The sequence below is a fragment of the Cupressus sempervirens genome, chromosome 8, assembly GCF_028749045.1.
Source record: "Cupressus sempervirens isolate cs-2001-9-10 chromosome 8, ASM2874904v1, whole genome shotgun sequence".
Lineage (NCBI taxonomy): Eukaryota > Viridiplantae > Streptophyta > Pinopsida > Cupressales > Cupressaceae > Cupressus > Cupressus sempervirens.
Genome location: NC_143125.1, coordinates 59292871 through 59364959, shown reverse-complemented (window position 1 = coordinate 59364959; position 72089 = coordinate 59292871). Strand labels below are relative to the sequence as shown.

Below are 72089 nucleotides of genomic sequence, written 5' to 3'. Positions count from 1 at the left end.
AATTAACATAATCTTGTGATCATTTAATGATATACCTTACTAGAGTACTTAGGTATTGTAGTGAGGTCTCATAGCTTGATAAGCCTAAACCCAAGAGTGGAATGCATCCCTCTCTTGCCTTAGGGATCAACCCCACCCTCCTACCTACCTAATCCTTTCCTCATTAAGATGCATTTTCAATTTATCTTTTACCATTTTTTTTAGATGGTTAATAGTTAATAATTTATCAAACTATTATTGAATGATATCTCAATATATATTAGTATCATTTTGATCTATACACTTCCTTTTATATTACTAAATCATAAACATGTTTATACTTCCCTTTATATTATCTAATTTACTAATTTATTAACCATACATAGTAATTAAGTTTTACCTTTCCTTACCTTGATTTGTGATAGTAGTTTTATCCTCCTATCAAGGTGACATGACATGTTTGGACATTAGATTATGAAGCTAGATTTTGCATATTTTTTCTATTTTTTCTTTCTAATGATTGCAGTGATTAAATGCCAAGGTGGCATCCTCCACAATATAGGATTAATGTACACCCTTTATAAATCCTTATTTGTATTCCCTTCTTAATGTACTTCACTTTGTAATATGTGTTGACATGGTTCATTTATGTCATCATATCAATATGCTTTTATGTCTCCTTTATCATAGGTTTGGGTAGTCTTAATGTTTCCATAATTGCATACATATATCAGATGGTAAAATTATTATGGTATTCACCCCTATTTCTTCACTCAAAGTTATGTTGCTTCCTTCTTCAATATTACATGTTCCCAAGTTTGATGGAAATCCAACAATCTTTGATCCACATCCTTCATCACTACCTTTCCAAGGACTCAGTAACTCTCCAAAATGTGCAAACATAGATTTAAAGAAAGTCCTTCTGAGGATAAAATAGATGAGGTAGTTATTCAATCTATTTAAACACTCCATGGGTATAAAGAAGGAACTCCTTGCATAGTCATCCATGGGGAGAGTCTTGCATGTGTTTCTAGAAGTGTTCCAGCTTAGGATGTGTTTTAATTGTAAAGGCAATGAAAACTGAGCTTCTAAGCTTCTATGGTTTAGAGGATACACACTTACATTTCATTTTATACCATGTTTAGTCGGCATTAGGACCTTACCGATTTTTTTTCTAGCCAAAAGTGTTAGAAATATGAAAAGCATTTTTAAGCCTTTGAAATTTTATAACAATGCTACATCCATAAGTTCAATCTTTAGCTATGAAATTTTTTGATCACTTTCTCATTATAAACTTCGCCCCATCACTGAGAAAAGTGAAGTGAAATGTGATGATTTTTATGCCATGTCACTTTTTCTAGTGAATGCCAAGTTAGTGAGCTATCAATGATTTGGGCATAGAGACAACACTATGATGTCTTCAACCATCTAAATATACTATATAACTCTTTCTGAAACTATCTGTTGGCGCAAAATGCAATATCAAGGAAACATCAACATAACATTTTTCTAATCAACTTTTTTTTGTAGTACATTCTGGAGATTGCCTGAACTAGGTTAATTCAGTGAACTTCTTTTAATGTGCAATGTAGAGCTAAATGAAATTGAAATTGTGATTATTAAAGAGGATGTTTGATTTATTTATTTATTTATCTTTATTTTGCAAGATGGTAGGATTTTTTTTCTAATACCACTATAATGTCCCCAACTAGGACATTGAATTATTTAATATAGATTTTGCAATTTTCCTTCACAAATTACATATCTCATTCTTTCCTTCTCCACTTCTCTACCATTCACTGATTTGATTGTTTGTTGATCCCTTTCATTTTCCTTTATATTTCTCCCTCTCCCTGAATGCGTAATCTACTCTTGGAACTTATATTTTTTCAACCCATGAGTCATGACTCCTCGTGATTTAATTGATATCTTTGACACTATACTTATTATCAATTAAGTTTATTTACTACATTAATAAGATTATTTAAATATTATTACCATATGTACAATAATGGTAATCTTTACTATATTTTACATTTACTTACTATAAATTATCAACCTTAATATATTATTTATTAGATTATATTATTTATATATTATTCTTTATATGAAATATTGGAATAATCATATTTATTGACAATAAACTTATAATATGGTTTATGTATAGTTATTTATTCCTGCTAAAATTTAGTATATAATAATTATTATAAGATATAGAATCTCTTTGTATATTCATTAAAATTATTTTTATAAGTATTTTACCTCATATATTAATTTATCTATATTTCCATAATTCAGGGACATGACATAGAGAGGACCCAGTTGAGGATTGGTGTCATTCAAATCCAATAAGGGTTATAGTGTTCTAAGGGCATAATTGATAGAGTTTTTGTGCAAATTTAAACATTAAAGCAAATGGGAAAAGACAAAGTAGCAATAGAAATGATGAATGGGAATAAGCTCAAGTGTGAGTAATCTTGAAATAATACAAGGATAGAGAATGCTCGAAGGCATAAGGAGCCAAAAAAAAGAGAAATAGTTGGAGAGTGGTGCTAATTAAAGTTTAAGAAAGGTGCAAAATAAGACTAAGCTGACAGAACTTGCACAAATATGCTAAAAGTAATAGAGGCATACAAAATAGTGACACAGCAAGTTAATGAAATATTTAGAAGGAACACTTGTAGATACAAAGTGTTGTCAAAGTTAGTGATAGATTTTTATCCTAATGAAATAAGTTACAATTTTCTTCTATAAATATGTAAGAATAAATTACTAATGAAAACCTACAAAAGAAATCGTTAGAGAAGAGAACTAAGTGTTGATTTATGGAGGAGTAAACTAGATATTGAGAGAGGGGTGAATTAGAATCTATAACACTTTCCACTTTTCACAAATTCATCTACATTTATCAATAACTTGTGCATGAAAAACTATAAATGTAAACTTTCTTGTAACATGAAAATTAGTTCAATCATATGCATGAAAGTAATAACACATAACACAACCAAGGTGAAGGTAAATTTGGGGCGGGGATGACACCCATAAATCTTGACTACTACAATAATAAAGTTAACTAGTTAAGGTTACAATGTTTTACCATAAAATATGATCTACTCTGTGAGGAGTATGTCATGTTAAAGACTTAATAAATTGTTATCTTTCACCTTGTTAGAGGATTTGACACTTACAATTAAGTAAGGACTCTATTAGGAGATGTACAAAGGTCTATTAAGACCACTCTATTAAGAGATTTACCCTAATTCAAGTCTGTTAAAATGGATTAAGTACCTAACTCTTAGTTTGTTCTACAAGCTGATTTTGAGTCTTCTCCTTACTATCAATCCTCTCCTACAATTTGATAATGCTTGTCTTTCCCTTTCACATTCACTTCTTATGGATAGATCACTTGCTCTATTAGATGATAATAGAACCCTTGAATAACTTCTAATCTTCTCAATCCTTCATAGTATAATGCTTCATGTTTGCACCTATACTTTTCTCTTCTCTTTGCATATTACACCATATGATCTAGACTAAGATTGTCACTATTTAAACATTTCCATAAAGAGTTTTCTAGATGGTTTTAGATTTTTCCTCTTTGTCTTGATCATTGAACATACACATAGGGATATGTGATCCATATCATGTAAATGTTTTCTAACAACCTCTTCAAAAATTAAATAAACCTTCCAAGTTAGCCTAATAACTATTTTTCCTATAACTTTGTTCCATTCCTGACTTTTATGTAAACTATGCATTGCTTGGCCTTTATTGTTTCTGATGCTCAACATTTCTATTGCTCATCCTTTGTTAACCTTCTGATGCTCGGCATATACTATGCTTGACACATACTATATCACTCGGTTGCTAATAACTTGTTCAGTTTCTAATGAGCTTGGTACCTATAGAAAACTAATCTGTGACCATACACTTACTTAGCTTCCATAGAATTGTTCATTACATACTTTCTAATGTACATGTCTCGACCTATGTAGAGTAGCTCGATCGTAGTGATGACCATCTCACTTTGCTTTGTAAATGACTAAGTGGTTGACACTAATAGACAACAATGGTTAGAGATAACAGCAATCTCCCCCTTTGACATTAGTGGAAAAAACACTTTTTCATGTCAATACGATTTAATAAAAATGATCTCTCCCCCTAAAACTTATAAATTATGAATAATGAATAAATACTATACATGTATACATTCATCTTTTCTTCAATACATTCCCTTTTCCATATACATTTATCCCTTGTATATGTCTCCCCTTGTTTTTGAACACTTCATGTCACTTCTTATGGGGTTGAAAGAGTTGAAGTAATCCATATGTTTCAATGTTCATTCGTTGTGTACTATGGTAATCATGACTAGTGCATGATTCCATGTGGTTCTTGCTACCTCCAAATTTTGATTTTGTAGTTGTACATTTGTACATAAATCAATTAAACTCTCAGCCACTGATAAGTTATTAATAGCATGATAAGATCTTGGGTTGTCATTAGTTCTCTTTGCATGACCTCCAAATGAGGTATCATCATTGCCTGAATTGAGATCAATTTGGATCTCATGGTAGTGTCAATTACCTGAAGCTTGGCCAATGTGCCTTGAGAATTTAGTAGAATATTGTAATAATCAATGCTAGATCCTACTAACTTTGAGATAATAATGTTGGATGTCTTCATCTTAGCCTAAGTCTTATTTATATCTACCTAAATATTCTCTGTAAATCTTGGCACACCTGACAAAATTTTGTACACATTATGTACTCTATGTATAAGATTCATCACAATCTGTACTTTCTCTTGCAATAGCACTTTTACTCAGCTATAGTTAGAGAAACTTTGTCCACAACCTTGGTCTCAATTCTTCTTGTTGACCAATCCATTATCTTCTCATTTGACTCAAAAAATTTAGCACTTACTTGATCAATTATATTTACAAGTTGATCAATGATTGGAGTCTCTTCATCTAAATTTTGTAAGTCAAAAGTATCAAAAAAAATCTTCTTTACATCCTATAATGTCTACTAATGCTTTTTCTCTCTCCTTGTCTCTTCTTCTTCTACAAATTTTCAAGTGAGATTTGCTAGATCAAATTGTAGCATCTCAATGATCTCATCTAGACTAACCTCAATTTATGGTGAAATGTCTTTTATTTATTTTCTCTTCCTATTGAGTAAAGGAGTATTGATGCTAGGCACTTCCTTAAGAGTACATGAGCGGGTGTTACCACTCATTCTTTATTGTGCATCTATGCTTGAGATAGAAATAGTCATACTTGGTTCAGCCTTCTTTATTTGTAAATCTTGACTGCTTAGCTTCTAGAGTGTCATGGGTGTTAGCATGAATGGGATAATGATGCCTTGTGGACTTAGCACATCTAATCTTTCTCCACTATTGTGTTCATGATCAATGTTCATAGTCTCTACCTTGTTTGTAGTTAAACAAAAAATGCTCTTCTACAATAACTTGCTTTTTTGTCATACAACTTCCTCTTTATTTTGTAGTATCAAGAACATTCCATATTTAGGGACAAATATCATCCTATGCTATTTCAAAAATGTGTCCTTCTGTTCTTGGGATAGATCGGGCATAACTTTGACTAGTGTGTCAGTCCTTATCTGATTTACTATTTCCTTTGTTTGTTGCCATCTTCTCTCTAATCTATCATATAGATCCTTGAGTATCTTCTTTTCTATTTCACTAGGGGCTAGTTTTTTATTTGTAATCATTTCTACCATAGCCTCCTCAACTTTATTTGTTATCATCATTATCTAATGTATCATATCTCACATATCTAAAACTAGATAATCCTACAAATTTTCTTAAATAGTCTTGATCTTCCTCTTAGGTGGTCTTCAAACCAGTCTCCTTCTTCTAGTTTAAGGTTCATTTAGTTCAATAGACTCTACTACTTTATGCTTTGTAGACTACTCAACAATAGAAGCTACCTTGATCCTTGACTTCTTTGGTGGTGGAGGTGTCACTGCCCTCTTCTTCACTATTCCTTAAGCCTTCTTTCTTGGTGGCATGACAACAACTAGGGATTTACCTTTTCCATCTTCTTCTACTTCATCTTCCTCATCACCACTATCTTATTCTTCTTCTTCACCAAGGCCTTGGGTAATTTTCAATGGTCCTTTTCCTTTGCCTAGGGTGCCTAGTTTAGCTTCTAGGTCTTCAATCATCTTCTTTCTTTTATTCTCCTTGGAAGATATCTTGATGTTCATTAGTATCATTTCCTTCTCTTATCTTCCAAATGGTTTGGCCTCCCATCTATTTCTTCTTTTAATAGTGCATCAATGTTTGCACTTACAACATCACTATCTATTTCATATTCAAAGCTTTGTAACCATGCCTTCCTTGGCTTCACTTCTTATACAAATGTGTTTCCTATATCAACAAGGAAAAATATATCACTATAATATTTTGTGACTAATTCCTCTGAAATTCTCATTCTCCTTTTCATCCTTATCAGGAATTCATCAAAATATGTATTCATTTCATTTTAAAATTATCTCCTAATTGAGTAATAAACTCATTGATTTTCCTTGTCACTAGTTTATCTTTTTCCCATACAATATTGCCTATACCAGGAAATTACTTCTGGATATAAAAGAATATACAAACAATTAGGGAACCAAACTTACACATTAAATTCTTTGCCTTCCTTGTTGATGATAGATTTTCTACAAGTTGTAACATTTGCAACTTGACAAGATCATACTTATTATCTTTCATCACAATCTTCCATGCTTGGTCCACAACCATACACAACACACTATTCAATCTGCTCAATTGATAAGATTTGTGAGCAATTACTCTCATTGAAAATTTTATGAGTAGATCAAAAATGCTTATAATGGACAGACCATGTCCATTCCACTTGGCTCCTATATTCACCTCAACTTCTCCTCAACTCAAGAATCACATGATTTTCTTCTTATCTAGGGTTGGATAATCTATAACCTTGTGTGTTATTTTCATCATGATCTCTACTGCTCCATTTTGTAACTAGTACATCATATCGTGAATCATGCTCAAAGTAAATATGATCCATTTGATTCTAAAATTTCTCATAACTTCTAGGGCTCAAGTTAACCAACAATCTAAAACTTGTCCTTCAAAATTCCTTTGGAACATAGTTTCTCATAAGCTTCCCTAGTTTCAAAATCTCCCACTTCTCCAATTTTACACATATAATAGCTTCTAACATCATGAATCATATTGGCTTTAGGTGGTATCTAAGATAATGCACCCATTGGGTCTCCTTTTACAAAAATATCTAGAAGAGCATGAAATTTAGGTGGAGGAAAAGCATCACTCTTCACCAGTTGAACTTTACTAAACTTTTGACTAATTCCAATAGTCAATCAATCTTGCATGATCATAACTAGGGTTTGATATTATTCCTTCTCTAGATACTTAGCACTTTTTCACACTCTTTACTAGTTCAATCTTCTTGATCAGCTCCTTGAAATATCTATTGGTTGCTTGAATTCGCTTGATCACTCTAAGATCTTTGAAAATCTAGATGCATGATATGAAGTAATGCAATCGAAAAAATTTATATAGCTCTCTTTTGATCAATTAGGTTCACCATTAATGTTGTGTAATTCATTGAGTGCAAGCCATCTAGCACAAAAACTCGATCTCTTCCATAACCTTTAGACTCTATTAGAGTGCTTGACCTATGTTTCACTTCTCGGTCAACATAGACAGTTTACTAATACTCAACAATCTTTCACTAACATTGTTCTCATGCATCTTATATAGGTATATATGAACTTTTGGCACACATTTATGTTAGGAACTTATGTATGATATATCATTTAGGTATATAGTTCCATACATACCTCTCTTACTTAGTTAGAGATGACATGATCACCTTCTCCATTGGATTGGGTGACCTTAGTTCCATTAGCTCCATTATTTCCATGTTTTGTTTTTGTTTTTCCATTTCTTGTTCATTTTATTCCTCACTTGCTCAATGTCTACTTTGCCTTTTCCTTTGTCCTTTGTCTAATTTTTTTAATTTAATTGAGTTCTAGAGTCTTGCTTTGATGTCCAAATTTGTGACATTCGGAACATGTATTGTTAGATGCATAATTCTTCTTTTCTAATTTGGCCAATAGGGTTTTGTCTTTCATCTGCATTCAAATTCTCTATGCCTATATTTCTAATAGTTGTAGTAGTATCCTTAAAATTTAGATGTAGTAGATGTATTCCTCAGTCTTGACCTACACTCATGTATTTGATGTCCTTGGTTCTTGCAGTAAAAGAAGTAACCAATAAACTTAGGTTTAGAATTTTGCATACCATGTTTGCTTCAACAGATTTTTGCAGTATGAAAAATTTTTCCATAGTGATAGTATGTTATTTTGTCTTTTGGCTTTGCATTTCTCATTTCTCCATTCTTGGATGATTCTCCTTTCTTAATGCATGAATGTCCTAACCTATTAGAACAGCTTGATGACTTCATAATTTCTTCAAAGTATTTCATTTCTTCCTTTGGTTTGTTGAATTTCTCCATATATTCCTTCTCATTCTTTAATTCATTTTTTAGTATCTCATTGTGATAGTTCAAGTTTCCAATATCCACATCCTTGTGAGTTAGTTTCTAATTTGTAGTCATTAATTGATTCATCAGATCCATTTCTGTATTTATGAGCTTCTACACATCCGATATCCTTTCTTCAAGTCTAGTAGCTATTACCCTTTTGTCTTCTTCTGCCATGGTCCTATCTTCTTCAACTTTATTTCTTTGTTCAGTCACTCCACATAGTCTTATTGATTAAATTTCATGTTCTCTTTTTAGTTCCCTTGTCTCTTCATTGAGAGTTTTTTTTCTTTCAAGTAGATTAGCATATGCTTTGTCATTGGGTTTTATTGGTTCAAATAGTCCTTCATTCTCAACTTTTTCATAAGAGTATTGTTTTATCTGGATGTCAATTTCCTTTCCCCTTTTTAGGGAATCCTTTAGATCTTGTCTTACCTTCTAAAGAATCTGTAGTGTTAGTCAGATGCCAATAACCTAATTTTCTATAATCATGTCCAATTTAAAAGCCTCAATCTTCCAAGATCTAATCTCCAAGACTTTAATCTTCTTTTAGAGAACCAAGGCTTTGATAGCAATTTTTGATTTATGGAGGAGAAAACTAGATATTGAGAGGGTGGCATGAATCAGAATCTATAACACTTTTCAAATTTCCCAAATTCATCCACATCTATTAATTAATTGTGCATGCAAAACTATAAATGTAAACTTTCTTGTAACATGTAAATTAGTTCAATCACATGCATGAAAGTAATAACATACAACACAATATTTGTTACACAGAAACCCTCCAAGGTGAAGGTAAAACTAGGGTGGGCATGACACCCACAAATCTTGACTACTGCAGTAATAAAGTTAACCAATTAAGGTTACAATGTTTGACTATAAAATATGATCTACTCTATAAGGAGTTTGTCATGTTAAAGACTTAAGAAAATGTAAGCTTTCACCTTGTTAGAGGATTTGACACTTACAATTAAGTAAGAGCACTATTAGGATATTTACAAAGATATGTTTAGACCACTCTATTAATAGGTTTACCCTGATTCAAGTCTATTAAAATGGATTCAATACTTGACTCTTGATTTTCTCTACGAGCTAATTTTGAGAACCCTCCTAACTAACTAATCCTCTCCTTCAATCTGATAATGCTTGTCTTTACCTTTCATTTTCATTACTTATGAATAGGTCACCTGCTCTATTAAATGACAACATCTCCCATAAATGACTTTTGATCTTCTCAATCCTTCATAGTATAATGCTTCATGTTCATACCTATACTCTTCTCTTCTCTTCACAAATCACACCATATGATATATGATAAGATTGTCGCTATTTATATATTTCCATAAAGATTTTTCTAGATGGTTCTAGGTTTTGCCTCTTCGTGTTGATTATTGAACATACACATAGTGATATGTGATCCATGTCATGTAAATGTTTTGTAACAACCTCTTCAAAACTTAAATGAACCTTCCAAGTCGGCCTAATAATTATTTTGCCTAAAACTTTGTTTCATTCCTAACTTTTATGTAAACTTTACATTGTTTTTCCTTTGCTATTTTTGATGCTCAACATTTATGTTGCTTGCTCTTTGCTAACCTTCTGATGCTTAGCATAAACTGTGCTTAGCACATACTATATCACTTGGTACTTGCATGCTTGGAATTTATTTAATTGTTGATAACTTGCTCAGTCTGTAACGCCCCGCCAAGGGATCCAAAGAATTAACCTAGAATTTCACTAAGTTTGGTAACATTTTTTTTTTTTTTTTTTACATGAAAGTAAATACCATACATAACTTATTCACAATAACGGAAGCAATAGCAATGTCCATCTGAAAGTAAACATAACATACATAACAGATTACATTCTTTAAAGATCCCTTAACATTGAATTACATACAAGAATCCATCTAGTACAACATCCACATGATATAATAATGATAAGTCCAATGTTTAAACATTACATTTCCAAATGCTCAATCATCCTCTGTACATATCACTGGGTATGACAAGCTCAAAGAATATACATAAGTAGAATAAGGTACATCATCCTATTCCAATCCATGATACATCAAAGTAGAGATAATCACATAATACATCATCATAGAAGACATATACATCCATCATAAAGATCAAACAAAATAAACTAAGTGCATGGTTCCTCCCAACCGTTAATAGCATCATTAGACCATCGTGGGCCCTAGCCATCCCTCCATGCGTAACATCCCAAATCACCAAAGAGATCATCGGTATTAACATAGTAGGAATGTCACTCCTAACATATACAACATCATATGTAGAAAGAAATATAACATGCAACTATAAGCATAAGATAACATCATCTAACATATGCTAATCATCAATGAAAGGATACATATCCACCATCACGAAGGACACATCAGCCACGATGTCTCAATGAATCTCAAAATGATAAGAGTGGAAAATACACTACCACCCGACCGCGTGGTACCTAAGTGGTCCACTCCCACCGTGCTAAGGAGATAATCTCAAGTCCCAAACAAGTTGTCAAAATCTCATAGCATAAATCTCTATAGTCCAGGAATCCTAAAAGTATACTAACTCAAAGGTTCCAGTCACAAACTGACATCTAATCCTAGAGGCACACAATGACATGTAGAAACCTACTATTGAAGCAGGAAAGTGTCATTGCATTTATCACGTACAAGTTACCCTGGCAGTTAGCTAAACTCCATAGGTCCATATTGATTTCATGCGGCCACTAGTATCCTCTCATACTGACAAGGCATACTATGGAATGCAAGGTCGCAACCATGCATCTCACTACTCCCATCCTAGCCTATACAAGCACTCAAGGCATGGGTGAGAATAAAACACTTATCTTTTTAGGTTCATTCAATTAGTATTAGGTATGAATGTTATCACTTATTAATCCAACTTACAATGAGTTACCCTGGCAGCCTCTTAGGGCCCCGGCCCCCATTGCAAGCCACTTCCCGTCACTACATGCAGATATCCTACCCTAATGCTCATGGACTCATAAATCTCAAAATTATAAAAGATAATCCATGAAATCATCAAATATGCATAAAAGCATCAAATCTCCATGAGCAAGCATCCATAGAAAATCATGACCACAACAGCTCTCTATTGGCAACTGAAGTATCACTGATAATCAAAAGTATCCAATGGCTCTCAATAACCAAAATATATCTCAATCATACTGATCGAAGACTCCAAAAATGGTTGAGTCAAACATGTCACAACATGACATCATCAAGAATAAATCCACATTTTAGTCCCATCATGGCGACTAGAAAATAATCAAGGATAATTGATTGATGACCAAAAATAATGGTTAAGTCAAGTGTCTCATAAATAAATAAAATCTCAATTATAACAATCACTATTCACATCCAATACATAGAGCATTCCATCACATAACCATGGTTGGGTTTATAAAGATTGAGATTAAAACATCATCATGACATCACAATCACATAACTCCCAAGCCTCTAGTAGACGTCCTATAACTGGTCAACACTAGTCAACCCAAAACCCAAAACAATAGCATAAAGAATACACAATGTAAACACATGTTTTAGTTTTGCTAAGTTTTCAATTTCAAATGCAAAAGTCTCGGTTAACGTTTCCCAAACTATATCAAGTGGAGAAATTTCACGTTTTACCTAACCCATGTATTTGTTTGATAGATAAAAAGTTTCTCCATTAGACTCAATTTTCTAATTGATCTAATAATATTTTATTGATATAAAATTTGTTTGAAGATTGACATTTCCTATGAACAAAACTTCGATTATTTATTGTAATAATTAATCTTAATTAAAACTAAGTTTAATTAAATTAGTTATTAATATCTCTTCATAAATGACAAGCTTAATAGCAATATTTTAAATCATTAAAAAGAGTGACCCATTAATTGAGAACTTTATAATAATCATTTATAATTAATTATATATACATATATACTTATATACATATATATATAAATATTTATATATATATACATACATAGATATATATATTTAATAGCATTTAATAATTAATAACATTTCAACATTTAAAACAAAATTGAAACTCAAATCGCATATGAAATAACATTGTGGATTAAACCTTATATAATTTGAAACCCACATATGACTCAACGCGATTTAAAATCGCGCGGCTATTAAAGTACCGCACCGCAGGTACCCTGCGATCTCGCAGGCCTGCGGTGGGTGGGGTATATGATACCCACCCAACATTTACATATATATATATATATATATATATATATATATATTTAAACGTTTTCAATGTAATGTTTTCTTTTTATAACATTTTTTTGAAACGAAATTGAAATCGCAAATGCGTTTTAATGAGTATTACTGCGATAACTCACTCAGCTTTCCAATTAATTATATATATATATATATATGCATATGTATGTATATATATGCATATGTATGTATATATATGCATATGTATGTATATATATGTATATATATGTGTGTGTATATATATATATATATAAATACAAATATACGCAGGGTTTTATACAGTATAAATTTATATACGAAAATACAGATCTGAACTGTATACATATTTTCACAAAGAATATATATATATATATTTATAAGTTTCCTATAATTATTTACTCTCTAAATTTTCTCTATAATTTTTTTTTTCAATGAATTTGGCTACAATTCAACCCTAGCCCCGTATTTTTTTTCAGACTTATGCATGTAATATTCTCAAATAAATTAACTACCCAATAGAGAATGCATACAATAACAATAGGAAATTCCTCAGAAGACATATAGAAGACACGAAGAAGACAAGGAAATGAAAGATGCAAAAATAGCATAAATAAAATCACAAGAATCTACCCGAATTCTGATGCTAAATCGCTCTTCCTCAGAAATCCCGTAGAGCAAGCTCCCTTCTTCAGAACTCTCGAATCCTCCAATGCTCCAATTGCACTCCAAACGCTATCTCTAAGCTTTTAGGAATGCCTGAATATAAAGAGCTCTCAGGAAACCTCTAGAATGCTTCTTGAAATAGCTGGAAGGTGTCACCAACTAAGCATGGGTCTTTTCCAACCTTTTTGATGAGTCATAGAGTTGTAGACACCTTGTGCTTAATTGATGCACTAACCCCCGTGTTGTTGACACATGTTAATTCCCATGCAAGCTTATAACTCCAATTTACTTTTTAAATAATTTCTATTTAAATTTTATAACTTTCATTTTAATTTTTATAACTTTTATTATTATTATTTTATTTATTACTTTATTATTAATTTATAATTATTATAAATTTTAATTTCTAGTTTTCTTTTATTTAATTCCTTTCCTCAATAATTCACATTTAATTAATCACAATCAAAATATCAAAGATCATGATACTTTATTAATTTTCTCAAATAAATAATTTATTAATTAAATCTATTTATTAAGACTTAATTAATGGAAAATTCATCATAGACCTCCAAGATAAAATATGAAAACCCATCATAGAACAAATCATACAAAATCAATCTAAAGGGTTAAAAATCACAAAATATGTCATCCGACACATTCAGTGGGTATTCAACTCTGATACTTGTCCTAACTCACTAGGACAAATGGTTTTTAGGTTTGGGATTTGGACTTGAGAATTTATCTCCCTTCTCTTATCATTGAAATAGTCTAATAGGGTACGCTCATCCTGGCAATTCAGGAAAGTCGATACCCGGTACCTGCAACCTGCAAAAAAACCATGCATGTACATACAATATATAATGCTAAGCTAAATAGACAATGGCAGGAAGTGGTGCATCGCGTAGATCCCGACTAAGTAGGTGACTATGACTCCCTTCCTTAACCACATCAGAAATGCCATACAATAAGAAAACACACACACCATACACATGCAAGTATGGAGTAAGTAACCATAATAAAACACATGAGATAATAAACCATCTAACTAATCATCATTAATAATTGAAAACAATGTAATGATAATCATACATACATGAAATGTAAAGTCTAAATGATCTCATCATATATCAACTGAATCCATATCCTAATATCTGATAGTGTCAAAACAACACCACTAAACCATCAACATAAAACTAGTTTACATAGTCTGATAATAATAGCAACAATAAGTCTAGAAAAGATGTGAACGAGGGTAGGCACTACATCCACCCCCCCTTGAATTAGGCTTACTCCTAGAAGCCTACAAACAAATAGGGATATAACTCCCTCAATCTAGCTACATCCTCCCAAGTAGCTGAAGAATCATCAGTAGGGTCCCATTGGACCCTTACCTACTCGATGGTTCAACCCCTGAGGGTCAACTCCCGCTGCTCCAGAATACGAACTAGCTCCAAAGCCACCTGCCCGTCCTCTACCTACAATGCATTCCAATCAAGAACATGCACAATATCAGGAATATACTGCCTAAGCACTGAAACATGGAAAACATAATGAATGTGAGCTAGGATGGGCGGTAGAGCAAGATGGTAAGCAACCGGGCTAATCCTCTCCAAAATCTCAAATGGTCCCACAAAATGAGGTGCTATCTTAGAACCCTTTCCATATTGGATCGGACTCTTTTGTGGTCACACTCTCAAGAAAACCTTATCACCCACAGCAAACTGCTTATCTATCCTATGAGCATCAGCATACTTCTTCTACCTATCCTGTGCCGTAGTCAAATGCTCACAGATACGCACTACCTGTTGCTCTATATCATGAAGCATCTCAAGACCCAACAGAATGCGATCCTTGAGGTTGTCCCAACTCAATGGTGTACAACAAGGACGTCCATATAATGCCTAAAAAGGTGTCATGCCAATAGAACTATGATACCCATTTTTGTAAGAAAACTCCACTAGGTAGAGATAGTCCTCCCAATATGTCTGTAACATATCCTCCAAAACCTAATTCACCCTCTCTGTCTGACCATCAGTCTCTAGATGATATGTCGAACTGAAGTTTAGCTGTGCTCCAAGCTCATGCTGCAACGATGTCCAAAATGCAGATGTGAATACAGGATCCCTGTCAGAAATGATATTTCTAGGAATACCATGTAATCTCACAATGTCACGCATGAAGACATTCACTACAGAAGCTACTATGTAGGAAGACCTGATCGGTGAAAAATGCACCACCTTATTCAACCGATCAATGGTAACCATGATAGCATCATGACGTCGAACTGTCATAGGTAATCCTACTACAAAATCCATGGAGATGATATCCCATTTCCAAGAAGGAATGAGATCAGGCTGCAATAGTCCTGTCGGTTGCTGGTGTTCTTCCTTGACACTTTGACACTCAAGACACCTAGCCACAAAATCAGCAATATCTCACTTCATCTCAGACCAAAAGAACAAATGTCTCAAATCAGCATGCATCTTCTTGACACCTGGATGTGCTGAGTAAGGTGTACTATGGGCTTCTACCAGAATCAAGGTGCGAAGCTCATCCAGTAATGGCACATAAATCCTCCCCAAATGTCTCAAAAGACCATCTGATTCTCGAATGTAACCTGCAAACTTACCTTCCAAGGGTCTTCCTAAATCTATCTCTCTGCAGACTTCCTGATACCATGAATCCATAGGAAGTGCCTGAAGGATCCGACTCCTCAAATCAACACTAAAATTCATCGATGATACCACATGTCTCCTGTGACTTAAAGCATCTACCACCACATTCTCCTTACCCTGAATGTACTTAACCTCAAAATCTACTCGCACAAAAATTCCATCCATCGTCTCTGGTGAGCATTCAAATTAGGCTGAGTAAAAATGTACTGAAGACTACGATGATCACTATGTAGCTCAAATTTGTGTCCCAACAAGAAATGTCTCCACCTTGTCAAAGCATGAACTACTGCTACTAACTCAAGATCATGTGTAGGGTAATTTAACTCATGATCCTTGAGCTTGCGTGATTCATACGCAATCACCCGTCCATTCTGCATCAACACTGCTCCAATTCCTTCAAGAGAAGCATCTGTACACACCATGAAATCACCTTCTGGATCAGGTACAGCTAAAATCGGTGCACTAGTCAAAAGCTCCTTGAGCCTCTGAAATGCTTCCTCACATTTCTCTATCCGCACAAACTTCTTACCTTTCCTTTGAAGAGAAGTGATAGGATGTGCTATCCTAGAGAAGTTTTGGACAAATCTGCGATAATAACCAGCTAGGCCCATGAAACTACGAATCTCTGACACATTAGTCAGGGTAGGCCAATCTATTATCGCCTGAATCTTTGCAGGATCCACTGAAATACCATCACCTGAGATAACATGCCCTAAATATTGAATCTTTGATTTGAATAATTCACACTTAGCGGCATTGGCATAAAGCTGATTGCCTCTCAAACACTGCAATACCAACCACAGGTGTTCCTCATGCTCCTTATGAATCTTAGAAAATATCAATATGTGTTCAAGAAACAAGAGAACAAACCTGTCAAGATATCATCGAAAAACACCATTCATCAAACTCATGAACACTGATGGAGCATTAGTCAACCCAAAAGGTACCACTATGAACTCATAATGCCCATAGCGTGTTCAAAAAGCGGTCTTGTGAATATCTGCTTCCTTAATACGAAGCTGGTGGTATCCTGACTTAAGGTCAATCTTGGAGAATACTGTAGCTCCCTTGATCTGATCAAATAAGTCATCAATCCTAAGCAAAGGATACCTGTTCTTAATAGTCACCTTGTTCAACTGTCTATAGTCGATACAAAGGCACAAAGAACCGTCTTTCTTCTTCACAAAGAGCACTGGAGCTCCCCATGGTGATACGCTAGGTCAAATGCTCCCTTTGGCCAAAAGTTCCTCTAGCTGAAGACGTAGCTCACCCAATTCCTAAGTAGTCATATGATAAGGAGCTTTAGAGATAGGCTCCGCTCTAGGAATCAGATCAATATTAAAATCAATGTCCCTCTTTGGAGGCATGCCTGGAATCTCACTTGGAAAGACATCTGCGTACTCCTGTAAAATTGGGTGATCTAAAGTCTTCCTCATAGGATCTTCCTCATCAAGATCATTTACCATAACAGCAAATATCTGACATCCCTTATGGAAACTCCGCTTCATTTGCATAGCAGAAATCATCTGCAGAGATATAGGCCTTGGTATCCCAACTATCTTCAAATCATTCCCTTGGTCATCTTGGCACAAAATAATCTTCTTCCTGCAATCTATACTGGCTCTATGAGATCCAAGCCAGTCCATGCCTAAAACCACATCATACGAACCAAGGGGTATGACTCAAAGATCCACTGCAGTATCAAAGCTCCCTAAGCTAAGCCCACACTTATGAACTATAGAATCCATGGAGACCTTAATCCCTGAGGCTAGTTCCACTTGCCAACCATGATCTTGCTTCACCACATCCAGCTTACACTTAGAAACTATAGATGGTGAAATAAATGAATCTGTAGCTCCTGAATCAAACAATACTAAAAGAGATATACCTCGAATAGCACCTGTGGTCTCAACCATTGTTCCCTAATGATCTGCCTGACACTGATCAACTGCTGCAAAAACCTTATGAGCTCTACCTACATCACCAACTGTGGGTTATGAAGCTGTAGGCCTAGGTCCTAAAAACTAAGGTGCTTTTTGTGGACACTAAGCTACATAATGTCCAATCTGACCACATGAAAAACATTCTGTATTCCTGCCAGATCCTCTTCCCATAGGTGGTACATTAGATTGCTGGCAACTATTCCTGCTTACAAAAGACTGGCTACTCTAAGCTAGCTGATTGGACTGATTCTGTTTATTGTGTTGAGCATTGTGGTTGTTCTTAAAGTTAGAACCTTTGCCACCACCTTGAGCCTGAGAATTTGATCCTTCTGCTACTGAGACTGGTTTCCCTTAGAAAAGAAAGGCTTCTTGTTATCACCTGAATTGAAGTTGCCTTTAGATCCTGATGCTGCTGGTGCTCCTACAAAACCACCTTGACCATGGTTAACACTTTTCTCAACAAGGATTTCTCGATGTACCGCATCCTTGAGAGTTTTTGGCTCAAATACCTTGACACCCCCAATTATATGGTTATTCAAACCCCTAATAAATTGTTGTGTCAACTGAGCTGAATTTTCACTAAACCCTAAAAAAGGCATAAGCTCATAAAACTTACACTCATACTCGGTCACTGACAAAGTGTACTGCTTGAGATTATGAAACTCATCTTCCCTTTGTAGTTTCCATTCCTCTAGTAGGAACCTTTCATGGAAACTCTCTAAGAATAGTCCCCACGTGACACTGCTCATATCGATTCCCAGCTTCTTCTCCTCAATCGTCCACCAAGTGGCCCCAAAATTCTCTAAATTAGTGATCGCAAATCTTGCCTTAACATTTCTGTCAAAATCCTGCATGGCAAAAATCCTGTCAAGGGAAATCAGCCACTGCTCGGCCACATAACCAGAACCTTGTCCATTGAAAGGCTTGACCTTGGATCTTGAAAGATCCTTCATCTGAGTAGACACAATGGACCTCTGACGATCCTTCTGAGGTCTTCTAGATCTAGGTCTATGCTCTTGTTCTGTCTGATGCACTTAAGGCTATTCTTGAATAGGAGGTAAATGTTCTAGAATAGTCTGCATCATCTATCTTAGACTAACCTCATCAAACTCAGCTTGGTCCTCTCTACGGCTCTCTTCCTGCTGCCTACTAGAGTGCTCTTCCCTGCTCTCTACACGAGCCAATCCCTCATGGGCAGACTCATGGGCACTGACAGCTCTGCCATGACCACGGCCTCTTCCTCGGCCTCTACCACGGCCTCTAACAGAAGACCCGGTCCTAGACACCATCCTAGTTTCAAGTTGAAGAAACACACTTTATAGATCATAGTTCTAGTTGTTCCAAAATACCCAGAGCTCCCAATGTAGAAACTCGGGCTCTGATACCAAATGTAATGCCCCACCAAGGGATCCAAAGAATTAACCTAGAGTTTCACTAAGTTTGGTAACATTTTTTTTTTCTTTTTTTTTTACATGAAAGTAAATACCATACATAACTTATTCACAATAACGGAAGCAATAGAAATGTCCATCTGAAAGTAAACATAACATACATAACAGATTAGATTCTTTAAAGATCCCTTTAAGTTGAAATATATACAAGAATCCATCTAGTACAACATCCACATGATATAATAATGATAAGTCCAATGTTTAAACATTACATTTCCAAATGCTCAATCATCCTCTGGACATGTCACAGGGTATGACAAGCTCAAAGAATATACATAAGTAGAATAAGGTACATCATCCTATTCCAATCCATGATACATCAAAGTAGAGATAATCACATGATACATCATCATAGAAGACATATACATCCATCATAAAGATCAAACAAAATAAACTAAGTGCAGGGTTCCTCTCAACCGTTAATAGCATCATTAGACCATTGTGGGCCCTAGCCATCCCTCCGTGCGTAACATCCTAAATCACTGAAGAGATCATCGGTATTAACATAGTAGGAATGACACTACTAACATATACAACATCATATGTAGAAAGTAATCTAACATGCAAATATAAGCATAAGATAACGTCATCTAACATATGCTAATCATCAATGAAAGGATACATATCCACCATCACGAAGGACGCATCAGCCACAATGTCTCAATGAATCTCAAAATGATAAGAGTGGAAAATGCACTACCACCCGACCGCGTGGTACCTAAGTGGTCCACTCCCACCGTGCTAAGGAGATAATCTCAAGTCCCAAACAAGTTGTCAAAATCTCATAGCATAAATCCCTAGAGTCCAAGAATCCTAAAAGTATACTAACTCAAAGGTTCCAGTCACAAACTAACATCTAATCCCAGAGGCACACAATGACACATAGGAACCTACTATGCAAGCAAAAAAGTGTCATCGCATTTATCACGTACAAGTTACCCTGGCAGTTAGCTAAACTCCACGGGTCCATACTGATCTCATGCGGCCACTAGTATCCTCTCATACTGACAAGGCATACTATGGAATGTAAGGTCGCAACCATGCATCTCACTACTCCCATCCTAGCCTGTACAAGCGCTCAAGGCATGGGTGAGAATAAAACACTTATCTTTTTAGGTTCATTCAGTTAGTATTAGGTGTGAATGTTATCACTTATTAATCCAACTTATAATGAGTTACCCTGGCAGCCTCTTAGCGCCCCGGCCCCCATTGCAAGCCACTTCCCATCACTACATGCAGATATCCTACCCTAATGCTCATGGACTCATAAATCTCAAAATTACAAAAGATAATCCATGAAATCATCAAATATGCATAAAAGCATCAAATCTCCATGAGAAAGCATCCATAGAAAATCATGACCACAACAGCTCTCTATTAGCAGCTGAAGTATCACTGATAATCAAAAGTATCCAATGGTTCTCAATAACCAAAATATATCTCAATCATACTGATCGAAGACTCCAAAAATGGTTGAGTCAAACATGTCACAACATGACATCATCAAGAATAAATCCACATTTTAGTCCCATCATGGCGACTAGAAAATAATCAAGGATAATTGATCGATGACCAAAAATAATGGTTAAGTCAAGTGTCTCATAAATAAAAAAAATCTCAATTATAACAATCAGTATTCAATCTAATGCATAGAGCATTCCATCACATAACCATGGTTGGGTTTATAAAGATCGAGATTAAAACATCATCATGACATCACAATCACATAACTCCCAAGCCTCTAGTAGACGTCCTATAACTGGTCAACACTAGTCAACCCAAAACCCAAAACAATAGTATAAAGAATACACAATGTAAACACATGTTTTGGTTTTGCTAAGTTTTCAATTTCAAATGCAAAAGTCTCGGTTAACGTTTCCCAAACTATAGCAAGTGGAGAAATTTCACGTTTTACCTAACCCATGTATTTGTTTGATAGATAAAAAGTTTCTCCATTAGACTCAATTTTCTAATTGATCTAATAATATTTTATTTATATAAACTTTGTTTGAAGATTGACATTTCCTATGAACAAAACTTCAATTATTTATTCTAATAATTAATCTTAATTAAAACTAAGTTTAATTAAATTAATTATTAATATCTCTTCATAATTGACAAGCTTAATAGCAATATTTTAAATCATTAATAAGAGTGACCCATTAATTGAGAACTTTATAATAATCATTTATAATTAATTATATATACATATATACTTATATACATATATATATATATATATATATAAATATTTATATATATATACATACATAAATATATATATATATATTTAATAGCATTTAATAATTAATAACATTTCAGCATTTAAAACAAAATTGAAACTCAAATCGCATATGAAATAACGTTGCGGATTAAACCTTATATAATTTGAAACCCACATATGACTCAACGCGATTTAAAATCGTGCAGCTATTAAAGTACCACACCATAGGTATACTACGGATCACAGGTACACTACGGTCACAGGTACCCTGCGATCTTGCAGGCCTGCGATGGGTGGGGTATATGATACCCGCCCAACATTTACATATATATATATATATATATTTTTAAACATTTTCAATGTAACGTTTTCTTTTTATAATATTTTTCTGAAACAAAATTGAAATCGCAAATGCGTTCTAATGAGTATTACTGCGATAATTCGCTCGGCTTTCCAATTAATTTTATATATATATATATATATATATATATATATATATATATATATATATATATATATATATATATATATATATATATATATATATATATATATATATATATATATATATATATATATATATATATATATATATATGCATATGTATGTATATATATGTGTGTGTATATATATATAGACAAATATACGTAAGGTTTTATATAGTATAAATTTATATACAAAAATACAAATCTGAACTATATTTTTTTTTTCACAAAGAATATATATATATTTATAAGTTTCCTACAATTATTTACTCTCTAAATTTTCTCTATATTTTTTTTTTTCAATGAATTTGGCTACAATTCAACTCTAGCCCCATATTTTTTTCAGACTTATGCATGTAATATTCTCAAATAAATTAACTACCCAATAGAGAATGCATACAATAACAATAGGAGATTCCTCAGAAGACATATAGAAAACACGAAGAAGATAGGGAAATGAAAGATGTGGAAATAGTATAAATAAAATCACAAGAATCTACTCGGATTCTGATGCTAAATCGCTCTTCCTCAAAAATCCCGCAGAGCAAGCTCCCTTCTTCAGAACTCTCGAATCCTCCAATGCTCCAATTGCACTCCAAACGCTATCTCTAAGCTTCTAGGAATGCCTGAATATAAAGAGCTCTCAGGAAACCTCTAGAATGCTTCTTGAAACAGCTGGAAGGCGTCACCAACTAAGCATGGGTCTTTTCCAACCTTTTTGATGAGTCATAGAGTTGTAGACACCTTGTGCTTAATTGATGCACTAACCCCCATGTTGTTGACACATGTTAATTCCCATGCAAGCTTATAACTCCAATTTACTTTTTAAATAATTTCTATTTAAATTTTATAACTTTCATTTTAATTTTTATAACTTTTATTATTATTATTTTATTTATTACTTTATTATTAATTTATAATTATTATAAATTTTAATTTCTAGTTTTCTTTTATTTAATTCCTTTCCTCAATAATTCACATTTAATTAATCACAATCAAAATATCAAAGATCATGATATTTTATTAATTTTCTCAAATAAATAATTTATTAATTAAATCTATTTATTAAGACTTAATTAATGGAAAATTCACCATAGACCTCCAAGATAAAATATGAAAACCCATCGTAGAACAAATCATACAAAATCAATCTAAAGGGTTAAAAATCACAAAATATGTCATCCAACACATTCGGTGGGTATTCAACTCTGATACTTGTCCTAACTCACTAGGACAAATGGTTTTTAGGTTTGGGATTTGGACTTGAGAATTTATCTCCCTTCTCTTATCATTGAGATAGTCTAATAGGGTACGCTCATCCTAGCAATTCAGGAAAGTCGATACCCGGTACCTGCAACCTGCAAAAAAACCATGCATGTACATACAATATATAATGCTAAGCTAAATAGACAATGGTAGGAAGTGGTGCATCATGTAGATCCCGACTAAGCAGGTGACTACGACTCCCTTCCTTAACCACATTAGAAACGCCATATAATAAGAAAACACACACACCATACACATGCAAGTATGGGGTAAGTAACCATAATAAAACACATGAGATAATAAACCATCTAACTAATCATCATTAAAAACTGAAAACAATGTAATGATCATCATACATACATGAAATGTAAAGTCTAAATGATCTCATCATATATTAACTGAATCCATATCCTAATATCTGATAGTGTCAAAACAACACCACTAAACCATCAATAGAAAACTAGTCTACACAGTCTGATAATAATAGCAACAATAAGTCTAGGAAAGATGTGAATGAGGGTAGGCACTACACAGTCACTGATGAGCTTGATACATATAGAAAATTACTCTTTAACCATATAATTGGTCGACTTCTAAAGAATTAATCGGTACATAGTGTCTAATGTACATGTCTCGACCTATGTAGAGGAGTTCGGTCCCAATGATGACTATCTAACTTTTCCTTGTAAATGACTAAGTGGTTGACACTAATAGACAACAATGGTTAGAGATATGAACCCTAAGTTTTTCTTTCTTTGGCACCAAGCCATCCAAAGTAAACAAAAAATTGCAAGAAAATAATCCTCTGTCAATAAGTCTTCCTATGGGAGCTAGTATGAGAAAAAAAATATGAATAAACCAGCAAAAAAAAGGTTAGAAAAAATTGAAGCTCTGAACTCCTCTCTAAACAAAAGTCTCCAAAATGGTAACTTTCACACAAGCTCAAAATAAGGATTAGCAAAGCTTTGATACCATGTAAGAAATCAGAAAAAAGAAAACTAATGAAATAATTTAAGAGAGCTTGATGTGAAGAAGTTTCACATAAACCAAATGAGTTTACCAATGGATCAACAAGAATGGAGATGAGATATTTTGAAAGGGAAAAGCAAAGAAAATCCCTTGTGTAATATTATGAATGTTGGAAAAATTTGAGAGGGAGGGAGGGATGTAGGCAGGCAAGGAGGATGAGAGAGAGAGAGAGAGAGAGAGAGAGAGAGAGAGAGAGAGAGAGAGAGAGAGAGATATCTTTTATAGACATGAGAATAGAGTTGCATGTGTAACTCTCATTTATATGAATGCAACCATTCATAATAAGTGTGTGCAAAGTGTCAAGATCCTATTATGGAGGATAAATGAATTTCCTTTATAAAAGCAATTAATAAAATGAGTTGTCTTCACAAATGGACAAGAGGACAAGTAAGTGTCATGTCCTTCATATGTAGACTAGAGGACAAACTATATGAGGGATACCTTGGTTTATCCCATTTAATAAATAAATGCAACCAAGGAAAGATTGTTAATTCTAATAATTATGCCAAATGCAAGTTGTGTAAACAGAAAAAAGAAGTGCTCAATAGTGAATATTTTATCTCATGCCTTGTATTTCTCTATAAATTTGGTTCAGTCTTTCTAATAAAATTTACACTTTTCCTCTATTTCTTATTTAAGTAATATGCAAATATGCCCATCTCATATTAATATTGTTCCATGTATTAATTCAACTATAGATGCAAACACATTTTGCTCCAAATCAACTCTCACTATAGTTCATACTAAAATTCTTAATAGTAACCCTTTTCATCCCCACTCTACCAAAAAAAAACCTACCACACATATGGTAGGAACTATGATGCTTCACATCTCTTTTATTATTAATATTATCTTTACTCTTAATTCGTATATGGATTTATGATAAGAACCAATATTTTTTAATCTATGTATATCATTGGTTGTCAATGGAATTCAAAATATCAATATAAGAGTTTGACTATTATTGCAAGCTTTCAAACAACATGAAAAGATTTTATGGGTTTCTTTTAGCTAGAGGCTTCCATCTAGGAAAAGATATTCAACAATTGGGATTTTGTTAACATATTATCTCTCCTTTTCATTGTCATTTTTATAATTTTTATATTAGAATTAGATTAATTAAATATGTTTTTTCTATTTCTATTATCATTGGTGATATTCTTGTTTTATTTATTCTATTTTTAGGTAGGTTGGGCCTATTCTTTGATAAAGGCTTGGACATTGGTCACTTTTTAATAAGATCACATGATCTACACACTTCATATCTTTAAATTTATTTGAAAAGATTATCCTCATTGTAGATTTATAACTGCACTAGTTAATCTTAATGTAATGTCCCAAAAAATATTTTAACAAAAGAAACTAAACATTCTTTTATTAAAAATTCCATACGCTCACTATTTTTTCAAATTATAATAAATAATTCAAGAAAAAAAAATACTATCTATATAAAAATAGATCTAATAGATTTATATAGAATTTTATTATGCCAAACGTGTTTCATATATGAAATGTAGCAGCTAAGTTTTCAAATCAAGGGTTGAGAATATCAAAGAGCTCTACAAGACAATTGAAAATGTTTGGTTCATTGATCACGGAAGAAGCAAAAACATCCCCTCATTTGGAAAAAGTGGCATATAGGCTATCACAATCAAACATTCATTTCAAATTCTCTTAGCTTGCAAATTATAACACAAATGTTGCATCTTCCAACCCCATCACCTTCCTCCTTTGTCATGTGGTGAAATCTATAAGAAAATCATTCAATTCCAACCAGACCATTTTCATAATTGAATCTTTCCCCATTATTTTTTCACTAATCCTTTGTGATACTCAATCCTTTGTAGTCCTAGTTTGTTAGTCCTCCCTCTCAAGTGGCAACAGAGAGGGACTTTGTAGGCTATAGAGGTGATCTTGATCACTGATTTGGAGGTTAATTTTTTGGGGGTTGTGGACTAGGATGGAAAATAATGGAAAGTCATTACATGCTTCAATTTGTACTATCCCACAACCAAGTAACAATCAATATGTGTGCCTCCAATGGCGAACATATCTTTGGGGAAGAAACAACTATCAATGATAGAATAGGTTTGTTCATTAGTTTAAGTTTTGAGGTAAGGAGGTCTATTTGTATCTCCTAAATAAGATTCTTTGTATAAAGCTAGGTACATTTATAGAAAGAGAGAAATCCCATTAAGATCTAATTACAAATAATTCCCACAAAAGGATTATGTAACAATATCTAAATTTCATGGACCTTGTAGTTGATAGACAATGTTTGTGAATCTCTATTAAAGATAATTGACCATCTTCACAAATAATCTCCTCCTCTTTTTGAAGGTTGACACAAAGGGTCATGTATCATGAAAAATATGGAGCCATTGTGCCTCTTCAAGAGAATAGCTAATCCTACCATTGAGCTCTCTATTTTGGAAACTATAACTGGAACAATTGTTGTGTTGTCATCGATGTCAAATCTATTGAGAGACAATTTTCTTTATGATCTAAATGTCATATCTATTTTATTGATGAAGAGGATTTGAGAATTTGTTCATTAAAAAAACATCTAGAGGAAAGGTTGAGTTATGAAGTGGAAACTACAAATTGACATTTTATTAGTTTGACTTTGACAAGAAAAATGTGATTTTTTAAATCATGTTGATAAAGGAGAAGACATTAATGTTCAAGTCTTGAAATTGTAAGAAAAGATAGATCACTTATGAAAGCTTGACTGAGTTATAGAGTAAAAGACCTAGGAATTTTGATCTATATGTTGAGTAATTATAGTGTCAACTAAGCCACAACAAGTGCTGAGGAAATTTAGTGTTGACTGAGCATCAGTATAGACTGAGTGATAGTTATGATGTTGAATAAGAAGTTCTATAGAAAGTAAGTATTTCAGAACTTAGTGTGGCTAAGGAACAAAATTTTAATTGTTTGCTAGAAATCATAATTTCTAGCCAACTAAGTTGATTTCTTGGGATATGGAAAATGTGTTGAAGATAAGGATTGATAAGTTGGATCATTTAGTTCCAGGAGAAGACCAGCTAAACGACCTAGGAGGTAAGCTCAAGAAGAATTTTCTAGAAAATAAGAGATAAATAGAACAGTGATTAGATACATTGTATTTGATGGACTAACTCATGAATCCTAAGATCTACGATGTTGATTAAGCCACAAAAGATCAAAACTTCCTATTTAAAGAGGTACATAGGTGAACTTGTTTTCATACTGAGCATGATATGTTGTATGTAAGCCAAATAATTGGAATTGTTACTAATGGTGTTGATTGGTAAATATAAGCAGAAGGTTTAATTGACAAGAAGTGAAGGGTGATTGCTTGAAGGGTTTCCAAGTGAATCTAAGATTGAAATGACAATAGAGGACAAATAGTGAATTAGTATTGAGAGCTGAACAAAGATTTGAACATGCAAAGTGAGTTGTACTAAACAAATCAAACCTATTGTTACTTTCTAATCATTGTGAATAGTATTTGAAATCCCTTAATCAAGGTTGACCTAACAATCTATGTAAATCCCTTAACTAGGTGACATTCTAATGAAATTTTCTAAAGTCCTCTAACAAGGCTACTCCTAAAAATGTGATTAATTCCTTTAACAATATCACATTTAACACTACGTATTGTAAGCTTTAACAGGGTTGGCTCCTAACAGGCCTCGCTTTAGAAGAGTGAAAATTGGTGACATGTTGCTGGTGGTTTTTCCAAATTAGGTTTTCACATAAAATACTAGTGTCAAACTTGTGTGATTGTTATTGTGATTCTTTATTGATCTAAGTTTACAATCTACAAGTCTATTATTTATAGAATAGTGGATAGTCAGCTAATGTTGTTAATAGTTTATAGTAGAGGCCAAGAAACGAAAAGATAAGATTTGAAATTGAATAAGTACTTGTTTCATCAATTGGTATATCTGGACCTTGGATAACTAATTCACCCCCCCAACCCCCTCTCTCAGTTATTCTAAATATTCTAACAATTGGTATTAGAGTGTTGGTGCTTGAAAAGAGGAGTTTGAAGGTACTCAAAGTTGAAGATCATGGTGTACAAGAGAGAGGTATCAAATTTGAATAAAGACAACTTTCCTACATGGAAGAAGTTGATGAGACTAAATATAGCTGGTATTAGTGATGTTTCATTAGATTTTGTGGACAATGTTGATGTGGACATAACTGCAGTCCCTTTGACTGCTCAATAACTAAAAGAAAAGAAAGATCATAATCAATCAATGTTAGAGATTACTTCAGCCCTAAGCTATGTTGAGTTTGATGACCTTAAGGAATGAAAGAATTCAAAGGAAATGTGGGATAAACTAAAGACCATCTATGGAGGATATGATAATATCTTAAGAGCTAAATCAGAAAGTCTGAGAGGTAAGTTAGATGAGATGAAAATGAAAGAAGGTGAGAACATAGTACAATATTGTACAAGAATAAAAGAAGTTATCAATGTTGTTAGAGGATCTAATGGAAAGATTGAAGATGAAACAATAATCAGAAAGGTATTGAGAAATCTAATTCCTATTTATGTTATTAGGGTTTTTACAATACAAGAGCCAAGATGTACACCAAGTAATAATCTAACTCTAGAAGGTGTAATTGGTAGGCTTGCTGCTTTTGAGATGTCAAATTTTGATAATTACACTCCTACTACTATTGAATCTTATTCTAAATCAAAATTGGTTCTTAACAAGAAAGGAAAAGGAAAACATGTGAATGACAGTGATACTTCTGATGATAAAATTGATAAGCGTGAGGCACTAAAAGCTGGGAGTTTTGGAAGAGGCAAAGGAAAATACAAAGGTAAATTACCTTCTTCTTTTTTCCTGCAACAAAGTTGGTCATACTACTGCAAGGTGTCTTGAGTGAGAAGACAAGGATGAAAGAAAAGAAAGCAAGTACAAAGGAAGAGAAGATGATTGAGACTTCAAGAAGAACAAGGACTACAAGGAAAAAGTTAAGGAATCTTGCTATATTGTAGAAGAAGAAACTAATACTAAATTTGAAAGTAATGATGAAGATGTAGTCTATGTTCCTATGAAAGAAGATTATGATGAAGATGAGAAAACTACTTTAATGTCTTATGTGAACAACAGTGATGGATGGATAATTGATAGTAGTTGCTCTAATCACATGGCTGGTGATAGAAGTAATTTTGAGGATATTGGACCATACAAGGGTGGTTGCATTAAATTTGGTAATGATGTTCCATAAAGGAATAATTTAAATAATTGATAAAATTAAATGTCACAATATTTACTGGGTGGAAGGACTTAACTCTAATCTATTGAGTGTTTCATAGTTAAATAAATCAGGTTATAGAGTTCAATTCCATCACAAAAAGGCCAAAATATTTGATGTTGATGGTAATTAATTAGAAGTGGTGACCAAACAAGAGGTAACTTGTTCTACCTAGATTTATTTGATGAGACATGTTTGTTTGCATAATATGAAGATATTTGGTTATGGCACAAAAGGTTATGTCATGTAAACTATGACAATTTGGTTAGCATTAGTAAATGAGAAGAGTAAGAGGATTTCCTAAACTAAAGAGACCTGACAATGCTATGTGAAAACAATGTCATTTGGGAAAAATGAAAAAGTTTGGTTTCAAAAGCAAAAGCTTTTCATGTGATGACATTTTGGAATTGGTTCATACTAACTTATGTGGACCTATTGGATTTCAAAGCTATTGTGGAGACTAATATTTTATTCTATCTGTTGATGACTACTCTAGAATGATGAATGTGACATTTCTTAAAGAAATTTTTGATTTTTTCAACTATTTAAGTGATATTTGGCTAAAGTTGAAAAGAAGACAGGGAAGAGTCTGAACTGTTTGAGATCTGACAAAGGTGGTGAATTCATTTCCAATGAGTCCAACATATTCCATAATGACAGGGGAATAAAAAGGCAGATGTTTGAACCTAGGGCCCTCCTAAGAATGGAATAGTTGAAAGAAGGAATAGATTAATTATGTATCATAGATATACTGGAGAGAATTTGTAAGTATGGTTGTATATACTTTGAATAGAGTACAAGTCAAGAAAGGTATAAATGCTACAACTTTTGAATTGTGGTATGGTTATGCAACTAATGTGAAATATTTCAAAGTTTTTGGAAGAAAATTTTACATACTCAAAGGCAATAGGAATGGAAAACTTGATGCTAAAAGTGATAAAGTTTTTTTCCTAGGATATTCCACCAAGAGTAAAGCCTATAAGTTTTTAAACTCTAACACTAAAAAAGTTGTAGAAAGTACAAATGTAAAAAATGATGATACACATAGAAAAATGAAGTTGAATGTAAGATAGAACCTAAAGTTTATAGTTTATTCATATACATGAATCATAGTGCTCCAAGCACTATACATGAACAAGAAATCAAAGTTGTAGATCCTCACCAAACTGAGAATGTTGAGTTGCAAGAACCAGTTGCTAAGTAGTAGATTGTGGGTGTCGAGCAATAGATAAATGATGTCAAGTCATAAATAGAGGAAGCTAAACAATATGAAGACAATGTTGAGCATGCAAAACCTAAACCATAACCTAAATAAGGAAGAGATGATGAGCTTGAAATTATCTTTCAAGACAAACCTATTGATGGATAAAGAAGGAAAGAGGATGTATTAGCAAAATTTGTAAGAAGACATCATGCACCTAAATAAATCATTAGAGATAAAGAGTCTAGTGTTATGATAAGAAGAAGACTGAAAAGGGATACATACTTACTTTGTGAGTTTGAGCCTTAATCTATGAAAGATGCTTTGGAAAATGAAGATTGGATACAAGCTATGAATGAAGAAATTGAACAAATTGAAAAAAAAAAATGTGCTCTCTAGTACCTAGACTTAAAGACAAAAACTTTATTGGAATAAAGTGGGTAGTCAGGAACAAGATGAATGAGAAAGGTGAAATCACAAGGAATAAAACTAGATTGTTATGCAAAGGATATGCACAATAGGATTGTTTTGACTATGGGGAAACATTTACCCTTGTAGCAAGATTAAGAGTAAGAACACTATTTCATATTCTTCTTACAAAGGATTCAAGGTATATCAAATGGATGTCAAATCTGCATTTCTGAATGGGATAATGGAAGAAGAAGTATACATAGAATAGCCTAAAGGATTTGTGGATCCTAACAAGAGAAACATAGAATGAAAATTGCACAAAGATTTATAAGGTTTGAAACAAGCCCCTAGAGAATGGTATGAAAGATTGTATATTTATTTGGTGAATATTAGTTTTGCAAGGATAAATGATAACAACAATCTATATTTGAAGACTAGAAAGAACAATGAGGTATTGTTATCTAAAATATTTGTTGATGATATTATATTTGGAGGAAAGGAAGCATCATGCAAAACTTTTGCTAATGAAATGAAGAAGGAATTTGAAATGTCAATGTTTGGTGAGATCAAGTTCTTTGTTGGTTTACAAGTATATCAAATGAAGCAAGGTATCTTCATTACTCAATACAAGTATATCAAGAAGATACTAAAAACTTTTGGAATGGAAGACTCCAAACCAGTGAGTACACCTATGGTTAATGGACACAAAATATCTAAGAATATCAATAATTCTGGTGATGTAAAACAAACACAATACAAATCAAAAATCTGTAAACTATAATATGTTGTTCATAGTAGACTAGATATTGCCTTAGTTATTGAGATAGTTGGTATATTTTTAGCAAGTCCTAAGCACAACCATATGATGGCAATAGAGAGAATACTAAGATATCTAAAAGGAACATAAGACTATGGATTTTATTACAAGAATAATGATAAGTTTGAACTAAAGGTACTTGCTTATTCTGATTGGGTGGGAAATTTTGATGACAAGAAGAGCACAATTGGTGGTGCATTCTTTCTAGGAAAGTGACTACTCTCATGGACAAGAAAGAAACAAAATTGCATTTCCCAATCAACAACTGAAGTTGGGTATGTGGCAGTAGTAGTAAATTTTTCAATTATCATTTGGATCAAACAACTATTGAAAGGTGTGAAGGAATAAATTACTAATTGAGTGGTCATCTATTGTGATAACAAAAGTGCTATTAATATATCAAATAACCCTGTTATGCACACGAAGACAAAAAAACATTGCAGTTAAGTACCATTACTTTAGAGAGCTAGTTCAAGATAAAGAAGTAAAATTGGAATATGTGAACATAAAAGAGAAAATTGTTGACATATTCACTAAATCTTTACCTAAGGATGTTTGTGAATATCTTAGAGGTAAATTGGGGGTGATTCCCCTAAAAAAAAGCTACTTAAGCTATAGAGAAGCATTGCATCAAATGTGTTGATCAGACTATCTTACACATTGATGCAAACAGTTCTACTTTAGCATTTTCCTAAGGTAGTATTGAAGAAGAATGATAAAACAAAAAAATAGTCATATGAAGGTGATAGATGAAGAATTCAAACCTAACATGCAATTATCTACATAATCAATATTTATGAAGCAACTGAAGCAAAGAGATAGTATCATTGGCATTGTTGTCAAAGAGGGGGAGATTGAAAAGAATCCACAAAATACTAGAGAGAAAGAGGGAGAGATTGAAATCCTAGAAGGAGAGATTGCAATATTATAGATATGAAAGATATGATTGTAGAGGGAGAGATTTCATAGAGGAGAGATTATCTTCAAAGAGGGATATCATTCAAGAAAGAATAAATGGGATGCTGGTAGAGAAATGCAAGTAAGAGGGAGTTCATAATGAAACTAAGGAAATTAATCTAAGATATGATACATTGGGAATGATACTTGAATTATATACAATTTTTATATTATGGTAACCTGAAGTATTTCTGTAAAAATGTGAGATGTTGAGGTGTTGCCATAATGCCAAAGAGGGAGATTATTGGAAACGAGAATTGAAACAATTGTTGTGTTGTCATTAATGTCAAATATTTTGATGAGATAGTTTTCTCTCTGATCTAAATGTCATATCTATTTGATTGATGAAGAGGATTTGAGAAGTTGTTCATAACAAAAGAATCTAGAGGAAAGGTTGAATTTAAAGAGGAAACTACAAATGGACATTTTATTAGTTAGAATTTGACAAGAAAAATGTGATTGTTTAAATCATGTTGATAGAGGAGAAGATGGTAATGTTCAAGTCATGAAAGTGTAATAAAATTTTAGATCACTTATGAAAGCTTGACCAAGTAATAGAGTAAAAGAAAAAGGAATTTGATGTATATGTCAAGTGATGCTAGTGTCAACCAAGCTATAGTAAGTGTCAAGAAAATGTAGTGTTGAATAAACATCAGTATCAATCGATTGACAGTGTTGATGTTTAACAAGAAGTTCTATAACAAATCAGTAATTTAGTGATGACCAAGAGTTATAAATTAATGTTTCCCAAGGAACAACATTTTAATTGTTTGCAAGAATTTGTAATTTCCATCTAATTGAATTTATTTCTTAAGATATGGAAAACATGTTGAAGATAAGGATTGATGAGTTGGATCATTTAATTCTAAGAGATGATTAGGAAAATGACCTAAGGGATAAATTCAAGCTAGAGAAGTTTCTAGAAAAGAAGAGATAAACATAATGGTGGTTAGATACATTGTATCTGATGGGTCAAATTATGAACCCTAAGATCTGCGGTGTTGATTAAGCAGTAAAAGATCATAATTGCCTATTTAAAGAGGTACATAGGTGAACTCACAACCATAATAAGTGTGATGTGTTCTATGTGAGTGTTAAGGAGTCTTAGATAGTTGGAGTTGTTACCGATTTTGTTGACTAGCAAATCTGACCAGAAGGCTTAACTGAGAAGAAGTGAAGGGTGATTTCTTGAAGAGTTGCCAAGTGAATTTGAGATTGAAATAACAATGGAGGCCAGATAGTGAATCAGTATTGAGAGCCAAACAAAGATATGAACATGCAAAATGAGTTCTACTAAATGAATCAAACCTATTGTTACTTTTCTAACCATTGTGAAACCTATTTGAAATCCTTTAATCACGGTTGATCTAATAGTCATAAGGACCCAATAGTCTATGTAAATCCTTTAACTAGGTGACATTCTAATAGAATGTTCTAAAGTCCTTTAACAAGGCCACTTCTAACAACGTGATTAAATCCTTTAACAAGGTCACATTTAACAATGTGTATTGTAACCCTTAACAAGGTTGGCTCCTAATAGGGCTTACTTCATAAGAGTGAAAATTGGTGACATGTTGCTAACAGTTTTTCCCAAATTGGGTTTCCACATTAAATCCTGGTGTCAAACTTGTGTGAATGTTATTGTGATAATAACATTATTGATTTAAGTGTACATTTTTCAAGTTTGTTATTTATAAAATAGCTAGAAACCAATTAATGTTGCTAATATTTTGCAATAGAGGTTGAGAAATGAAAAGATAAGATCTAATTTTTTATAAGTGTTTGTTTGTTCAATTGGTACACCCGAACCTGGGATAACTAATTCAAACTCCCCCCGCCTCACTCAAACATTCTAAATATTATAACACTCTAATCATCCCTCATCTTATACTAAAAGACCAAATGAATAGATCTATACAAATTCTCAACGATAAGTTCTCTTCCATAACACAAATGAGTGGGAACTTGCAATTCAAAATCATCATTTATTTATTTTTGTTTTGGGACCCGAACTACGGAAGTTGGAAATTGGAAGCATTGGCAGTTCCCTTGTTCAAATTCCTCTGCAATCATCAAAATTTAAAGAATGAAAAATACTCCATCTCTCCTCTCATGTGTATACCCACATCACTCTCTACAATTCAATTATTCATTCTCCTTTCATGTAAGTACCTCCCCTACCTATGCTACCTTGTCATCTTTACATTCGTTGCATGTTTTTATTCTTGACGACGATCCAATATTTTTTCCAATATGAAATCATTTCAAAAAAAAAAATTGTTTCTTTACTAGTTAAAGGTTATCTAAAAAACCACTATAATAAATTTGATGTTAGAAAATTTATAGTGATAATGATAATTACCTATAATAAATTAGCTTATATTTTTCCCAATATGCAATTATCAAACATTTTGTTTTGTCTTCTCCTTGATCTTCTTCAAAAACATAGTTCCACTTGAATTACATTGATATCAAATTGAAATAGTTTTTGATAAGAAAAACAGGTTTTAAGGGATCCTGAAACCCATAAGTTTTACATAAACAAGGCTAGTAATAAGCCAATGAAGCCCAGCCAAAACAGAGGTCCAACAGCTAAAAAAAGACCCGAAGGCCCAGCCCAAAACAAAGGCCCACAGAAAGGCCAGAAAACAAACAAACTAAAACAGACTACAGAAAGCCTGTCGAAAAGCCAAAATCCAGGAAGACAAAAAGACAAAAGACAAGAAAACTAGTCTTCAGTTATCTTCTCCATTTCCTACATAGTCTGAGCTGCCTCGATTATCTTTTGCTGCTCCTTTGTCATTTGATCTTGGACCTTCTCAATGCCCTGATCCATACTGGTTAGAGTACTGATTGTGGCCTTGTCATCATCCGACCTGGCCTTATCCCTATTCTGTCCTCCCTCTTCCTCCAGCAAGCCCCTGTCCTTAAGTTTACCAACAAGGGATTGGATGTTGTCATTCATCAAACTCAGGAGAGAAATCATCTGACTTGCCAGGTTGTGGTTATAGTTTTCAAGATTTCTTATTCTCCTTTCATTTAAGCTTTCTCTGTTTTCTTGATCCTCCTAGCTATCATTACATGTCTTATTCTTAATATTTTCCATCTGGGATACCCTTTCTCTAACTTCCTCCAGCTCATGGAAGAGCCATTTGATTGATCTGAAGTTGTCAATCATACTACTGTGGGCATTATTCAGAAGGTTCATTCCAGTCTCCCTTGCGTTGTCCGAGATGGCCAGGATAGCTAGGTCTATGAGCTCATTGAGCCTAGGCTGCTCCAGGTTGTCCACCTTTTATTAATAGTTACTTTACCTTTTATTAATTAAAACAAATAACAACTTGATTAGGTTTAGAGTGCTAATAGTTAATTCATGTTTTCAATTGAACAATTGGTACGTGAGAAGGTTAGTTTAGGAATTTAAATAGCCCTAAAGATAGAGAAACCACAAACTTTGATTTTTCAGTTCTTCTCCATATCCAATGGATACTTGTAGGGAGCCTTGATCCAATTTCTTATTCAAATAAATAAATCTACTCAAAATGTTTAATTGATTTTGTGTTATGTCAATCTCCATCCTTAGTCTGAATCAATGTTGAGAAATGTTATTTTTTTAGATGGAAGCAATTGTTTAATGAAAATAAATACATAAAAGACACTCTATTTTTCCCTAATGAGAGAAATATTCTTTCATCCTCTACACACCATAGTTTTCAACATGACAAGTGCTTTGTATTTGTCTAGTCCTAAATTCATTAGAATTGAAGAAGCTACTATTCAATGTGAAGCTCTAGAGCTTTGAATTATTGTTCCTTGTTGTATTGGAAATTAAGTGGAGAAGACAAGAATAAAATTGATAAAAAAAATTGAGAGCATGGGTTGAAGCTCTAGAGCGAGAAGCCTATGAATTGGCAAAATTTATTCAGAATTGGTTGTGGCAAAGGATGTATCTAAAAGGAAGAATGGCATTCATTGTCTTGATAATTTTAGAGGCCCAAGGCTTTTGAAAGTGCATAAACCATAGTACTAAAGGAGCTTTGTACAAAGACTAGATTGATAGTCTTCCAACTACTTTGCCAATTTTACCCCTACATAATATTTTTAGATTAAACAACAAATTAGGGAATTCTAGAGTGTTTCACCTCAAATTATGCAAAGTAGATGTACATTGTAAAAGAAGGCTTGTAGAAGCTTCCATCAATGGAAGTCATAGGTGCGGGAAACCCAAAAACTACCCAAAAAGTAGAACCTTCCTAAACAAGTGATCTTTAAATTCATCAAGTTGAACAACCAGAGTTATATACCTTGAACCATCTTTTATTTTTAGAACAAAAAATCTAAGCTACCAAAACAAGGCATGTAGACTGTTTGACAGAATGTGGACAATCTTTTATAGCCAAAAAATGGTCAATAATTTATGAAACTAGCATGGTTATTTTCTTCAAGACAAACTTTAGGGTATGGAGGGACATGCTATTTAGAAACTAACTTTTAATAATTATTTTGAAGAAAATCCCACCAAAATATTGGAAAATTATTCACATTGTATGCTCCCCTTCCATATATATTTGGCGTACCCATTACACACCAAGGTACAATTGCTAGTTTATTTTTTTCTCATTTTTAGAATTGCCGTAGGGGAGAGGAACTAGTCGTCATCTGGGGTCCAATAGTGGTGCACCCATTAGTGAGCATATTATCAAAATAATTCCAAATATTGATATAAAGAATTCCAATACTTGAACACATTAGAACTTATAAATGTTATACTAAAAAAACATAAACAAATCCATTAACAAGTGAAATAAATAACTCTTTGTCTCAAATAAAATATCATAGCTATTTATTATATATGTGTCACTTAAGAAATAAAATGTTCACTTAATATAATAGAATGCTCACTTAAACAAATATTAGTATCTTAGTGCACAAATACTATTCTTATGTGTACAACTATTGGGGTAGACATGTATATGCATTAGAATATTTAATGTTAACAAATTGTCTTATCACAAATATAAAAGGTCAATACAATAAATGTCTTGTATTTTTTCCATGAAATGTGTGACATTGTAAAAAAGTCTTAGTGTTCAACTAATAGTCCCTTTGTGTTTGAGATTAGTTGTCTTTTATATAATTATATGTTATTTTTGTAACAACAAATAATTTCTTTATGTTGAAGTATTTGTCCTTTTGTGTTGGATATAAAAGTTAGATATAAAAAATATTTATGCTTACTAATAACAATTTAGTCCATTTAAGTTGCATACATGTTATATTTTATATAGTTATACAATATACTATTAATAACATATGATATCTAGAGTTGTTATGGGTTCCCCCTACCTTCTTCCAACACTTATGGGACAGAATAAAAGTTGTTGTAGTTAATTTCTTTAGGACTAGGAAGATACTTTGAAGACTTAATAGAATGCTTATCGTTCTAGTCCTAAAGATTAAGGACTTGGAGGCTCTTATTAACTTTAGATCTATCAGCTTATGCAATACAACCTACAAGATCTTCTCTAAGATCATAGTGAATTAGTTGAAGTCGTTACTTCACAAATTTATTGGTAAACCCTAGAATGGATTTGTCTCATATCATCATATTCTGGATGTTTCTATTACTACCATGAGGTGCTTAACTTGATGGATAAGAGTACTGGCAATTTGGGTATGGCTCTAAAGTTGGATATTTCAAAAGCCTACGACAAGGTCAGCTAGTCTTTTCTCTATGAATTCATGGAGAAGAGTGGCTTCAACCAAATAGTCATTAAAATCATTAGAACAATGATTAAGACTATGAACTACTCAGTGTTGGTGAATGGTTTTCTCTAGGGAAATTTTAATGTGGAAAGGGAACTTAGGCAAGGGGATCTAGTTTTACCATACCTATTCATCATGGTTGTTGAACTACTAGGAAGATATTTTTTACGAATGGTGGAAAGGGGAGATATCAAAGGTATTAAACCAACCACCTCCCTCCCTATAGAGGCTATACAACAATTTATGGATGATACCTTCCTAAGTGGGGATTCTTCGGTGTCTGAAACTAGAGCCTGGAAACATATTTTGGAGATCTACGCAGTTAATGCTAGCCAAAAGATTAATCTAGATAAAAGTAAGGTGTTCTTCTTTAACACAAAGCCTGATATCTAGAGGAGGGTGCTTAATATTCTAGGGTGTAATATGGCCTTCCGCCCAGATACTTAGTTGGGTCTTCCACTAATAGTTAAAGAGGTCACTAGTCAATTTTGGAATACTATACTTGAAAAAATACATAAGAGGTTGATTGGGTGGAAACTCTTGAGTAGTGTGAGGAAGCTCCAACTACTTGTGTCCTCCCTTAAGGGTATCCCTATTTACTTTCTTTCCCTTTTTAAAATCTCTTAGGCTACGGTAGAGAGAATTCAAAGAAACTTCATGTGGTCAGGTGGGGAGGAGAAGAACCAATTGAACATGGTGAGTTGGGATATTGTTTGTAAACCTAAATGTAAAGGTGGGTTAGATATCAAAAATATTGCTTGTTTGAATAAAATTATCCTTACTAAGGTGGGATGGAAGATGACAAACGATGAAGCTAGTTAGTGTAGGATCCTCAAAGAAAAGTACCTTGGGAATATGAAATATTTTTATTGTATTTGGGAAAATGATCTTCCCTCAGGGTCTAGGGTGTGGGTAAATATCATCAAGAATAGAAGTCTTCTTAGGGAAGGCATGAGATGGTTTGTAGGAAAGGGTAGTAAAGTTAGATTCTGGGAGGATTCATGGATGGATAGCAAACCACTAGTTCATTTGAAATTTGGAGTTCTCAGGGATTATCTTCAACTAGTGATGAGAAATAAGGTGATAGATTATATTGGGGTTAGTAGCAGGTGGAGGAATTTACATTTGCCTTAGAGGAATTATAATGGGGGGAGCCTGGTGGGGGACCTTGGTGAGTTGCTTAAAGGGTACAGAATTCATAGAGGATACTTTCATATGGAGGGCTACTTTTTCTGGAGAATTCTCATTTGGCTCAGCTTATATGATGATATTTGAGAAGGATATGGCTCCTAATTGTTGGCAGAAGGTCTAGCTTTGACAATTGATTCTAAAAGACATTTTCTGGTGGGTCACCATGCATGGGAAGATTCTAACGATTGACAACCTTAGAAAAAGAGGTTTCCAAATACCTAATAGATGTTATTTGTGTAAAGACTAAGGAAGAGAGTATCCCCCACCTCTTCTTGGAATGTGGCTTTACTAAAAATATTTGGGGAAGAATTATCTAGATGCTAGAGGTGGAGTGGGTCTTTCATATGGGGATAGAACAATTTGTTGTGAATTGTTAGAGTCAGTTTCACCATCCTCTCCTCACCCAAATGTGGAATGTGATTCCCCCCATGTCTACTAAGGAACTTGGGAGGAAAGAAATCATAGGGTCTTCAATAATGAAGAAAGGAATAAGGAGGTTGTAATGGGATTGATTGTTAAGCTGATACTAGAGAACATGCAGAATAGCAGGTAGAAGAAACTATGCCGCCCCACCCCCCGCCCCCCCCCATGCTTGGTGAATAGAGGATTGCTAGGAATTGGAAACTTGAGGAGAGATTTATGGAGGTTGAAAATTTGAAACAACTCACTGGAACAAAGATGAAATGGTGTCTTCCAAAGGATAACTAGGTCAAGCTAAACTTTGATGGAGTTGAGAGAGGGGACAGGTTGGCTAGAGAAGGTATGGTAAGAGATAGCAAAGGTAGAATGTTGTTGGCTTATGTTGGTAATTTAGCTAGGGCTTTGAATAGAATTGTTGAGGCTATGGCTCTCCTTTGGGGCCTAAAATTGACCATTGGCATTGGGTAGGAGAATGTAGTTATTGAAAGAGACTTGAAGGTTATCATAGACACAATAAAGGGTCTTATGAAAGCAGGTTGGGCATTTAGAAGGGTGATTGAAGAAGTGTGGCATTTATTAATGACCCTAAAGTGATATGACCTGCAACATATTTACTAGGAAGGGAATGTGGTGGCAGACATGATGGTTGTGATGGGTCTGAAGATGCATGGATTATGTTATTGGAGGGATGTTGGAGTGTTACCAAATTTGGTAATATCTTTGATGAATAAAGACAACCGCTCATGATTTAGTCTACGTGGAGTGGATTTATTGATTATGATGACAACTTAGTGTTGATTCGACTAATGGGACTAGGTCACGACAAACAGATTGCAAGAATTTATTGAAAGAGTAATTCCAATAATAAAGGCATGAGGTTCACAAGGGAAAGAAAATCAAAGTACGATTTGAGTATATATTTAATAATTTTTCTTATAATGAATTTGTACCGAATGCTGAGTAATGATTGAAATTTCAAATGACATTAGCTCCTTGATGATGATGAGACATAGTGGAATGGGGGAAGTGGCAGATGGCAAGTGGTAACAAGGTTGAGTAAAGACACAAGGTTTCATGGCATTAAAGGCATTTATATGTATAAGCTTTATTTTGTGCAACTTCTTCCTTTTCCTAAGTGTTACTATGGTTTCATTTTACATTCTTGGCCTAGGAGTTAGAAGGGTGGGAGTAGTGTTGTGAAGGATATTACAATGGGGGGCAACCTGCTTCATATTGAACCTTTAACGATTGAAGAAAGTGCTCAAAAACCTCTCACCTAGTACATGTTAAAGTAGGGGGGCCTAATCCTGTTTATGGAGGCAATGAATGGTTATGATGAAAGTTGTTCACTTTAGTTTGTGAAGTCTTGGGATAACATAAGGGTGACAGTGAATGGTATCACTTTCCAGGTGTCTAAGCGAGTAATTGCTATGGCGACGGACCTTGCTCTAAAAGGTAGGAAATGGCGGAAAGTGACAAGGGTTGTAGACGAGGCTAGTTTGAACCATTTCTTTTGGGAGGAAGAAGAACTTGTCTGCCACTGTGGTGGGTTTCTTAGGGAGAAGCTACTAGAGCCCTAGAACGAGGTCTATTTAGTTCTGATGAAGTATCTCACTCTTGAAAGGAGGAATAGGGTGTGTTATTATTACCATTTCCCCCTCCTTAACCATTTCAGACATGGTGATAGTCTTTCTATTTCTTTCTTTTTGCTACATGAGTTAGTGGACACTATTACGGATGTGAAGGAAACAATGGAAAAGGGTGCTAATTACACTATCATTCATTAGGGTTTGATGTTCCATCTCTACCATTTTCATTTGGCCTTGTTACCACCTAGAAATGTAGAAGTTGATATCCCTTCTTATCATACCCTAGTCCTCCACATGTCCCTCTGAGAATTACTAGCCCTAGGACCCCCACCCCCCAACCCTCTCCTAGTGGGTCCCCTACGGAGATTGAGAAGACCCCATTGATGACCACTAAGGAGAGGGTGAAAATGGAGAAAAGAAAGAAAGAATTGGTGGATTTAGAGGAGGAGGCCAGAGAGGGTAGAAGAAGGTCTGAGAGACTTGAACTAATGCCAAGAGGAGATTGAAAACCATTGCCTTGCAGTAGGAGGATGAATCAGAATATGATGATAACCCACCCCCCCCCCGGCAGAAAAGGATGAAAGAGAAATGACAACTTATAGAGTGGAAATGGAGGTGGATATTTCATATTCCTCAGTATTAGGTTCAGGAGAGGAGGAAAAGGAGAGTAAGGAGGTGACTCATGTCTCTGTGTCCCTCACGATGGCTATGGTGGATCTCATGCAGGATCAATTCTCGGAGATGATGGATAAGGCCTCCTCCCCCATGATGGTGTCCTCCCCAGCTCTGGCGAATTCTAAAAGGGCAGTTAGTACTTACTATGTTTTGTAGATTAACAACTTGGAGATTAAGAAGGGCAATTCGTGCAGCTATCTAGAAGAAACAATAGCGGCTCCAAAAATGAAGGTCAATGAGCTAAGAGAGAAATCGATGGTCCTAGAGGAAAGGTTTAGCGTTTTTTCCAAATTCACCGTCAAAGTGACCCATGCAACGACTATGACCTTGCATTTGTTCAAAGATATCTAGGATGAAAATCTGAACCAGGAGGACTCCAAATTACTGTTTGGGTTCTTGGTGGAAGACTGGGCGAATGTCTCCCTTAAGGGAAAAGGCAATGAAAAGGCTAAATATTGCCTTGGCTCTCATCTGGTTTTATGTGGTTTTGGTTTTTTTGGTGCATCTCTAACTTTGCTAGTTTTAAGGTAGTGTTGTCTTTGTCTGAAAACTCTATATGTTTAAACACTACTGGTAATGGTTATCTTAGTAGGATGCCTAGTTGTTCTTATGTTTTTCGTGCTATATGTTTTATGTGCTAAACTGGGGTAGGGGGTGTTTCTGTTGGATTAGTAATTTGGTGGTAGTCGGCCAACTTGACTTTTTGTAAGGGCCAGCCCCCTTGTTTTGGCTGCTTAATATTTTAAAAACATATGAAGAGATTGTTAGATTAAGTTTTGCTTGAATGTTTAAATAGTTTTTTTTTGACACATTTCACTAGGTGTGCTATTTTAACGAATTGCATGATTAGTCACACCTTCAACCCATAGTTGTAGGTAGTCAAGTGTCCATTTTACGTTTCAATAAAAAAATGGAGGTCCTACAATATTCCATGCATCGACTACATGTGCACGAAGTTAGCCCTCACAACTATGGATCCCTCTCCCCTAAATAAGTAAAACATGTTGTTTCTAATTCTATTATTATTTGGGATCTTTTTCAATATAAATAGATCAAGAAAAAAAAAAAAATTATTTTATCAATATCAAAAATAAATCTAATAGATTTATATAGTATATTTTTTATTATTTATATCATATTTAGAATCGCAGTATAACCTCAAATCAACAACTAAATATACACTTGGTCAACTAACGTCCTAAACTAATATTTAATGGGTCCTGCCCCTGGTATTGCCTGCGCCCACGGGAACCCATCTTAAGCGGTTTAATACACGTGACACTTAAGCTGTTCTAACCTCGCACTTAACACGGAACTCACTTATTTTTTCTCACATGTGCGATTTGCCTTTGTTGGTGATATCTCTCACTGCCGCGCTTGACAATGCTACATTACATTACATTTCCACGTGTCATTTAGCATTCAAGTCAGAAGTCGGATCATGCTTTTTGTTCCACTTTTTTTATTCAACGGAAAGAACGCCCGTCATTAAACTCGTGCTAATTGCAAGCCCTTTAAATACCGTTCAGACGCTCCTGCATTTTGCCTCAGCTAATCACACGATCGATTGAAGCTTATCAAGCTTTAAGGAATTATCTAGAGTAAATCGCCAGATCGATTGAAGTTCGTCAAGATTTGAGTAAAAATTTGCAGCGACTCGCCGGATTGATTGAAGTTTATTAAGCTTTGAGAAATTATTTACAGAGAATTTACTCAGTTTGGGGAAGAGATGTCTCAACCGCGATTGCTTACAATTGATTTTTTGGGGATTGGAAGCGAGACTGATGAGGCAGAGACTATCAAACCTGCCATGGATTGTCAGCAACAACATATGAAGAGGCAACGTAAGTTATTTTTTTTGAATTTGTAAAGAATTTTTATATTTAAAGCGCATATCGAGGATTTATATTGATGACTTTAGGGTTTCAAATTTACAGCAAATCAGTCATGTTTGGGGAAAATAAACCCCTATATTCTGCAACAAGTTCTCTGCCAATCTCAAATGGAGGTTAATTCTGCGGTTTCTGAAGGCACGAAGACCATGGAATTGTTTCCTCAACACGCTTCAGGGTTTCAATTGGAAAATTCCAAGCCGCCTGGCAAAGATCTGGTGATCTTCTACAATGGCGAAATGAAAGTCTTTCCCGATGTTTCTCCTCAAAGAGTAAGCATTTTTGCCATGTTTGATCCAATAATTTCCTCCAGGAGCGAAACAGAGGATTTAGAAACCATTAAAACGTGTTAAAATCTCAATCATTTTACTAATAGATTGTTCCTTTAACAGGCCGAAGCTATAATGTTGTTAGCCGCGGGAAACGGAAATGTTCTGCATCCCGATGAGGATTCCTCCTCTTCCGCCACTGCTTCAAGTTCACTATTAAGAACAGATATTACAAATCAAGAAGAATTCTCAGCCGGAGCAACTCAAACCCTCTTTAACGCCAGTAAGTTCTCAACTCGGATTTGTAATATTTACGCTTAAGGAAACTCAGATTTGTAAAACTGGAAAAAAAAAACTGTACGAAACTAACTGAAAACTCTGTTTTGCAGAACTTCCGATGGAGAAGAAATTATCTCTTCAACGCTTTCTCGAGAAACGGAAGGACAGGTAAATTGAACTTCTCGATTTATGCATATATAGGAACTGTTAAGATTTGATGAATCTGAATTTGGTTTTCAATTAAATTATGTACAAGTTTATTAATGTGACAAATCTGTAGTTATATTGAATTCCATTGTATATAAGGTTTTTTAATCGAAATAAATTTAGAACTGTAGACGTGGAGTTTATTATAAAATTTGACGAATCTGAATTTGTGCTGTGTATGTACAGACTTAACAGATTACTTCCATACATGACTAAGTCAAAATAAATGTTCGCCATTAGTTTATTTCCAAATCGGAAATCTGGCTGAAAGTGGTTCTTCATTGCGTGTCGCGCAGCAACTTTTGATTCTGACGAAGACTCCACCATGAATCTCACATGTTTTTTCTACCAACTCCCTGATTTCTGAGAGACATTACTGTAATAGCGTGGGGCCAGAATTCCTGGAATCCCTATGAAAAAATGTGTTTAGATATATTCAAATTTCACATGGCAATATGATAAATATATGGTCTTTGGCAGAATTGAATGGTTCGCATTTATGAACGTAGAATAATAACAACACTGACGTGATTCCAAATATTAAGTAAAATACTGACCGGATTACGAATATTATGTAACTACTGACGTGATTCTGAATTTCGCCTATTTCGTGTTTTCGGATGGAGGGAAATTGAAGATGACTTTTCAACTAAAAATAGTCAAAATAATTTATTAGCCGTTGACTATATTTTGTAGCAGCTTTTGACCGTTTAGTCTCTTTGGTTAAGAATCATGGAGTGCCGGGTATCCATTCCGCCAAATTTGACATCCCTTTTAGATGTCAAGGGCCTTACACTTAGCAAGACTTGATCCTCGATGGACTCTTTGTGAGCCTTTTAACTTCACCATACCAAGGGTCTTTTGACCTCTCAATTGAAAGTTTGGTTGTTTAACCTTTTTATTTTCTTTATTATTACTTTTTATTTTCTTTAGGTTATTTTCTAGTTTGCTATGAATTATGTTGGATTTTACAAGTGGGAAGAATACTTATGAGAGGGGGGGGTGAATCAGAAATACCAAACTTTAAGCTATAAAATCTTTTAACTAAAATCAATACATGCATCTAACATCTCTAATTAACATGAAAGTAAAGACATGCATGAAAATAGAAAACACAATATTTGATCACCCATAAACCCTCCAAAATGAGAAGGTAAAACTAGGGTGAGGATGACACCCACAACTTATCACTGCAACAATATGTAACTTGTCAAGGTTACAAACTTTGACCATCAGCAATGGTCTACCCTGTGAAAGGTCTACCCTGTTAAAGGCTCCAACACTCTGTTAAAAGTGACCTATTTAAAAGATTTACAAACATTCACTTAGAATGTCACCCTGTTAAAGGATTTACAATATGATTGTTAAACCTACTTATCATCATAGGATTTTCATTCTCCTAATACAATGGCCAGAAAGTATAGTAGAATGTGTTGATCTGATAACTTACAATCTTCAATTGTTGATTTCAGATCTTTGTTCTATCCATTCTTATCTGATCTTCTTGATTTGATATGATTCTATTCGAAGTACTGATACTTTGTTCTTGTTAACTAATGCTGCAATGCTATCCTTTGTCTAAGTCTTCTTGCCCCTTTCACTTCCCTTCAAACTTCGCTAGCATTCTCTCATGCATTCCATACAATACTGAATTATGAGGTTTCAATCTCCTTAAAACAGCTTTGTGACTTAGGGTTAGGTATGAATCTACGATTGAGATTCATCCATCTTTCCCACTCAATTCTTTCAATTAATCTAATTGGTTGCATGTTGATTTTATAGGGAATTAAAAAGAATTGATCTTATCTTTTATATCCTCTGAGATTCATCTTTCGTCGACTAAAAAAAAATGGTTTACATCTTAGTTTGTGAGGGCACAAACTCTTATGTTGATTCTGTGTTACTCGGCACTTACTAATTACTGATGCTTGGCACCTATAGGAATTTTGTCTTACTCGGCACCTATAGTAATTTGGTCTTGCTCGACACCTATAGTTTACTCGACACATAGACTGGCTCAGCATCTGTTAGTCACTCGGTAGCTAAAACTTGCTTGACACTGTCTATTTGATTAGCATCTAAATGACTCAGCACTTGATGAACTTCTAGCTCAGCACATACTGTTACTCGACATCTATATTATACTCGGCATCAACTAAGAAAATTTCTTTACTGTGTTGACACTCAATTGTCAAAACCAATCTGAGACCAATAATCTCCCCCTTTGACATGAGTGTCAAAAACACTAAACTATATATGATGAATCTAATCTCTTCAAGTATAGTATACCTATATTTGGCATATATACAAAACTTCAAAAAATTGTTCAAAATTTTGTGAAGATACCTCAAAATTTGTAACTCCCCCTAAGTTGGTGTGCCTTGCCTTTGCATTCTTTTTCTATCTGCTCTGTTCTATCTACCCTGCTATGGTTTTACTCCCCCCCTTTCACACATCTTCTCTTGCAGTTATAATTTCCTTTTGGCTTATCTATTTCTCTTCCTCAAAATTTATCTCCTTATCTCCCCCTTAGTTCTATCTCCCCCCTTTTTATTATAATTATCTCCTCCTTTTTTATACTTATGTTAAAGGGTTCTATACATTAATTGAATACTTAGCCAAAAGGATTTATTTACCTCCATAACTATCCTCAGAGCAGCATCCCAATTCTCTAATGCAATTTCCAGTGATTTGAGTTGGATGGATGTCTCTATTGCAAGGTGAACTAGGCCTTCTAGTGTAGAAAGATTGGGGTCTTTCTTTAACACATTTTCAGCATAGGCCAATTCTTTCTACAAAATTTCCATGTGTGGGGTTATGACGGATTGAATTTGTATTAACTTGGCCTTGGTATTTGCCTCATCTGCTGTTAGCACAGCTAATTCCTTTTGAGTGTGAAGCGTAGTTTGAAAATGCTTCTCACTCTAAGTTGGATCCTTAGGTAGTTGCATGCTTGATATTTTAAGGTTCCTCTCCAAGCTCATTATTCGCTAATTGGTTTCTTGTGTGAAAATTGATGGGTCAGACAATTTTGAGTACAATGAGACTATATTCTCAAGTACTACCTTTACCTTTTCAATTTTCTTTGCCAACTCCACTTGTGAAAGTACTATTTCACTTGATATTCTTTCATTCACCTTTGTTTGAAACCTCTTTTCAGACCATTCTAACAATTTTGTATTAGTATCAAGGTCTTCATTCTGTACTTGGTCCACTATGTTGGCTAGTTGCTCCATAATAGGCTTGGTTTCATCAAGTACCTACAAGCTAAATGCATCTAAAAAGATGTCTTTTATCTCAATCAAAGCTTACCTCTATTTATACTCATTTCTGAGTATCTTTGCTTCTTCTTCCTCTCAAGTGCCTCTTGCACTTTATTTATCTTATCAATATTCATATTTTCATAGTCATATTTGGGAGTGACTATGTCCTCATCTAGTGCAAGGTATCCATAGTGAAGTACCCTTGCTACTCTTGTTGAGCTCGAGCCTAGTGTAGATATTTGCAGCAGCATGGCAATAGTGCTCAGCTTTTGAGGCATTGTTGGAGTCCCTGTTGTAGGAAAATTTACCAATGTTTGTATTGCCTCATGCTCCTTCTCCTTTAGGGTCTCCTCCTCTGTTCTTTCCTTGTCAATTATAGTGATCTTTGGAACTACACCTTGTACTTGTGTTGTAGAGACAAATGTATCTATATGTCTTCTTTGCTCCCTTGTAGGCTCTATCTCCTCTTTCTCTTGTGTCTTTTGTTCAATTGTCAAGACTTGAATTGTGGAGTCAACCTTTGTAGATGAGTCTATTGCTATTTGCACTTGGGATTGTCCACTTGTAGCTATTGGGATATGAGAAGGTGGTTCTTGTGGATTCACCTTATCCCTTGGGATATCAACTACAACCTTTTGTAGTTCTTCCACACTCACCAAGACTGGATTTGTACACAATTGTGCTTGTAGTGTAGTCTGGTGAAGAATCTTTTTAAGATCCTCTACAACCAATGGATTTATGTTCTGACCAAATTTGTCAGGAACATCTTGTATAGTTACTATATCTACAGGTGTGGGAGTTACATGTGGAGGGCTTCGTGGTGGCAATTGTGTATCTTGCACACTCTATTTTGTTTGTTGTATAGCAGTTGCCATATCATCTGTTTGTGTCTCCTTCTCCATTGTAACATCTTCCTTTTCTTTTTCTCCTTCTTCTTCCTTTTCATTGTCTTCTTCTTCTTCATTGTTTCTTCCCTCAAAGGGATCTGCTTCTCCTTCTTTCACAATTGTGAGGCCATAAATCAACTTCCACATTTGTGTGGATTTCTTGACAACATCTTCAATTTTATTCTAAAGTATACTAAAGGCTCTATACTTGGGTGCAAATTTGCTCCCATGCTTCTTATTTGCCTTAGTAATTTTCCCTTTAGTAAGTTCAGGCATTACTCAACCCAATGTTGACTCTCTTATTTATTTTTCCATATTGAGGCAATAATGCCATTTATTTTTTACAATTGAATATAACTCCTTAGGCATTGTATTGTCAAGTTCAAGTTGAGTGTTCTTGAACTTTTCCATCATGGTGTAGACTGACTCTTCAACCATGTTTTGTTGCTCTCTATTCAACTTATTAAAATTGATACCTTTTAAACCTAACAAATTTTCATTATCCTTAATGTTACACATATGTTTTCTAAATTAGATTTGGTGGTGTGACTTACCACTCTAAATTGGCTATTACATTAGACTATGTTCTTTCTTCATCTAATTCAGGGGGTGCAACATATTTTCTTCCTAGCCTCTTCTAGGTTGGACCTCCCTGTTCAATAGCCTTCTTCCTTTTCTACTCCTTATTCTCCTTTGTTGTGGCTCTTGTATTGGCCCTTGTGGTGGGCTTTGCTAGGCTAGGCTTTGCAACTTTCTTTGGCTTGGTAGCTGGTTTGGTGGTGGCTTTTCTTTTCTTTTGCTAAGCATGGTAGGTGGTTCTTTGTCGTGTTCTTCCCCGGCACCTTCTACCTCTTTTGCATCTTCTCCCATGCCTTGGGTCAATGCAAGTGGTCCTCGATCTTGCTCTTCTTCATCCTCATTTTCCTCTTCATCATCCTCCTCACCTTCTGCAGTGCCTTCACCAAATTTAGCTTAAGCTTTTTAACCAATCTATCATTTTTCTTCAAGGTTGAGGTATTTTTCAATTCCATGTCCACCTTGGATCTAACAACATCATAAGTGCCAAAGGGTTCTGCACTTTTGTCAATGTCCTCTGCTAGCAATGGTGTGATTACTACTGATGCATCATTAATATTGATTTCATAACCAAGTGGCCTTAGCCATCTCACCCTTGGTACTGTTGCTTGGATGTATGTGAAATCAATGTCTACTAAGAAACATATGTCATTAATGTGTTTTTCAAAGAGAGAGACATGTATCTTGATTCTCTGCTTATTGACTTTTTAAAGTCTTCAAAGTAGCTGGTCATGATTGTTTCAAAATTTGCCCCCATCTACTCTATGTATTCATTCACCTGTACTACTATCGACTTATTTGTCTTCCAACTTACCTTTCCAAAAGAAGGGAATTCATTCTATACATAGAAAAATAAACATATCAAAATTGCTCCAAATTTGCATTGGGCTCCCTGGGACCTTCTTATGGCTCCCAAATTCTCTATAATCTGTTGTAATTACAGTTCAGCTAGATCATAAGTATGATCCTTCTTAGCAATTTTGTATCCAACATCAACTATAGTACAAGGTACACTGTTGAGTCGACTTTACTAGTAGAATTTATGGGATATGACTCTAATAGCAAATTCCACAAGAGGATCCTTGATGGTGTCAATTGTCATCCCTCTCTTGTTCTACTTTGCTCTAGTGTTCTTTTCTATGGCTTCTTTAGAATCACTCAGGGTTTTTGGCCATTCTAGGGTTGGGTACCCGATTACTCTATGTATAATCCTTTTAGATAGTTTAATGGGTCCATCTTCCAACCATAGGTGTCCATTATGGATTATGCTCAACATAATTCTTACCCATTCAGTCTTGAATATAGTAGAGAAATCTAGGGCACGGGTTAAGTCCTTCCTCTCAACAATTTGAAACTCTTCCTCAAAATTCCATTCTCACAAAGTTTATTGTATGCTTCCCTAATCTCCATATCACTAATTGCTCCAATTTTATAGTTATAACATCTCCTAACATCTTGCACCATCACAACTTTAGGTAGAATAATGGATAAAGCTCAGGTAGGGTCGTTCTTATAAGAAACTTCAAGAATTGGTCTAAAATTGGGTTGTTTCACTTCATTACTAACCAATTGGACTTCAAATGGCTCTTTATCCTAGGGTTTCCTAGAGCTAGACACCATTTCTTCAAACTAGGGTTTCAAGATGTAAAAATTGCTTAACTACGTAGCTCGGCACTAGTGTAAATATGTTGAATTGATGAAATGATGTTGAATCTTTGCTTGAATCTACACAAAAGCTTCAATCTCTACTTGGAAACTATTTTTGCACTCTTCTTGCTCTTGCTCTGTGTTCGTGATGATGAAAAATGATTGAAAACATGACTTTATACCCTTCATTTCATAGCATTTAATGCTTAGTGCATATACAACTGTCCACTTGGCTCCTTATGCAATTTTGTTTAACTCGACTTCCATTGATTTTTCAATACTCGTGATACACTAGAGTTTATGTTACTTGGCTTCAATAGGAATTTACCTTCACTCAGCTTCTACTGACTTTGCCAGACAACTCGACATATACTATGATTTCACTCGGTATCTGAAGGAAACTTTCCTTACTTGGTAGCAATGTGAAAATTTTGAAGTTTTAACTTTGTATCTTTATTCATGCTGGTTTATATCCATTGTAATACTAACTTTTCTTGGAACTGATGTATGATAAAGCATTGTATATCAGTTCCACATACCTTCTTTTGCTTAGTTGGATGAAGTGTGACCACTTGACCTTTTAGCTGAAGTGATCCCTCCATTGGATGTACTACTTCCATCTTTTCTTTTCCATGTTCTATTCATTTCTCCTCTGATGTGTTCAACATCAACTTTCCCTTTTCCTTTGTTGAACTCAAAGTTAGGTGCCTTTGACCTAGTTGGGAAATACTTACTAATGTGTTCAGTCTTTAGATAGCTGAACAAGTGGTTTGACTCAACCATCTACTGTAGCTTCCACTAAAGTGTGTTCTTATGCAGTTCTCTAGAATGTGTCCATATTCTTGACAGTAGTGATAGCTTTGCCTAGTATTGTAGTCCCAATTGTAGTGATATCCATGACTATTTGTTTTTTCTGATTGATTTGGTGTCCACATAGGCTTTGATCTACATTCAAAAGCTTTGTGTCCATACTTCTTGCAATTGTAGTAATGACCTTCAAATCTTGGTGTCCTGATGGTTCTAGTCCTACAATCATGTACCTGATGACCTTGCTTATTGCACTTGTGATAGTGACCCATGTTTTTAAGTTTTTCATGTTGATTTTCGTTCTTGCTCCTACACACATTAGAGGTATGTCCCTTTTTACCACAAAAATGACAAGTGGGTTTTGTGTTCTTACCTTTGTCACTTCTTTCTTTTGCGATCCTTGATGACTCTCCTTTTTTAATGTTGGTGTATCCTAGTCCTAAAGTGTCATTGTTGGATATTGGTGATTTTAGTAGCTATTCAAAGTATTTAATAACTTCATTAGGTTTGTTGAAGCTTTTTGCAATCTCCTTCTCTCTTCTCAAGTCATTTTGTAGTTGTTCATTTTGCATCTTTAGTGTAGAGATCTCAATGTCCTTGACATTCAGCTCATGATGGGCATTCATCATTTGGCTTAGGGTGTCTAGATGCATGTTGGAAATTCTTGCAAGCTCAATTGACTTTTCCTCCAATCTATTGGCAAGGTTTCTCTTGTCATCTTCTAACATAGCTTTATCTTCAATAGCTCTCTTCTTCTGTTCAGTCACTTCACAAAGCATCATGGCTTGTGATTCTTGTTCAATCTTGAAAGTTCTAATCTCTTTTGCTTGAGCTCCATTTTTCTCCATCCTATTTTCAATTGTTGCATCAAATTCCTTGGAATTTCCATTGGAAAACACTTTTGATGTGTCAATCACTTTGTAATATGTATCATTCTCAGCGATGGCAATTTCTCTTCTTCTCTTTAGGAATTTCCTCAATTCTTCCCTAGCTTCTTCCAGAGAATGTAGAATGAGATGTATTTTGATCTCCTAATTCTCTATAACCTTCCCAATCTTGTAGACCTCCATTATTGGATCTTTTCTTCAAGTTGTAAGGCTTCTCCTTGTAAAAACTTGGCTCTGATACCAATTGTTGGATTTTATAAGTGGGAAGAATACTTCTGAGAGGGGGGGTGAATTAGAAGTACCAAACTTTAAGCTATAAAACCTTTTGACTAAAATCAATACATGCATCTAACATCTCTAATTAACATGAAAGTAAAGACATGCAAGAAAATAAACAACATAATATTTGATCACCCATAAACCCTCCAAAATAAGAAGGTAAAACTAGGGTGGGGATGACACCCACAACTTACCACTGCAACAATATGTTACTTGTCAAGGTTAAAAAGTTTGACCATCAGCAATGGTCTACCCTATTAAAGGATCCAACACCTTGTTAAAAGTGACTTGTCTAAAGAATTTACAAACATTCACTTGGAATGTCACCCTGTTAAAAGATTTACAATATGGTTGTTAAACCAACCTATCATCATAGGATTTTCATTCTCCTAATACAATGGCTAGAAAGTATAGTAGAATGTGTTAACCTGATAACTTACAATCTTCAATTGTTGATTTCAGATCCTTGTTATGTCCATTCCAATTTAATCCTTCTTGGTTTGATATGATTCTGTTCGAAGAATTGATACTCTGTTCTTGTTAACTGATGTTGTAATGTTGTCCTTCCTCTAAGTCTTCTCACCCCTTTCACTTCCCTTCAAACTTCGCTAGCATTCTCTCATGCATCCCATACAATATTGAATTATGGGGTTTCAATCTCCTTAAAAAGGCTTCGTGACTTAGGGTTAGGTATGAATCTATAATTGAGATTCATTCATCTTTCCCACTCAATTCTTTCCATTTTTCTAATTGGTTGTATGTTAATTTCATAGGGAATTAAAAAGATTCAATCTTATTTTTTAGATCCTTCGAGATTCATCTTTTGTTGGCTAAAAAAAATGGTTTACATCTTAGTTTGTGAGGGCACAAACTCTTATGTTGATTCTGTGTTACTCAACACTTATTGATTACTGATGCTTGGCACCTATAGGAATTTTGTCTTGCTTGACACCTATAGTTTACTCGACACATATAATGGCTTAGCATCTGTTAGTCACTCAACAGTTGAAACTTGCTCAGCACTGTATATCTGCTTGACATCTAAATGACTCAGCTCTTCATGAACTTCTGGCTTGGCACATACTATAACTTGGCATCTATATTATACTTAGCATCAACTAAGAAAATTTCTTAAGTGTGTTGACACTCAATTGTTAAAACTAATTTGAGACCAACAAATAATACATTGTAGATTTTTCTTTTCTTTTTTAAATTATCTATCAATAATTTAGATTTTGGTGGTTTATTTTTAAATTTTTGTTCTCAATGTTATTTTTTAGTTTGGTATTGATAATAAATTTTAGGTTTTTCTTAGTATATCCTTATTTCAAATCTATTTCTTTTTTTTTTAAAACTTTTAAAGTACAATGATTTAATTATTATTTTTTGTTGATAATTATTTTATGGAAGAGCCTTTCAACATCACCTAGACCAAGGGCCCTTTGACCTCGAGTGAAAGTTTGGTTGTTTAACCTTTTCATTTTCTTTATTATTACTTTCTTTTTCTTTAGGTTATTTTCTAGTTTGCAATGAATAATACATTGTAGATTTTTCTTTTTCTTTTTAATTATCTATCAATAATTTGAATTTTGGAGTGAATTTTGGTGGTTTATTTTTAAATTTTTGTTCTTAATGTTATTTTCTAGTTTGGCATGAATAATAAATTTTACGTTTTTCTTACTATATTCTTATTTCAAATCTGTTTCTTTTTTTTAACTTTTAAGGTATAATGATTTAATTATTATTTTTTGTTGGTAATTATTTTATGGAGTTGTTATGGCTCTACTATTTACAAAAACTAAACATACTGTAACTTGTAGAGATTGAAAATTGTCCCATACTAAAATATGCATTTGAGCAAATGTCTCCTAAACACAAAAACATTAAAAATTGTGCTTAACAAATCACACAACAATAGATGCACTATCAACCTAGTTAGCAATCAAACCAATCAAATTGTTCAACCAAACATTATCAATCCTTACCACCATCATTTGTCTCATACAAGGGTATGCTTACAATTAGACTAATTTTGTCTTAGATGGGGAACTTCATTTCCAAAATAAGATATCATGATCATAACACAAACGATCAACTTTGACAACAAGATCAATGTGGTGGTTGACTCACTCAATCAAATGAATCTTATCTTTCTTTGGATTTTCATTGATAATATTTTAATGCTACTTAAACATGTCCACAAGTGATTAAAGTGGTGAAGATGGTTCATGGTCTTTTCTTCTTGTCTTCTTTTTGTGGGGTACTTTCATGAAGTTCTAAAGTGAATCTATTTAGGATGTTTGTATTGGCATGTTATTTTGGGAAAATATTGTACATAAACCTAAAGTATGGATCACTTGTTATTGTCACACAAACCTCAACCTTAACATATGGTGTTTTAGTATGGAGCGAACATTCCTTATCTGCAATATGTTTGTTTGATGCAAAAAGGTAGCATTATCACCTTTAGTTTTTATGCCATGGTGCAAATTATTCATTTGCCACACAATAATTCTCTATGATGTTAGTAGTACACTTTAAAAAACCTAGTACTTCAATCTATTTTTTTACATCAACATAACTATGCTTCACTTATCATTAATTATTTCTTCTATATATCATTTCTCCAACCTATTAATCAATCAATTTGAAAATTGTGTTATCTCATCTATCATATATGTTAATCAAGCATATACACATCTAGTATCAATCAACTCTTATCTACCATCAACTAGCATGCTTCACTCATTAATTGATCTTTTCAATATTCATTCTTCATCTAATATTTGCATTTTTCTTTGGAGTGATCATTCATTTCTTTCATACATGAACAATATAGTGAGCAGGCATCCTACCTTCATCTCATATTCCACTGTATCAAGTTGGTGTATGATCTAAGCTTTTTAAAAAAAAGGAAATCTCTTTGAAACAATGCTTAGCATTACATTGTCTAATAAAAGGCCAAATTTTGACACTAGAAATTGTCCCATATCTATGAATGATTTTTTTTATTACTCTATTTATTTATTTAATTATATAATATTTCATCTAAATAATTGAATAATTTTAAATTTATTTAATTATTTCATGTATTAAAATTTCCTCCACTTTTTAGTGTTTCTTAAATGAATTTGGATTTTTTATAGATATAGGGTAAGGGTCCACACCCAATAATACAAAAAAAATCAATATGTTTTAGACGATGGGTATGGAGAGTACCCAAAAAAAAAAATTGTACAAAATTCAAAGAGAACTCAATGATTTAGAAATAAGACACTAGGTAAGCAAAAGACTATACCAACAACCAATAAAAACTATAAAGGTGCTTGTTCATCTAGCCTTTTCTACTTTTTTCTTCTCTCATGCTCCTAGTGAGGAGTGCATCAATTTTCCATTGAGTCTCTTCATCCACTGCATCTCCCCCTTAGACTAGAGCTTCTCAGCTTCACATTGACGCCATTTTCTTCTATTTGGGAAAAATGTTTGGTTTAGAGATATCATTAGCCATTTGGGAAACAGTGCACCTTTTAACAAGAATGGCCAAATCTTCTAAATCAAACAATTCATTTCATTCTACCTCTAAATCATCCATGAATATATAAGAACTGTCAAAATTATTTTTATCCTCCTTAATAATTGGAGATTTTTTCAGAGGAATAACGGGTTGTGTAGAGGGGGAAAACCTAGGAGAATAATCTGAGGAGAAAATGAAAGCTCAAAAGAGATGGGTATATTAGAAAGGCTTTCAAAAGGAGGCTTAAGATTCTTTTGAGAAACAAAAAAGATTCTATGGTTATGCCATAAAACATCAACATATGGATTGCTAGACTTTTATTTCTCAAAATAAGAACTCCTTGTGGTGTTTGATCTTGGTGAAGAGAAACCCACAATCTTATGGTTGATCATGTTGTAGAAAAAGAATCTATATAGGATGCTTTCATAGGGGAGATGACCCAATAGTTGAGCACCTTAACTTTAAAATCCTATTTGGAATTTTTAAATCACTCTTAATATTTTATACTGTCTTACTTGGCAAGTCATCTTCTCATTGTAATCACCTAAATTCAAGGTCTAGAAAACTATGTATCCCTATTCTAAAGTAATTAAATTAAATCTTATGCTAGACCCAATTATGCATAAAAATTAACTTTCCATACTTAAATCATCAAATAATCTTCAAATCAAATGCTATCATAAGGTTTGACCACCTAAGTCTATAATTTATCCTATCTCATTTAATTAAAAGAATTTACCCGCCTTTTAATTAAATAAAAGATCCCACTTATGTGCACATGATTCTAATTTCTAAAGTCAAAAACAAAAGAAACAAACTAATTTAAGGAAAGTGTGCATACCTTATAGAATTTTCTAAAACTGAGAGGACACAGATCAAGAATGGAAACATCTCCACATTGCTCATCTTTTCATCTCAACCATTTAGGTGATTTTCTGAAATCTATAAAATGATGGCTCTATCTTAATTTAGAGGATTGTGTTTTTTGTTATATCATTATGTTGTCATTTTTATTTTGAGCCTTAGCATTCTCTCATTTTTGTTTTGTTAAACCTTAATTAGTTTCTTTTATTACATGTATGTATCCTAATCACACTTAGATTAATCTTGATAGGTTAAAAATACATCTTCTTTCTTAGCTTATAATCTCATCTTAGTTAATCTACACTTGCATGTTGAAGATCTTGAGAGTTTTGAACATCTATTGCATTATCTCTTCTTGGATCTTTTGTTCTAGTGTGAACCTTGTAAGGTATCACTGCTAGAATTTGAGAGAAAAATATACATACACTATTGATCTCTAAGCCATGTTTCCTATTAGTTTTAAACAATTAGTGATTTCTAGGTAGTGTTGTTCAGTCATCACTATGACTAAGCCATCTAATAAGGGGCGAGCAATGTACGATATACTTGTTCACATTTTAGTTTGAGCCTAGAAGGTCTTCGATTGTCGAGTACTCCAATTTGGACCTAGTGATAGTGTATGTCAAGTGTATCAGAATTCAACTAATGTCGAGTGAAGAAGAGACAATTTATGCCAAGACAGTTACTATCAAGAATTAAATTTGAGGAACAACATGTATATCAGTATGGACTGAGTGTCAAGATATTCAAGTGTCAAGTTAACCAGTTTTTGCATATGTGTTGTGATGGCACAAATACTTATGTAAACCACTTTTGGCTAACTTCTATATTTAATTTACAGATTGTAGAGACAACTAAGAAGGGAATTACACAAACAAATTATAGAGACAACTAAGAAGGTAATTACACAATTTTTTAGAGGACATCAATCCCTATGAAGGTAGTATAACCAATCAAAAAAATGGAAGGAATAAATGACAAAAGGGATGAATTTAGATCATTGATCTTGATCTAGAAGGTTCATCAATTTTTTATTTAAAGAGGGATACAAACCCTAAATCATAAGAGGAAATTACAAAAATTGGTTGAATGGAAACCTACTTTGTTTTAGTTGTGACAAGGTTGGGTATATCACTAAGAACTATAGGATCTGAGCACCAACACCAAGCAATGAACACATCAAAGGAAAAGACAAAACTAACATGGGAAAACAAAGGAGATGAATCCAACCTGGGAAAAGATAGTAGAAGCTAGAGGTAGTGGATAAAGAAAAGTTGAGATCACTCAATCAAATAGATCAGGTGATCACACAACATCCAATTAATCAAAGGAGGTATGTAAGGAGTTGTACAATTGAATGATTTATTACACACTAGTTCCTAACAAGAGATGTGATTAAAATTCCATATCAATATGAATCAAGATGCATTAGGACAGATCTGAGAGAAGAATTGGGTAATAGAATCAATTACACTATCAAGTTTCGAGCTTCAATAATATTATTTGTATTAACCAAAAATTGCAATGACCGATTTGATGTGTTGGTTGAACTAAATGGTATTGACCAAGATAAGTAATAGCAACTGAGTATTTGAATGGAAAGAAGTGCGAACACAACATGTGAAGACCAAGACAAGTATTATGCACCTACTTCAGTATAATACATTTATTGCAGACCTAAATTGACAGATTAAAAGTATATATCAAATTTTGATATTCTTTTTCATTTACCAAGCAATTTCAGTGCACACAAGTGATTCAAAGGTGATCAAGGTGATTTTAGCGAAAGAAAGAGTAAATCACAATGTACCATCAAAAAAGATTTGGAGAAATAATTAAGGTTTATAATGTTGAGTTAAGCTGATTTTGAAAGTGTTGAATTGAAGTTGATGAGACACTAGTAGCAGAAATGGCATCCATTGCATTTGTATCTAGGAAGGAAATGTTGAAGGAAAGCAATGCATAGATTGTAAGGAATGATCAATGTCCTCCACCCAAATTCATGACATACCCTAACATTGTGATGAATTGAGATGCATCTGGTACCCTTTCATTGATTCCACTGAGAGTATTTATGGTTCATGATGTTCCATTGTGCTATATGTGCAAAATTGTAGAAATTGAAGATTATAATTTGTGAGAAACTTATGATAAGTTGTGTGATAATAGAGTTTTGAAAGATCAAAATAAGATTATTTCTGAGAAAGGGCTTACTTGCTCCCTAGCATTTCCAAAGGTATTCAAGGTAGAATGGATTAAAAATGTACTAAGTCATGTACATGACATGAAAATATGGTTGGAAGGTGGGCTAGTAAAGATAAAGAAGGAAATCACTCACCGAGTTACTAGTTATCCCACCCTAGACAGAGTAAAGATGATGAGATGTGTCATGAAGGACATTGTTCAAAAATAAGCGAAGGCCAAGTGGAACAATCAAGGAATGTCAATTGATGGAATTGAAGATTTGATTATTGAGTTTGTTGTGTGTGTAATTGCACATAAACTATATCAGTCAAGCCAACTGAATAATATTCCTTGCATTGTAGTCGTCCTAGGCTATAAGATTGTAAAGAAAGATCACAATTATGACCTAGCTAAGCTACAACTACAATAACTATAAAAATTCTTGGACCAATTCAGAAGGAAAAGAATACATCTTGTAAGTTTGGATCATTGTTAGTTTGCATATTTTTATATGTACAGAATTCATTCCCTACTATCAGCACAGTTGCATGGCATAGGAATAGACCAATCACTAAACAAATCAAAGTTCTAATTGAACAATTGGGAGACAATTTTGAGGCCATTATGGACAAATATTTTGATGAATTTAAGAGCAATGTGAAGAAAAGGATGAGGATTCCAAAATCAATGATTGATCACTATTTTGACGATATATGTTTCAAGGTAGACGTAGATGATAAATATGTATAGGTAGTATTACCAAGGGTTGCATGGTTAAGGCCAATGCAATATGAAGTCAATATAGATGAAGTCACAATAGTAGTCACAACACTATTATCTAAGGAAATTAACAACAATGTTGAGCCTTTCGACAATTATGAGTCATCCAAGATCAAAATCCTCATGCAAACAAAAGTGCCCAAAATGGATAGAAAATAAAAGAAGATAATAGTGGATCTTGAGGGAAAGTTGGGTGTAAGACAACTTCAGATAACTAAGTGAAAAGGTAAGGATGAAGAATAAGGTGAAGAAGAAGAAGATAAAGAATCAAATAGAAAAGAGTTAGTTGTTGTTGAGCCCAAGGCAACCAAACAAAAGAAAATTGTGATTGTTGATCCTAATGTAAAGGAGGATCTAGAGAGAAATGTGAAGAAGGTAGTAACACCTCCTCAACCTGAGCCAAAGAGGAGGATAATTACCAGATCCAAGATAGCTTAGTCTATAGCTACATAGAATAAAAAATAATCCCAGCAAAGGGGGAAAAGACAAAAGGAACTGAGAAGAGCCTTCCTAAGAGGTCGAGAAGGAAATTGCTTATTACACTTGATGAGGAGGAGGAAGATGAAGAGGAGACTGAGTCTGATGATTGGAGAAAACTTCATATCGTACCCATACTACCTACCATGACCATTGTTTAGGTATGTGAAAATATTAGAAATTCAATTGGCACAAAAGGACTTATGCAAATTAAAAATGATTCTTTGAATAAAGATTATCAAGAGAAGATTGAAAAAGCTATGATGGACATGATGATAAATTTAGATAAACACTTATAGAATTAGTAGAAGGTATTCCTAAGGATTTTTATAATAAATTTGATGCTAAATGGAAGTGGGAATTATCCACTAAGAGAAAAATAAGAGAGACAACATTAACACAAACAATGCCTAATTTAGGGAAGATATATATGTCTATTTCCCTAAAAGATTTTACCAATAAATTTGTGTCAAAAGAGAGGGCATACAAAATTTTGAAAAATCAAGTTGATGAAGTTGACAAGGAGAGAATTGTGATGTGGAAGAAAGTGTTTAAATTTCTAGTTCTATCAGTCAATGAACAAAAAGAGGAAGAGGGCAGAGACGTAGAATTTAAAAGTCAAGATGATGACGAGCTTGAAATAGTTCAAGAAGTGATGAAGTGAAGAAGTTAGAAGAGAGTAAACAACAAGATGTTGTCACTATAGAGGATATTTTTGATTCATCACCACAGAATCATAATAAATTAACTGAGGAAAACTTGAAAAATGTTGAATCAAACACCTCAGACACCTCTCCTCCATGCACCAATCTAGTTTTTTTGTAAATACAAGAGTATCCACAAATTGATTGTGCAACATTTGATACTACACAAGTTTCATATTTCACAATTGTTTAAAAAATAAGTGTCAAACAAAGGGAAAGGCTATTATTGTGTTACCACAATCTACATATGTTATTGGTGAGCATATAGATGAGAAAGGTGAAGCAGATCAATTTTCTTAAGACACCGTAGAGGAAGAAAAAAAGATAGAGCTTACAGAGACCGAGAAGCCAAAATAACAAGAGGATATCCAAACTCTTATTTAGCTATCGAGTTCCATTTTTTCTGATGCACTAACTATTACACATGTTTAGTAGGTGAAATCAAATACACCTAGACTAAGCACCAAGGAGAAACAATTGCAAATATCACTACCAAGTGACAACACCTCTCGATCACAATTATTGGCACAGTGGTCTATACACCAGAGAATATAGTCAGTTTAGATGAGGTCATCACACTGCCAAAATATAACCTTCACAATATGACCCTAGAAGAAATTCAAGATCTACAAGCTTTGTTGAGTCACAAGACAAAGCAAGAGAAACTAAGGAGGGAGTATATGCAAAAGAAAATACTTCATGACATTGAGGATATTTGTGTTGATGCTTTTGATATTCACGATGTAAATGAGAAAAATCCAATTTTTGATCAATTAGTGTATATAGTTGAAAAAATGCATAATGAAGACATAGAGACCAAATATAAGATGATGAGATGGTCTAAGAAGTAGTTTGAGCACAAATTTTTGGAGAAAGTCTCAACAAAAATTGCAATAAGGAAAGTTGATCTTTCTAACCTTACCACTAGATTGGAAGGAATTTTGATAGTTATTTATTCTTTATAGATGAGGCTTTGTGATCTTGATTACTTCAGTATGGAGAATCAACACTCTATTGATCAAATCCAAGCATATTTGAAGGCTTGTACTATTTCATTGAGAATGAACACAAGTTCAAGCTTACATTCATATAATAGGTTGGCACTTGATCGGGAAGATTAGCCAAGTTGATGGCTAAAGACAACAGCATTAGAAATAAATTGATTTCAATCCCAATCATGTTCCTACCCCATTTGGAAATAATTCAAATAGAGCCATCATTTGCACAAAATCTAGTTAAGAGAGATTTGTATATCTCCATAGTAGGTAGCTTAAATGATCTAGCTGCTTACCTAGAAATTCATATTCAAGTTTTGGAATTAGTATGTACCAAATGGAATAAAGGATTGGAGGTGATTTTTGCAAATCAAAAATATTTTTGGACAAGTATGATGTAAGAGCTTCCTAGGTTTCCTTGTAATCCTACACTTTTGTTCATCCTAGCAGTTTAATCAAGTTCCATATATGTTGACCAATCTCTCCAAGTGTTAACTGAGTTCCTTCTGTGTTAATCAAATTGTGTAGTATCAAATGAATGACTTTTGTGTTAACTGAGTTTTGCAGTGTCAACTGAGTAAATCCAATGTCAACTAAGCTCTTTAGTGTTGACTAAATTCTATAGTGTTAACTAAGTTGTTATGTGATGACTGAGTGATCCTTCATGTGTTGAGTGAACCAATTACTATTGATGCTTAGGTCCTTCTTTGACCGAGTTGTCTATGTTTTGGTTATTAGTTGGAGCCCACTCTTGCATTTAATTTGGATGATGAATTGAATGATGGGATCTTGTCTAGGGATGAGTGTTGACCTTTTTGAGGTAAACCTTTCTTCTTTGTAATGTTCTAAAATCTATTGTATATCTCTTTGTCAAGTATAAGTAGAGGTACTTGGTTTAGTTTAGGAGTAGAACTTGGAGAGTCAGATCATATATTTCTAGAATTGCAAATTTGAAGCTAGATTGTAGATCTTGAAGTGATATCTTATATATGGTTGTAACCCAGAAGACCTTACAACTAGGCATGCATGTTGGTAATTTGATGAATCATTAAAAGTGCATATTCTCTCTCTCCTTAGTTTTTTTCTCTATGTATTTTATTTTGTTGTGTTTACTCAGCAAGGCAATTTGGATAGTTGGGTGTGCCTTTGGCACTAGTAGTTTCATCCTCCTTGTACCAGGAGTTAGGTTTCCTCACACCATGAGGTATGTGAGCTTGAGGTAAGTCCTTGCAAAGATTGGATTGTGTAGAACCCTAAGTTTAATTTTTTTGTAGGGTGACAAATATAAGGATTTCACCTATAACATGCAGAGGGTTACAATCTTGTAGGAACCTAATTGAAAAGATGGTTCAAGTTAGAGGAAATGTTGACAATGCCATATTGGATACATTGAGACAAATTGCAGCCAGATTAGATGTTGTGGAGATAGTCTAAAGGAGAGAAGTGCATCTTTATGTTGTGAGTGATGATGAAGCTATAGCACCAAACCCTAATCCAAAAAATGAAGAAGATCAAAATGAGGAAAGATTGTTGAGAGTGTTGTCTAGGGCACATTCAAAGCCTATTGTAGAAGTTATTCCTTATGATGGGAAATTGGACACCAATGTTGTGTTGGATTGGATCTCTGATATGGAGAAGTTCTTTGAGTTTGAAAACACTCCTGATAATAGGAAGGTGAAAATTGTAGTTACTAGGTATTGTAGTCCATGTTTTGTACCTATTGTATTAGCACCAAAGAAGAATGGAGAATGGAGGATGTGTACTGATTCTAGAGCTATTAACAAGATCACAATGAAATATAGGTTTATTATGCTCAGGATTGATGACATAATGTATTTTTTGAGTGGAGAAAAGTATTTTACCAAGATTGATTTGAAGAGTGGTTATTATCATATCAGAATCTAAGAAGGTGATGAATGGAAGACTGATTTCAAGACAAAAGATGGTTTAAATGAATGGTTGGTAATGTATTTTGATTTAACTAATGCACCTAGTACTTTCATGAGGTTGATGAATGAAGTTATCAAAATATTTTTGGGTAAGTTTGTGATTGTTTATTTGGATGATATTCTAATATTTAGTAAGACTTAGGAAAGTATCTTGAGCATGTTAGATAAGTATCACAGAGCTTAAAAGAATAAAAGTTGATGATTAACCTTAAAAAGTGTTCTTTTATGCAAGAAGAGATTGTGTATTTGGAATTTGGGATTTTAGATGATGGTTTGAGAATGGATCCTAAGAAGGTTAAAAAAATTTTGGAATGACCTACACCTAAGAATGTGGGTGAGGGAAGATCATTTCATAGTTTTTATAGTTTCTTTAGAAAGTTTATAAAGAATTTCAGTTATGTTTGCAATGCTATGATTAAGACAATGAGAGCAGATAAAAAGGAATTCAACTGGACACATGGAGCTGATAAGAGTTTTAAGATTTTGAAACAAAAGGTTCTCAAGCTACCTATATTAGATTTTCCTAATTTTAATTAGGTATTTCAAGTTGAATGTGATGCAAGTGGCAATGCAATAGGATTTTTGTTGAGTCAAGAAGTTAAACCTGTTGCTTTCTTTAGTGAGAAGTTAAATGATGCTAAAAGGAAGTATTCTATCTATGACCAAGAGTTTTATTTTATTGTTCAAGCCTTGAAGAAGTGGAGACATCATTTGATTCCTAAGAAGTTTGTGTTTCATATTGATCGTAAATCTTTACAGTACTTGGGAAGTCAACATAAGTTGAATCAAAGACATATGAAGTGGGTTGAATACTTGCATATTTTCACATTTGTGATTAAGCATAAGAGTAGAGTCACTAACTGAGTTGTTGATGCATTAAGTAGAAGATATTCTTTATTGATCTAGATAAAAGTTGAATTTCTTGGTTTTGATGAAATGAAAGAGTTGTACGATACTGACTCTAATTTTTTTGAAGTGTGGAAAAAGTGAAGAGAACCAAATCTAGCATATCACATGAGTAAGTATGATGATTATTTTATTCAAGAAGGCATATTTTTAAAGGAATTCAATTATGTATACCAAGAAGTGGTATGAGAGTTAATTTGATTAAGGAAAAGCATTGTGGTGGATGGACATTTTGGAATTGATAAGACATTGAGTTTGCTAAAGGATAAGTATTTTTGGCCACAAGTGTATAAGGATGTTAACAAGTTTGTAAGTATTTATGGAGTTTTTCAAGTTGTAGAAGGAGTAAGTTATAAAATTGGATTGTATACACCTATTTATGTTCCTAAGAAACCTTGGAGTGACATTTGTATGGATTTTCTTCTTGGATTACCTAAGACACTAAAAGGGTATGATTCCATATTTTTTGTTGTGGATAGATTTTCTAAGATAGCTCATTTCATACCATGTAAGAAGACACCAGATGTTGAGCATGTTGCTAAATTTTTCTTCAAAGAGATTGTTAGATTGCATGGATTACCGAGAAGTATTATTTCTAACAAAGATAGTAATTTTGTTGGTTATTTTTGGAGGACTTTGTGGAAAAAGATGGGTAGTGAGTTGAGATTTAGTTCTACATTCCATCCACAAGCAGATGGATAGATAGAGGTTGTGAATAGAAGCTTGGGTAATTTTTTGAGACGCTTAGTTGGAGACAAACCAAATAATTGGAAGTTGGTATTGACACAAGCTAAGTTTGCATCTAATAATTTTGTGAATAGGAGTACACGGAAAACACCTTTCGATATTGTTACTAGAACACAACATAGAGGAGTATTAGATTTGATGGATGTTGTGAAGTGCTACATGAGAAGAATTTGTTGTTTTAATGAAGTTTTTTCATGAGGAAATGAAGTTGAAGTGGGAAAAAAGTAATCAGAAGTATAAGGAGAATGCTAATAAGTCTAGGAGACATCATGTTTTTGAATTTGATGATGAGGTGATGATTCATTTCAAGAAAGGTAGATTTTCTATTAGAACATATAGTAAGTTGAAGATGAAGAAGTTTGGATCTTGTAAGATCTTGAGGAAATTTGTCAGTGGAAATGCTAATGAAATTGAATTATCTAATGACATGGATATATCTCCTATATTCAATGTTGTTGATTTGTATAAGTATCATGAGTCAGATGATGAAGTTTTTATATCAGATGATTGTCCTAAAAATTAGATTTAAGAGGTTGAATAGGTATTAGATCAGAGAGTTGGTAAGAGAACAAGAGGAAAAGATTACTATGAGTATTTGGTGAAGTGGAAGAATAGACTAGTTGAAGATGCTACATGGATTTCTCAATATGATATGGATTCAACTCAAGTTGTGACACTTGCATGATTCAAGAGAATCATTTCTTTTAACCCTAGTTATTTGATGCAATAGGATCTTAGGTTTCCTTGCAATCTTGCACTATTGTTCATTCTAACAGTCTAACCAAGCTCCAACTATGTTGACTAAGCTCTCCAAGCGTTAACTAAGTTCCTTCTATGTTAACCAAACTATGCAGTGTCAACGGAGAGAATTCTATGTTAACCGAGTTTTGTAGTGTCAACTAAGTAACTCTAGTAGTAATTGAGCTCTTCAATGTTAACCAAGCTGTTATGTATTGACCGAGTGATCCTTCATGCACTAATTAAACTAGTTACTTTTTATGCTCAGTTCCTTCTTTGACCGAGTTATTTGAGTCTTGGTTATTAGTTAGAGTTGACTCTTGTATTTAATTTGGATCCTAAATTTAATGATAGGATCTTTTCTAGGGATGAGTCTTGATTTTTTTGAGGTCGGCCTTTCTTCTTTGTAATGTCATAGAATCTTCTATAAGTCAGTAGATTTATTTGGTTATCCCTTTCTATCCATTCTGGATCTACACTGACTAAGGTTAAGAAACAAAAGACCTTGTCTATACTTGGGCAAGACCCTAAAATAGGGCATTTAACAATGGAGATGGCCAAACCTACTAAATAAGGTAGGATTGAGGACATGACTACAAATTATTTCACCATGCATTTGATGGATCTTGGGGAAGCCAAACATGATACCAAAGTCAACTTATGGAAGTCTACAAATGAAGAGATCCAAGGATAACTGGAAAGCGTTAAGTTGTCAAAGGTTTGGATGAAAGCAGAAATATAGAAATTGAATAGTTTCATAAGGCAATGAGTTACCCCTTTGGCAAGCATCTTTGGGATGTCCATTACTAGAGATCCCACCACTACAGATGTTTAGGCACTTATCTTCCAACTCCAATAAGATAAGCATTTTGGGTAAATCAATACAGAATAGAGTGAGAAGATCAAGGTGGAAGGACCATCGATTATAGAGTAGATTGGTAATGCCATATTAAGATTAGAAACAGAGAAAGATAACATATCATCAAATAGAATCACCTTGGCTGCACAAAAAGTCAAGAGTGATGATTGTGTTTCCCTGTTAAATATGATCATGCACATGAAGATAAAGGACGTTTCTAGAGAAAATATTTTTCCTAACATAGATGAGCCCCTAGTTGAGTGGTTTCAGAGCATGCAATTCAAATTTGCAATGATCATGGTAGTAGAGGAGGGACTTAAAGAAACTCAAGTCAAAGTAAAGAAGGAGCAAGATAGAGATTATGAACTACTAAGAGGTTTGCATACAAATTTTTAGTCTAGTGGGTAAGGGAAGGCAATTATTGGAGTAACTATCATGAAGAAAAATTTCTCCAATTTCATAGATGATTTGACATGAATGACTTATAGTCATTAAGACAGAATCTCTGAGCTTCACAAGCTTGGTGGATGTGTGCACATGGCCATGGAAGAATTACAAGGCTGGTTAGGCACCATAAGGGATTTGGCCTTAGAGCATTCTAAATGGCTCTTGAGATACACAAATGTACACATCCATAAACATGAAGAGCTAATTCCAATCATTGTTGCCACTAAAGCCTATACGGAAAAGGAAAAAAAAGGAAAGAAGGAAAAGTGATTCATATTCCACATTTTAATTTTTGTTATGTAATCATTGTAATAGACTAACTAGCTCCTTGCCATTTGTCATTTTTTTTGAGGAGATGAACCGATTGAACTTCCATTGTAATGGTCATCTCAGAATCCTATATGTATGATAATGAAAGATTAATATAGGGTCGATGAATTTTTGGTGTGAAGTACTTGATGTTGCAGAATCAATTGAATTGTATTTTAGTATCAATTATTTTCTATTCCATTTTGGTTAATTGTTAATTGATTGTTTTCTCTTTATTCTGGATTGAAACAAGGAATGAACAGAGCTTCATTCCCATGCTTTGAAACAACAAATTGAATATGATAAGTATTGTCATTATAGGCTTAAAAGTGATCCTTTAGATGCTTTCATTTAATTTAATCTCTCTCTCTCTCTACAATTTAGTTTCTAGATAGATCAATTAGCCTTAGTGCATATGAGTTCATAAGATGTATGAGATCATAAGATGTGTGAGTTCATAGACTTAATCAATCCTCAAAATATCATTTCTTGCCTAAGTTAAATCCCATATAGATTTGACTTGGTTTACCTCTCTTGTTCTCTGGTTAAGAACATACCCAATTAGGAGTAAACAAAATTCATTGCAAATTTTGCAATAGGGAGTTGTACCTAATAATTCAAAGGAGAGTAAGTCTTCTCAAAAGTGACTTTCGAACTGTTGTAATCAGATGTTGTTCACAAATTAGGGCATTGAAGAGTTAAAATTAGAAAAAACAAATATGTTTACCAACAGATTTTTGGCGACTCTGCTGGGGACACAAACAGTCACTTTTCTAAATAAGCCTTTAACATGAGGGAAAATGATACTACCTCATGAAAAAATATTTCCAGTAGTCCAACCTAATCTTGGGTTTCAAGATGACCAAGAAGATATAATTTCATTTCTTAATACTTTTGTTTGGAGAAATAGAAGGAACACTGAACATTACAGGAACACTAGCTAAATATTGGAAGAAGAAGAATCTAAGGTAGAAGCACTAGAAAGAGTTGTTCAAAGGAGAGACATCCAAAGGGTAGAAAGATGGTTAATACATGAAGCTTAGAGACAAAATTAAGCTAGCACCCTGGAACAAATAGGGTGGGCAAGACCTTATTTTTTATAAGCTTACAAAACTTGGTTTTCCCATCCTAGATATTCCTAAGTGAAAAAAGGTGAAAAGAAAAGTTAGAGCATATCATCTTCACCTAATATAAATCAAAGCTCTTTACATACTACCTACTAGGTATTGACCTTGAACAAAGTTACTACTCCCCCAGTTGTCAATTTTCTACCATACCTTGCTAGAATAATTATGGCTACTCCTTGGGTTGTAGCAACAAGTCCATTAGCACCGATAGCCTATCACCTACTCCCATCTAGTTCAAGGAAGAATTGTCCTAAATTTTCAAGTCATGGGAAGGTTACCACAAATGAACATATTAAGGCCTTCTTCACAGCTACTCACATCATAGGGGTTGCTCATGAAAATGTTCCTATAAGAGTATTCGTAGAGACTTTAACAAAAATTGTAACAAACTGGTTTTATCATTTGTATGATGGCTCAATCACCAATTGAGATACAATAAGAATGGCCTTTGAAACAAGGTTGAAGACTACAGAAGATGAGCATGTCTTGTTAACATAGTTGACATCCATTAAAAAACAACCCACCATGAGTATGAGGGACTTCATTGTGACTTTTAATAAGATCACTTCAGGATCCTGATAGATGATAGACCTACTACTGGAAATTTGAAAATATTCTTTATAAGTGCAATATCGTTGGATATCAATTATGATTTAAGAAGGTCTCATCCCGCAGATTTAGCAAATGCACAAAAGAAAGTAGTTGAATTTGAAGATGACCTTATCTCCATCAAGAAGTGGAAAAGGGAACTCCAAACCAAGGGAGGTTCCAGCCATACCACCTCATCTAATGAATTGATTCAAAAATTATCAAATGAACTCATGGCAATGAAGAGACCATTACCAAGGTTAAACAACTCTTACCAGCGGAACTATCAAAACCTGTTAGGAAGAAACAATGATGGAAAGTTTCCACAACTTATAGGGTCACAACCAAGATTGGTGATTGAAGCGGCACTAAAGAAAAGAAACATGTGTGTGTTTCATTTGACAACAAATCATGATAGTGAAAGATACCCAAAAATTTCTCGTATGATGCAGTTGTTATCTACTAATGAGTTAAGCACCGCAACCCCTTGCCCTAAGTTAGATTCATACTCAAATGGCAACTCTAAAAACTTATTCCTGGAATATGAATCTAATTTTGAGCCAAAGGGAAAATGCTATGGGACTATTGATGGATCTTCATACACAGTGCTAACTCAAGGTCAAAAACTCAAAAAGCCATACTCCAGTCATGCTCTAGGAAATAACCCTAAATCTTCATCAAATAATATTCACATTGATCAAGTAGCATCAACGTCTCAAACAAGTAAGGATAGGACCCCTTTTGATTTCATCCAATTTTGTGAAGAGTCAAAAATTCAAATCTCCCCTATAGATTATTTGAAATCTCATCCCTCTTGGTTGAAAAGATTGGTAGATCATTGTAAAGGGAATGCTTTAGATTTGAATCATAATGTGACCATGGAGAAAGAGGATGTATGAAAAAACTTGACCCATTCTATATCTCATTGTATATCAATGGATGCAAATTGAGTAACTATATAATAGATTTAGGTGTGTTAGATAATGTGATGCCTTATTCCATAGCTAGAGACTTAGGTCTCACCCTTACTAAAGTTCATGGAAGGTGTTATTCTATGGATGATAAATAAGTCCTCTTGCTTGGACAAATCAAAGATGCTTAAGT

The 72089-nt window shown here is 33.9% G+C and overlaps 1 protein-coding gene across 1 annotated transcript; it reads left to right on the top strand.

The window, feature by feature from the left end:
- The first annotated feature begins 44348 nt into the window (after positions 1-44348).
- On the top strand, positions 44349-45933 carry LOC149541593 (protein TIFY 7-like). Its single transcript, XM_089796088.1, has 5 exons — positions 44349-44648; positions 44742-44968; positions 45089-45248; positions 45355-45412; positions 45638-45933. The coding sequence occupies exons 1-5, from the start codon at positions 44534-44536 to the stop codon at positions 45675-45677; spliced, it is 600 nt and encodes a 199-aa protein (XP_089652214.1). The 5' UTR covers positions 44349-44533; the 3' UTR covers positions 45678-45933.
- Positions 45934-72089: the final 26156 nt, after the last annotated feature.

What these genes read in the sequence shown, in the direction of transcription:
- LOC149541593 (XM_089796088.1), top strand. Translation starts at nt 44,534, where the DNA reads ATGTCTCAACCGCGATTGCTTACAATTGATTTTTTGGGGATTGGAAGC. An exon ending in CCGATGTTTCTCCTCAAAGA is followed by an intron (nt 44,969 to 45,088) that starts GTAAGCATTTTT and finishes TTCCTTTAACAG; the next exon opens with GCCGAAGCTATAATGTTGTT. An exon ending in CTCGAGAAACGGAAGGACAG is followed by an intron (nt 45,413 to 45,637) that starts GTAAATTGAACT and finishes GTGTATGTACAG; the next exon opens with ACTTAACAGATTACTTCCAT.